Here is a 70,286-nt window from a genome sequence, read left to right on the forward strand (position 1 = left end):
GTCTCAGAGGGCTGGGGGAAACCAGTGTGGGGCTCACTTCCCCACCCCTTCAGGGAGTGATACTGTCCCCACGGGCTTTGGTTGGAAATGTTTCTGAAGAAGCCCTAATCCCCTGCTCTGCAAAGTCCCTGTCACCCAGGGGAGAGCTGGGAGAGCTGAGGGAGCTGGCAGCCTCCTCCAGATGTCACTTTCCTGCCTGCTCCCTATCCCCACTCCACTCAACTGGCTAGACTCCTGTTCTTCGGGCAAGACTCTAGTGTCACCTCCTTCAGGAAGCCTTCCCCCACTCCCAGAGTGCCCCTTTGGAGAGTTTCTATTTTTGGTGTACTCTGGTTCTCCTCCACACAGGAAGCCCCTTCTACATTGTTGTAGCCCCTGGGTCGGGACCAAAACAGGGCTCACGAGCTGAATTTAATATTTGAAAGTGAAAGTGTTAGTTTGTTCAGTCTTTGTGATCACCAGGCTCTGTCCATAGGATTTTCTAAGCAAGAATACTGGAGTGGGTTGCCATGTCCTCCTGCAGGGGATCTTCCCAACCCAGGGATCGAACCCAGGTCTCCATTGCAGGTAGATTCTTTACCATCTGGGTCACCAGGGAAGCCCCAATAATTCTTGTGGAATAAACGTTCTGAGCTTCTTCCTGCCCAAAGCCCCTTTTGATGCCCATTTTGGCCCTCTGACCACGCTGCTTCAGCACCTTCCTAACTCTCTGTGCTCTCAGGCTCTCTTTCCCATCCTACCTTCTTGGGTAGCTGTGGGCAGCTGTCGGTGTGCAGCAACTCCCCAAAGCAGGTGTTTTACTCTTGTTTTACAGATGAGGATCAGAGAGGTTGAGTAACTTGCCTGAGGAAAAACAGTTAAAGAGTGCCAGTATCACTTGGCTGCATTTGGATCCAGAGTCCCTGTGCTTCCCACTGCCCTACCTAGATGGCCCTGTGTCTTCTATAATATCACTACAGCCTGGTACCCCCAGGCTTTGGGAAGGTCCTGCAGATTGGAACCCAGCTTGGCTCCCAACAACCCCCCAGGTCAGGAGGGAGAATGCAGCTTTAGAACCTTAGCTGTCACCTCTGCCACCACCTTCTTCCCAGCAGGGGGACTCCAAGACTGGGTGAGGGTGTGAAAAGGGGCAGCAGTGGGCAGGATGGGGGTCAGATGCCGAGGGGTGGCAAAGATTGGAGTATCAGGTAGTGAACATGCCTGGAACTGTTGGGGAGCAACGATCCAGGGAGAGAGCCTGGTGTTTGGGGTTTAGACTGAGGCCCGTGAAGGAGAGGCAGATGGGGCCTGGGGCTATGTGGGTGGACCCCAGAGTGTGACCCTAACCTGTCCCTTCTGCTCCCTCTCCATCTTTAAAAAATTTTATTTTTATTATTACTAGTTTTGGTTGTGCTGGGTCTCTGCTGTGGCACAGGGGCTCTTGGTTGCTGTGTGCGGATTTTTCCTAGTTAAGGCGAGAGGCTCTTCGTGGTGGTGCATGGGCTTCTCATTGCGGTGGTTTCTCTTGTCGTGAAGCACAGGATCTAGGGTGCAGGGGCTCAGTAGCTGGGGCACAGGGGTTTGGTTGCCCTGCAGCACGTGGGATCTTAGTTCCCAGAGCAGGGATCGAATCCGTGCCCCCTGCATCACAAGGCAGATTCTTAACCACGGGACCCCCAGAGAAGTCCCAGCTGCCTCTGCCTCTTGCCTCCCCTTTTCCTCACTGGCTCCTCTTCTTGGGCTTTCTCTGCTCTAATCTTTTTTCCTAAGTGGCATCATTACCCCGAGTCAGACCTCCAGATCTGGATGAGAATATGACATTGGCACTGGGAAAAGAGTGCTCTCGTCCTTGCTTTTATCATAAAGACAGAGAAAGAGAGGAGACAGACAGACAGGGAATTGAGGCAGAGCAACCCATTTCTCTCTCCTTTAGTTCAACATATTCTGTTCCTGCCCTTGCGTTGGATCAGCTCTGTGTCCTGCTAGGTAGGCTCCTGGGGTTTGGGGGTTGGAGCGAGGGAGAAACCTTTCTTCCATCACAGAGGAACCACACTGAGAAATGTTTAGACAACAGCAAGGCTTAGCGACTCTCTCCCCCACCTCCCTTTGGAGGGCCTTCGGAGGGGCTCTACCTCTTCATCCCTGCAGGGAAGCGCCCCCACCCACACAGGGAGAGTGACCCTGAACCTCAGAGGTGTCAGGATCAGCAGGACAAAGTACAACCATTGTGCCCTGGGCCCGATCACTACTGCCTTTGTCTGGGGCTACTGCTGGCTCCTGGCCACCTTTCACACTCTTCTCCACCCACCCCTGCTTTTCTTTCCCTCTCCCCTGGAACACCTTCCCTTTCCTCTTTGGCTTCTTCTGAACTGCTTCCCAGCCACAGGCCGAGGCTGTCCTGGCCACGAGGTGGGGTCCTCCTAGTGGGGCTGAGGTTGCCCCCCGAGAGGGTCAGCCCTCTGTCTGGGCTGCTCTCTGCTCCATGCGGCCCCCTCCCCACCCTCCTCCCTGCCATGTTTCTGGGTGACCTTGGGTCCCTCTGGGGCCACGGTCTGCCCTGATATTCCCAGGATTGAAGCGGCCTGCTGAGGGAGGATAAGTGGAATCAAGTTTGTTGGAGGGAGTTAGGTCCATGGGAGGAGAAGAGGCGATGTGGTAGAGATGCGATGTGGTCTTATGGTTGTTGACTTGTGTTCTTTTTCTGTGTGTTTCTGGTCCCTGTTCTTGAAGATCCAGGTACATAGGACTCTCAGTTTGATGATAACCCATGGGGTTGAGTCCATGGCAGTGTATTATTGTGAAAGCTGGTGACACCACATTGGGGGTGGTGTCAATCCCCCTCCCCTGAGTCACCTCCAGGCTGTGGCTCTGAAATGAAGGATGGAAACAGGAAAGCCCTCTTCACCCCAGTGAAGGGTGCTCAGAACCCTTCAGGCAAGGCTGCAGTTCTGCTGCCTCATTCCTCTGGTTTCCTGGGCAGAGCCCACAGAGGTTGCTGTAACACACTTTGCTGAATGGGGAATGGTTGACTCAGGTAGGGGAGAGACCTGGGGCTATTAAATGACAACTGATGGCCCTCCCTCCTCAGAACCCCGCCATCTTCCTCCCAACTTCAGGGTCCTTTATTAAGCCCTCTTTAGGCCTCTCCAGGGACCAAGGGGAGCTGGGATGAGAAGAAATGCAGAGGAGGGGGCCAGGGTCATCCCTGGTGGTAAAGCTGGGAGCCACTGTCCTGGGCTCTGCTGGCCCCAGGGCAAGAATAAGGCAGGAGATCCTTGGTAAGGTGTCTGCATCTTTTGCTCTGGGGTTGCCAGACATGGACCAGGTTGGGCAAGGAGGAAGTTTAGTGACTTCGCTTCCATGACCCACGTGGCTTCTTGGAGCATGGAGCTTTGGTGAGGAGGCCTGCCTGGGAGGGGCCTGAGCCAGCAAATAAACATTTGCTAACTGTAAAAAGACCTTGTCCCTGCTGCTGGGGAGCCTGCCAGGTGGTGGAGACGGGACTGGAGGCATGAATGATGGAGAGGGTAGGATGGGGTAGAGGCTGAGCCAACCCTTCTGCCCATAAGGGCCTCAGGACACCACTCTGGGGAACTGCGGCACTAAGTGGGTAACCTAGCACCCCCACCAAAGCACAGCACCATGTGCTGAGACCAGGGGCTGGTGAGTAACCTCCTTGTATCGTTTAGGTCAACTTGAGGGAAGTTGTGCGTTCTAGTCTCAGCCTAGTTCCCATTCTCAGCCCAGGCCTTCACAGAGGCTGCATCAGCCCCAGGCAGGCCCTGGCCAGATCTAGATGAATAATGAGACTGGTTATTCCCTGTCTTCTCACAGGTATCACCCCCACGCAACCCCCTCCTCCCTGGGGGAGACTGGGAGCTGCTGGGTCCAAGCCCAACCAGGACTTTTTCCAGGCTGGTTCCTATATGCAAGGGTGGGGTGGGGGGTCTTGGGGGGCACTTAGGGAAGACATGGGGAGTTGGGGAAGAGGCGGGCTTTGAAGAAACAGAGGGGACTTGGGGGAAAGGGAGGAGAGGCTGCTGGCTGCAAGAAGTAGGCAGTGGATCCTGAAGGTCTGGGGGCTGCTGAGGAGAATGCCCCAGTTCTGTTCAGAAGATGAGCTGTGAGCCTGGACTGGGACTGATAGAAGCCTTGGCCTCCGGCCTGGTGGGGAGCTCCGGGCAGCAGGCCTGCAGACGTTCCTTAGTGCTGGTGAGTAGGTTTGAATCATCACTTAGGCCCTGGCCTCCATCCGCCCCCACCAGCCCCCTGGCCTCAGTTCCCTGGCAACATCTGGGGGAGGGGGGGTGGAGAAGCAGAAACAAGGGCCTCTGTCTGCCCAGCTGCCTCTCCCTTTGGGCTCTGCCAGACTCCACAGTGCATACGTGGGCTCCAACAGGTCCTCTTCTCTCTGGGCCACTGACTAACCCCAGAACCACACGGCTTCTTGTTCTCGGCCCCACAAACATGGTGCCAAATACTTCTCCCCAGGGAGCCTCCCTGAACACTTCCCAAAGGACCCCAGTCACCCCGGCCTGTTGGCTGCAGCTAACTCTGATGTCAGCGGGCCAGATGAGGCCCGGAGATGAGCACAGAGTCCAGATGGACACATCATACCCTCTGTGCCCGGCACTGGGCTTTGTGCACGTGGGACCACTCGAGTCCCAGACGTGCCACTGTTTGAGAGGTCAGAAACGGGGGGAGGGGCGGAGGGGGTTTCAGGGGTAATCTCCCTCAACCCTCTTCTTGAGGCCTCTTGAACCTGAGATGGGGTGTGCATGCGATAGTCACTAGGGGGCGCTCAGCCACCACAGGGAAGCTGGGTGAACTTGGGATGCAGCGTCTGCGCGAGAGTGAGGACGCCTGTGACTGTGTGTGTTGGGGGGGCGGGTAGTTGAGAGTGTTTGGGGTGGGGGTGGAGAAGGCAGGGGTCACCCCAGGATTCCAACGGATCTGTGTGTCTCTCTTTCCACCCGTCCCTGTCCGACTCCCTCAAACCCCTGCCCCCTCCAATATTCCCAGCATAGAGGAGGGAATAGCTCTAGAGCCCTGACCGCACATAACCTCACTTTCCTGTACCCTCCCCGCAAACACCGCGCGGGCGTGTGTGTTTCCCGGCAAAGGGGGGCCGATAGGTAATGTTCAGGCTGTGCGCCTTGGTGGGGGTCGAGCATTCCCTTCGCTGGGGTGGGTGGGGGCCCGGGCTTCGGTCGGTGTCCCCAGGGGAAGGCAGTGGCCAGAGGCGCGGAGGGGACGGACCCAGGAGCTGAGGCTGGGCCTGGCCCCGCCCCCTGGGCGTGTCGGGGCGGGGCCAGGGCTTCTTTTTAGTCGGCTCGTAGCGGAGAGGAGCGCAGAGGCTTGGGGCAGCCGGGCTGCGACGAGGCCGCGGCGTGGGGGGGCGAGTGGAGCCGGCGGCAGCGGCGCTCGGTCGGCAGACACATCGAAGAGGCGGACGGACCGGCGGGGTCACCGGCCAGGGGTCTCCGCACTGGAATTTGATATTCATTTATCCAGGGTTTACCCTCCTCCTTTTTTCTGAAACATTTTTTTTAAACCGTATTCTTTCCCGTTTTAATTTATTTTTGCTTCCCATTCCCCGCTAAATCGGGCCGACCGTTGGGGAGATTGCTCTTTTACTCTCCCCCAAAATCACTTCGGATTCTGGAAACGAGCAGAGAAGAAAGAGGGTAGCAAGAGCTCCAAAGAGAAGTGAAGGAAGAGAGACCGGGGCAGAGAGCGCGCGCTGGCGAGCGAGACACGAGAGGGACGGGGCAAAGTGAGTGACCTGTTTTTTGGGGGTGACCGCCAGAGCGCAGCGTGAGCCCTCCCCCTCAGGATCCCGCGTCGGACCAGCAGCGCTGACGGACAGACAGACAGACACCGCCCCCTGCCCCAGCGCCCACCTCCTCCCCGGCCGGCGGCCGACGGTGGACGCGGCGGCGAGCCGCGGGCAGGAGCCGGAGCCCGCGCCCGGAGGCGGGGTGGAGGGGGTCGGGGCTCGCGACGTTGCCCTGAAACTTTTCGTCCAACTTCTGGGCTGTTCTCGTTCCGGAGGAGCCGTGGTCCGCGCCGGGGCAGCCGAGCCGAGCGGCACCGGGAGAAGTGCTCGCTCGGGCCGGGAGGAGCCGCAGTCGGAGGAGGGGGAGGAGGAAGAAGAGAAGGAAGAGGAGAAGGGGCCGCGGTGGCGACTCGGCTCTCGGAAGCCGGGCTCATGGACGGGTGAGGCGGCTGTGTGCACAGACAGTGCTCCAGCCGCGCGCGCGCCCCAGGCCCCGGCCCGGGCCTCGGCTCCGGGAGGAAGAGGAGCCCGCCTGGGCGCAGAGGAGAGCGGGCCGCCCCGCAGCCCGAGCCGGAGAGGGAGCGCGAGCCGCGCCGGCCCCGGCCGGGCCTCCGAAACCATGAACTTTCTGCTCTCTTGGGTGCATTGGACCCTTGCCTTGCTGCTCTACCTTCACCATGCCAAGGTAAGGGCTGGGGACGTGCGTGCGAGCGCGCGCGTGGGGGACTCCGTGCCCCACGCGGGTCCTTGGGCACCGGGCGCGCGGCTTCCCCTCTATCTTCGTAGGTGTAGGGGGAGGGGGCGCGCGCTAGGTGGGAGGGCACCGGGATAGAGTCTCACCGCCCACGCGGGCCCTGCCCACCCACCAGAGTCACCGCACGTACGATCTGGGCCGACCAGCGGAGGGCGGGAGCCGGAGGAGGCGGCTGAGGGGGCTGGGCTTGCGCTGCCGCCGGCGGCTGAAGTTTGCTCCCGGCCGCTGGTCCCCGACGTACTGGAAGTCCGGGCAGCTGGGGCGGGAGCCGGAGCCCTGGCGGGCGGGGGTGGGGGTGCTCGGACCTTGGACCAGGGGAGGGCAGAGAGCGTGGAGGGGGCAGGGGGCAGGCGAGAGATGGGGCTTGCTGTCACTGCCGCTCGATCTCTGCGGCCCTCGCCGCGAGTTGGGGAAAAGTTTTGGGGTGGATTGCTGCTTGGGACCCCCCTCCCTCTCCGCCGGGCCACCTGCGCCGCACCAACCCCCGCCCGTCCCAGCTCGCGTCCCGCTCGGTGCCCGCCCTCCCCCGCCCGGCCGGGCGCGCGCGGCGCGGAGCCGATTACATCAGCCCGGGCCTGGCCGGCCGCGTGTTCCCGGAGCCGCGGCGGCCCGAGCGGGGAACCCGGGGCGGCGAGCCGCGCCCCTCCCCCCGCCGGCCCTCCGCGGGAAGGTGACCTCTCGAGGTAGCCCCATGCCGAGGACCCGGAGAACCACCCCTGTTCCGTCCCGCTGTCCCTAGCCCTTAAACCCCTCCTAGGAGGCATTTCCTCACGCCCCTTCCCCGTTTCCTCCCCTGCTCGAATAGAAGCCCCCGCCACCCCTTTATTTTTTAACTCCCCTCTGCTGAGAAGACCCACGTAACCTCTCTCCAGCCCCAGACTCCGAGGAAAGAAGGATCACTGTCAGGAGTCGGGCTCCCCGGGCCCAGCCCGGTGCTTTGTCGAGACTCTACCTAAAGTCCCGACACGGTGACAGTCTGCTTCTCTCCCCTCCCCCATGCTTCCGAGTGAGCTGTGCTTTAGCTTTTTGGGGGGCGACCGCAGGGAGGGTTTAAAGGGTGTCCTTATTCCACTTGGCACTTTTTGGGGAAATGGTTTGGAATTTGCTGTGACATGGTCAGTGTGGGACTAGCCCTCCCCGAACCTTTGGAGGGAGCTCCTGCCAGCCTTGCAAACACACTTTGTTCTGGTGAAATGGGCGTTGGAGTAGGAGCAGGTGGTTTTTGGGAACTCTAAACTTGCCCACCCAGCTTGCTTTTCCCAAACCACCTGAGGGGTCCTTTTCTGCTCAGAGCACTCTTGGAGAGAGGCAGAAGGAAGGAAACAGGCTGGGGTCCCTGCTGCCACCAGGAGCTCCTCAGACCCTGGCACAAAGGCCTTGGCTCCAGGCCTCCAAGGGAGCGGGGAGGGGGAGGAGAGGCTGCCTGGCCACAGTGTGACCTTCAGAGGCCCCCAGAGAAGGGCACCTGGCCCCTCCCCGCCCAGAACTGCCCCTCCCAGTGCCCCCTAGCCTTGGAGGGGGTTTGAAGTTTCTGACCCCTTTGCTCTTTGGGGCCCGTGAGTGGAGGGCATAGGGGGAATGTTGGCAGAGGGAAACAGGGGTGCCATGGAGATGGTAAGGGGGCTGAGGCAGAGGCCCCTGGGCATGAGGGTCCCTGAGGGAGCTGCAGTGGCAGGCTGTCCAGCTGGGATCCTGGGAGCTGTTATCTGACCTTGGCCCTGGAGGCAAGGCTGGGGGTCTGGGGTGTATTGCAGCGGGCTGTGGGGAGAGAGACAGGCAGTCAGACTCTCTCTCTGCAGAGTCTGCAGTTCTGTGCACTAGAGTGCCGCTCTGCTGCTCTGAATCTGCCCCAAGGAGGGGCAGGTGGGGTGGGCAGGTGGCCACGACTGGAGACTCTCTGGAAGGGCTGGGAGAAGCCTTAGCCTGCCGGGTGCTGTCAGGTCCACATGGTTGGGCTAGTTGACCTTCACAGCTTCTGGGGAGGGGAGGAATGATCTAGTGGGGGTGGGGAGCAACCAGAAGCCTCAGGCTTAGGGAGTGTAGGGGGCCCCCTAGGGGCTGGGCAGTGCTAAGGCGTTAAAGACTTCCCTGGTTGCCTTTGAGGAAGGTGCCCAGCAGGTGAGAGGGACTCCGGGACCCCCTCAGTCTGGGAGGGAGAAGAAGCCAGAGAATGAGATGGGAGTGTGAGCCTCGGGGCTTTGGAGATACATTCAGGTTCTGGGGAGACTGGTTCACAGGGAAAAATGGGGCCCTCCCCTCCCCCAGGGTTTCCTCCCAGGTTTTACTCTTTAGGCAACCTGTGGCTTTACTAAGTATTCCCGAGAGAACAGGAGCGTTTGGATGGGGGAGGGTGCTAGGTGCCCTTCGGTCCTCTGCACTACCCCCCCACCCCCCAGGACCAGCTCACCCTGGTATTTGTCATGTCAGCAGGAGAAGGTCACCATGTTGTTTTTCTCACCCCCAGCCCTTCCTTCCTGCCCCAGTCCACATTTGTCCTCCTATTTGACCTTAATACTTGCCCATGGCTTTGGACCAGGGAGTCAGGGGGGCTGAGAGACTTCGCTTGTCCTAGCTCAGCAAGGGGCCGGTGAGATTGGGAAAGGGGGATGTGGGGGAGGGGCGGGGGCCTGAACAGCACTGCTTTCTGGCGGTTTCCTCCTGTGTTCTGAGCCCCGCTCACCCCCAGTGTCTGCTCAGTCATTACCTTCCCCGACTTCAGAACTGGAGCAGCTCGGAGACGGGCTGCTTTGTGCTGTAGGGAGCCCCTGGAGGTGTCCTGCTCGGTTCAGAAGCCCGGGAGAAGCCAGAGGCTGCAGGCTGGGAGGGGTTCCAGGAGGGGGCAGGGGTGGGCTGGCTGGGCCTGCGCATCCTTGCCCCTGCCCCTGCCCATTCTTCGCTCTTTGCTTTGTCCTCAGTGGTCCCAGGCTGCACCCATGGCAGAAGGAGGGCAGAAACCCCACGAAGGTAAGCGCCCCCCCCCCGACCCCCACCCCTGCTGCACATGGATGGGGTTCCCTGATCCCCCAGGGGATGGGTGGGAAGGTCTGTTGGGGCGGGGTTGTGGGGGTAAAGGGGCATAGGAAACTGGGGCCGGTGATCTAGAAAGGATCTAGAAAGGGGATCTAGAAAGGAAAAGGGTGAGTGCCGAGAGGTTAACCCTTCAGTTCCGGGGGACTCTGACCTACTCAGACCGCTGCTAGAAATAGAACTCGTGGTCTTTTTCTTCTGCTCTTTCCAGTAAAATTTTATTTGAAGAGGGAGCCATGAGCACAGCCAGGAAGATAAATAGTTCCCAAGGATCCCAGATGACAAGGGTGGTGTCCCTTGCTCCCCCCTGCTCCCAGGGGAGGATGAATAGTCCATGTCCCTTCCAACCCGCTCAGGTCCCACCTGTGGGGTCTGTGTGGTGGCGGCTGTGACCCTTGCTGTCTCGATTGCTGGCTGTGCGTGAGCTGGAGGTGCGGAGGGTGCAGCCTCGTGGAACCCCCTCCAAGCCGGTGTGCATTCCTCTGGGGGTAGAGAGGGAAAGTCCGACAGCCTCCCCATGCCCTCCTGAGGAGCAGGTTTGGGTGCTTGTGAACTTCCCTCTGGGTCCAGCAGAGGGCTGGCTGTAGCTCCCAGGAGCCCCGCCCCTCTGCCCAGCCCGAGTCCGCCTGCCTTTTGTTCGCTGTGGTTTGGAGTACGGATCCTCCCATTTCTCCAGGGACGCCCTGGCTCTCCCCAGTACTGAATGTAGCCTCTACTCCTGTGCTTTGCCTCTGAGAAGGAAAGGCCCTGGGGGTCTTTCTCCAGGCGAGTTTCCCAGACCCAAATCAGGTGGCCCAGGTGGTGGCCAGGGCCAGTGTTTACACTCCCCAGGCTGTTGGTAATGCCTGGCTGGTTTGCCTCCTTCCTCACCTGGGAGGGAGGGGGTCCTTTCCTGGACCCAGGACCTGGCTTCCCTGCTGTGCCGCTGACAGTCCCCCCTCCCAGGGTGCACCCAGCCCCCTCAGCTTCCAGTGGTCTCTCTCTGTGGTCTGGGAGAGGCGAGACAAATGGTCTTTGTCTGCTGGGGAAAAAAGGTTGTCTTCAAGAAAGAAGGAAAGCCACGAGCCTGAAGTTAGAGTGTCTGTGTACCCACGCCTGAGAAAAAAGCAGGACAGCTTTCCTTGGAGACAGTGGCTGGGGTGTGATGGTGCAATGAGGTTTTCCTCTCCACCTCCTGGGGGGCCTTAGGGATCCCAGGGAGCTTTTTCAAGAAACTCCCACCTTGGATCTTTTTATCCTCAGCTACCAACTCATGACCCAGGCCAGACCATTCTGCTGTTCTGTCCTTGTGGCCCCAGAGTCTTGGCCACCCTGTTCCCAAGCAGGGTGAAGTGTCAGGTCAAGAATTCTTGATTAGTCATCTTCTTCAATATAGACTTGGCTTAGAAAAGGACTTCTTCAGGTCCCTTCTCTGGTTTATATTCTTTTTGATGACGCTTGATCCTAACCCTTTTGGCAGTGGAGAGTTCTGTGCCCATTGTCTGGATGGGGAAAGCAGAAACCTCAGACTAGTCTAGGAGCCTCTTTTGTTCTCTTTCCTGTTTTCACACTTGTAGCCTCCTCCTCTTCCCCTCAGCTCCTCACATTATCCTTAATCTACTGTATACCCCCACCACCCCCAGGCTCGTCTTCCTTTACACCTCTGGCTAGAGGAGTGAGGGGAGACTTAGCTATGGCCTCTGACGGGGAGGCAGCTGGGGGTATGCACTTCAGATGCCATGGTGGGGTTCCAACCTTGTGTCTCCTGGGCTGAGAAAAGGGCACTTGTTCTTGGGGCTGGAGTTGGAAGGCAAAACCCTCTACTTCAGCCTCTTGTTCTGGTGTCTTTAGTGATCAGCCCAACCCACTTACACCGATGTGCAGAGCTTCAGGCCCAAAGAGGGAGGAACTGGCCCAAGGTCACACCGAGTCCTGGCCAGGGCCCAGGCTTCCTTGCTAGCTGGGTGCTGTTTCTTCCCTTCTGTATAGGGGATGTTCATTTCAGGGACAGGATTGGTCTGCGGTGGTGGTGATGGAGGGTTGATTGGGAGCAGCAGACCAGGCCACAGTTTGAAGCAGTCATTTGGAGTCCTGACTTCATGTGTTCTCAAGGGCCCTGCCCCTGTGGCCCAGAATCACCCCTTCATGCTCCGGTGCACCCCAGGCTCCACGGCCAGCCTGGGAAGTTGTCTTTACCCTGGTCTCCCTCCAGATCAGCTTCTAGAAGTGCTCTGTGACTGCAGTGGCAGCACCGTTTTTTCCATGATGCAAGCAGTTTGCCCTCCTGGGTGGGGTTATCGGTGGCTGGCAGGGCCAGCGCAGTGTGTCCGCCCACAGCCACCTGCTGATTTCAGGCGGACCCAGCCCCTGGGCTGATGCCCACTGCCTCCTCAGCCCGTATCTGGGGAGGGGGTCTGGCAGGTGGCAGAGTGCCCCCTAAGGCTCCCCTTCTGTTTCACAGGACATTGGCTTGGGGAGACTTTGATGTTCAGAGCCAACTTTAACTGGGTGACTTAATGGTGGTGTGGCCTTGGAGCCAGTTACTCAGCCTCTCTAAGCCTTTAGTTCCCCATTTGTAAAGCCAGGGGGAGGGTGGGTCCTACCAGAAACTCGCAGTACCATGGGGGGAGAATTGTCTGGGGTAACATCACGGACTCCGGTACACAGTGCCAGAGCATGGAAGAAGTGCTCTTTAAGCAGCTGTCGGGGGCTAATGGTGCGGCGGTTGCTCTGGGGAGGTGGAAGGGAAGTGGAGAGCAGATTTGCCAAGCTGGCTGTTCCTCCTTTCATGGGAAGCTTAGAGACCCCCAGCATACTCAAACTGCCCTCTGGCCTCACAGTTGACCTAGGGATCGGCTTGACTGTCATGGTGTGAGGCAAGGGGACCAGATATGGCCGGCTGACTCCCTTGGGACCTGACAACACCATGTAATCTTTAGAATAAACACAGGTCTTCATCAGTGTTGGTGGTGGAAAGCTAGGGGAGGACTTCAGCCATGGCCCGAGACACTTAAGTTAGATGTTTGGAAGGCCTTTCCCATGGCGGTTACCTCTCACAGAAAGGAGAGGCTTTGCAGAGCTGGGTGGAGAGAAGGGCTGGCCATCTCTTCTGTGACCTGCTGGGCTCATGTGTCACCCTCTTCCCATGCAGTGGTGAAGTTCATGGATGTCTACCAGCGCAGCTACTGCCGTCCCATTGAGACCCTGGTGGACATCTTCCAGGAGTACCCAGATGAGATTGAGTTCATCTTCAAGCCGTCCTGTGTGCCCCTGATGCGGTGTGGGGGCTGCTGTAACGATGAAAGTCTGGAGTGTGTGCCCACTGAGGAGTTCAACATCACCATGCAGGTGGGCACCAGGAGGGAGCCGGGGTGGGGGCGGGGGGGGGTGCCCTCAGGCTTTGGCCCGAGGTGTTCCCCGGCCCTTTCCTGGGCAGCTCTTAAAGGGAGGAGCTAGGCTTGCCTTGCCCAACTCCTGCCGTGGAGTCAGTCAAGGGGAGATGCGGGCGTCTGACCCTCCTTGGAGAAAAAGATGCTTGCGTTTCTGAACCCAGGTTTCCAGCAATCCCTGATTACCTCCTCCTCCTTCCTGACCTCTGCCCCCTGGGTTCAGGAGGGGGCTGACACTTGTGACAGGAGCCCCTCCTCCCTTCCTCTCTTGGAGGAAGACAGCCCTACCTCCTTGGGGGCTCTGTTCGGGAAGCTGGATGAGTCTGGTCTGTGGGGAGTTTAAAAAGTCAGTCCTTTGGTGCTGCCTGGTGATGGGGCATGTCTCAGCCTGGATGGGGCTGGAGGGAACTCTTGAGACCCCAGGGAGGAGTGGGTGACTCTTGGGTGGCTACTGGGGGTAGGGTGAGGCCTGGAGAGGATAACAGGAGGGGAGGGAGGGGGAGAGGCAAGAACCCAGGACCTGAATTCCCAGCCTGGCCAACCCTGCAGACATGTCTGCCCTCAAGAGAAGCAGGGGCTCCTTGAGGTCAGCAGGGTGGGGGGAGTTGGGGTGGGCCTGAGGCTCTTTCATAGAGCCCTTGCTCCCCTCATACTTCCACCACTCTTTCCTGCTCTGTAGAACCCCTGGGTGCTGAGTGGCAAGAGCCATGGGGTTTCCCACCTGGGTATGGCTGGCTGGGTCACTAACCTCTGTGATCTGCTTCCTTTCCCTTCAGATTATGCGGATCAAACCTCACCAAGGCCAGCACATAGGAGAGATGAGCTTCCTACAGCATAACAAATGTGAATGCAGGTGAGGCTAGAGTCTTGGAGTCATTCATTCAATGAACAGCAGCAGGGGGCTTGTTCTGGGCCAGAGTTAAACATGTTCCAGAGTGAAGCATGTTAACCCATTTTCACCCTCCAGCTGTATAACTGTGGGCATTTCGGTTTTATTTTAATGCGCCTCAGTTTCCACATCTGTGAAATGGGCACAATAACAGTATTACATACTGCCTAGCGTTGTTATAAGGATTAAGTGAGTTGTTATATGTCAAGAGATTAAAACTGTACTGATGTATCATAAATACTATGTTACTATTATTGTTACTATCACCATCTGAACTCCTCTCTGTTTTGTTCTTTTCTTTTTCTCTACCCACTGCAGACCAAAGAAAGATAAAGCAAGGCAAGAAAAGTAAGTGGCCACAATTTTCGCCCTTCTCCGTCTCCTTGACTAATTGTCTTGGTTTGGGGCTCTTGGCTTCCTCTCTCAGGCGGTTGGGGTCTGATGGGGGGGGTCACCTGAGTCTGAGAGTTGGTTTCATGGGGACTCATGGTGGCAGCAGCAGGATGGAGCAAGTCCTAGGATGACAGCTCTAGAGTGACTGACAAAACCCAGCCTGGTGCCTGGAGCTTCCTTTGGAAGAGATGATGCGTCTCCGGGCCATTCCTGGCCGGGATTTGCGGTCTTGGTGCGTGTGGGGCCAGCATGGACACTGGCTTCCGGGCCTGCTCTAGCCTCCCATCACCCATGGCAGAGAGAGGGAGTGGGTGGCAGAGAGGCCAGCTTTTGTGTGTTAGAGGAAGTGGCCTCTTTCAGTGGCTGCAGTGGTGGTGCAGTTGGACTGGGGGGCCCGCTGGGGTGTTTTCTTGATGCGTGCCCTCCTGTGGGAGTGAGACAGGCCAGAGCCGCTCAGCCCCCGTGGCCAGGGAGAAAGAGCTGAATGTTGGCCATCTTCTGAGGCTTCTAGTTGCTCAGTGTGGAGGGCCAGGTCAGGATAGAGCAGTGGGGGAGAGGTCTGGGGGCTGTGAGCCTTCAGGACGGGGTGAGCAGCTGGCACAGGAGAGAGCCTGCAGGGGAAGAGACTGAGAGAGAGTACCTCCCGCCCCCCCCCCCCACACCGTCCCATCTGCCCCCCAACGCTCTGGTGACACAAGCCCCCGAGGCCTCGACCCCTTGCCTCTTCCCTAAGCCCCCAGCTCCCAGCATTGCTGTGGCTCCAGAGCAGTGAGTGGGGAGAGCAGGCACAGAGAGAGAATGTGTGAGTGAGTGCAGACCCTTCTCCTTCCAGTATTTTCTCCCTCTCCTCCATCCCTTCCCCCCTCTCTTCTCTCCTGTGGTCCCCTGTGACTGTCCTCCTGAGGGGTATTCTCAGTGGGGGTGTGCGGGGAGTGTGGGCAGATGTGGAGAGTGCTGGTTCCCTTGAGGGGGACAGGCTTCAGCCTGCCCCCCCCACCTGCTCGTTCCCCAAATCCCTGCCTTGCCCACAGGGAGAGTGGGGGGCTCGCCTGGGCTCGGAAGAGAGTCTGGTGAGATGGTGTAGCAGGCTTTGACAGGCTGGGGAGAGGACCTGCTGCCAAGGGCCGCCCAGGCCCCTCCTCCCCACGCCTCCCTAACTCCCACCCCACCCTGCCGCCTGCCTGGGGCTCCCAGGACACCCAGCCCCGCCTCTCAGCCCAGGTTATGGCTGGGCTAGCTGGCGCCTTTCATGTGCCGCCCTTGGTTTTGTGCCAGCTCCAAGATAGCTGCTCCCCCACAACCGGGGTTCACGGAGGCAGGGCCCCTGGAGGGACCCCCTTGCCATTGTACTTGGACGTGAAGAAGGCAGAAGGTGCCTGAAGCACACGCCTGCACACGGCCCCCCCTTACCCCTCAGCCACTCAGGTCTCTGACTTCCTCCCCAAATCCTGGCCTGCCTTCCAGAGGCTCTGACCTTCAGGGTCAGACCTGTTCAGGGCTGCCGGGCACAGAGCTGGCCCTCTACGCTTTGCCTCCCTGCCTGGGACCAGGAGACACCACGAGTGTGGAGGCCTGCAGGTCCAGGGCCCTCCACCCAGCCTCTGGTCCCCCCTCACAGCCTTGCTAGGGTGTGGCTAAAGTGGGTGAAGCCCCCCCACCCCTCCAAGGGTGGCTAAAGTGAGACGAGGGTGCCTTCAAAGTGCCCGCCACCCCGTCCCCATCCCGCCTGTGTGCCCGTGTGCGAGCTCTCCCGCGTGCCCCGGAGCGTGTCCTGCGTCCTGCGCCCCTCACTGCTTCCTTTCCTCTCCCCTTCCCCCTCGCTTTCTCTCTGTCTGTCTCTGTTTTTTTATTTTCCAGAAAATCAGTTCGAGGAAAGGGCAAAGGGCAAAAAAGAAAGCGCAAGAAATCCCGGTATAAATCCTGGAGCGCGTACGTGGTGCCGCTGCCGTCTCATTCCCCCCGCCCGGAGCCTCCCCGGCCCCCAGTCAAACTCCCACCTGCAGGACCCCAGAGCTCCCCCTCCTCCCCGTCCCCTCCCCGGCTCCCGGCCTCCCTCCTCCCGGCGTCTCTCTCTCACTCTCACTCCACTAATCGGCACAGGGGGTAGACATGGTGGTGGCATTACCAGTCCAGGGGGGGAGGCGGGCGGGTGGGCAGAGTGGGCCTGCAGGATTCAGGGAGGGGGTCTCTGGCTTGGCTGGGGCACCGCCTTTTCCCTCACCCACTGGGCACTGGTGGCGGGCCCATGTTGGCACGGGTGCCCGGCACGGATGCCTGCTCACCCAACTAGTTTCCACCGCTCTAGGCTTCCACACTTCTCTGGAAGCTGGGGGGCGGTGTGGGGAGGGCAGATGTGGCGTGAGGAAGGGGCGCAGATGACAGGAGGCAGCTTGCTGTTGGCTGAAGGAGGACGTGGGGGCAAATACCCCTGTGGCCACTCCTCGCGAACTTGGGGCCTCCAGAGGGGAGCCCTGTATTCCAGCCCAACCCATGGCACTGCCAGAAGCCTTCCCCAAGAGTGGCCTCTTCCTCTGGGTTTGAGGCGGTGGGGAGCCGTCTGGCCACCAGTGGCCTGGCCCGTGGACCCTGCCTCTGGGCCTAGCCTGCTGTCACTCCCTGCCTCAGCCCTTTGGCGGAGGGGCCGGGGCGTGAGCCCTCACGCAGGGAGAAGTTGGCCCCGATTGGCATCCCTAGCAGGTTGGAGCGTCAAGGTGTGCTTTCTCAGGGGTGGTAGCCGTTGGGGCCCCGTGGCCTGAGACTTGCACTTGTGCCCGTGGGATAGCCCAGCCCGCTCCTCGCACTCTGCCCGGCCGCGTCCGCCGCTTCCTGCGGGCCGGCTTCTAGTTATTGCTGCCTCTTTCCGCCGCTCTCTCTTGTCTTCCGCTGTGGCATCAGAGCCTTCCAGGGCATGGAAGGGTGTGGGGGCCCGCGAGCCGGGTGGGGGTGCAGCTGCGGACGTGGTAGGGGTGTTGCATGGATTTTTTTTCTCTCTCTCTGCTGACGCTCTAGCTTAGATGTCTTTCCTTTTGCCTTTTGCAGTCCCTGTGGGCCTTGCTCAGAGCGGAGAAAGCATTTGTTTGTACAAGATCCGCAGACGTGTAAATGTTCCTGCAAAAACACAGACTCGCGTTGCAAGGCGAGGCAGCTTGAGTTAAACGAACGTACTTGCAGGTTGGTTCCCAGAGGGCGAGCAAGTCAGAGAGGGGCTTTGCACAGAGATGGGGAGAGAGAGAGAGAGAGAAAGAGAGAGAGAGAGAGAGAGAGTGAGCGAGCGCGCACTTGAGAGTTGCCAGCTGCTTGCTCTGCTTCTAGCTGTCCGCCTGGTGACTGCCGCCTTCTCTGCTCCTGGGGGGCCCCTGTGCTGGGCGACAGGCGCTGGCCAGCCTGGTGGGGCCCGTTCAGAGCTTGCCCTGGTTGCCTGAGTGGGCAGGCCAGCGTGGCTTCCTGTGGTGGTGTGGACGCAAGCTGAGTGTTGTGTCCTGTGGTCCTGCTCCTGGTGGGCTGTTGGTCCTGACGTTGTGATGACTACCTTTGCTACTAATAGGGAGGGCCCGTCTGGGCATGGGGGACATGCTGCCTCTACAGAGTGCAGACAGCCGGGGGGCTTCGGCACCGCCTCTGAGGTCCACACTGCTCGGTTTCTCAGCCCCTCAGTGTCTCTCCGTGGGGACAGGGGTTGACTGCATCCTCAGACTGGGGGCCTGGAGGGCATGGGCCCTGGCTGCTGGTTTAGGGCAGATAGGAGATTACTGTCAGGGCACAACTGATACCGTAATACTCCGGTCATCATGGCAGCAACCCAGAACAGCCCACCTGTTATTTCCAAATGGCCTCAGGATGGGTGGCTGGAAGGAGCCACACCCATTCTCCTGATACTAGATTGTGAGTCCCTCACGCCTGGGTTTTATTCATCTGTGTGACCCCCGGGTGTCTGTACCTCTGTCCCTTATGCACACCAGGGGCCAGGGAAGTGTCAGGTGGGTGAGCGAGTACACGAGTGATTTTCAGGGGTAAGGAAAGGAACAGGAGCCCATGACTGGTGGCTGGCAGTCTTTTGATACCTTTGATGGCGTTTCAATCATCTGGCCTGTGCTCAAAGGCAGGGAGCCCTCTGGGCCAGCGCAAGCTTCACCCTGGGATGAGAGGCTTTTATGGGGATTCCCAGGCAGGGCCAGGGCTGCCCCCCCCACCCCCCCAACTAGTCCAGATGCCTCTTTAATTAACAAGGTCCTTCGAATGTGGCTGTCTCCTGCATCCTCCGTGTTCCTGTGGCTTGTGAGTGTCGGGAGAGGCTGGAGACCAGGCTGCGGGGTGTTGCTGTGGGTTCTGTCTGTCTTGGCAGTACGTGAAGACCGAAAGTGTACACTCTGCTGGGTGGGTGGGGGCTGTGGCTCACCCCAGGGCTGGATGAGGGGGTCTCTGCATCTCCCAGGGGCCTCAAAGAAGATAAAGGACTTGCCATCCTGGGGTTACCATGGTAATGATTCTGTAGAGGTGGACTGGGGGATGTCTGCAGTGACCTGGGGACCAAGTGAAGTTACCCAAACCCCTCCTTTGATCTGGCTGTATGGGGGAATGTCTGTCCTCAGATTGGAAGCTTAGGTCCCCATTTCTAGGCTTTCAGAAGGGAGAGTCTGCTCTGGTCCTTCCTCACATGGGGAGGCCCCCATGGGCCCCCCAGGGCCTGATGCATGATGGGAGAGCTCTAGGAGTCCCCTTTGCTTCCCCCACCCTAAGTTAAATAGCACATTGAAAAGGAAAGGCAGTCTGGTGCCAGGGGCCTGATGCGGAGGCCTGGACAGTGGGCACAGACGGAGAGAGGAGGTGTGTCCCTCACCTTCCCGGGGGCCCCAAGCCCTGCTGGATCCCCGTCCCTCAGGAGCCTCCCTTCCCCAGCTGGCTGGCCTGCTTGGCCCCTGCACAGGCCCATCCTTTGCTCTCCCCCACGCGCTCCCCCAGGCCAGCCCCATAGGGACTGCCCTGAAACATCTCCAGCAGGGACGCTTTGCTGATTAACTCGGTCCAACTTTGCTCACCCGTCAGCTCTTAAATGTCAAGCAGGGACCGTTCTCAGGGACGTGTTCATTTGTTGCTTGTGATGAGATGTCATCCTGTCTTTGTCCTGTCGCAGCTGGGCTGTAAAGTCCAGAGGGCAGCCTGGGAGCCCTGGGCTTAGCTCCTGCTCAGGCAGTGGTGGTGGTGGGGGGAGCCCTTGGGCAGGGGCTCCCGGAGGCTAGGACTGTGCTTCCTCTGTCTTCTCCACTGCCGCCTCGGGCTGCAGAAAGGAGGGGGCTGCAGCCTCCCCACCAGAGCCCCTCCCCTGGCCCTGACCCCCAGCCTTTGTCTCCCCTGTCCCCGCAGATGTGACAAGCCGAGGCGGTGAGCCGGGCTGGAGGAAGGAGCCTCCCTCAGGGTTTCGGGAACCAGACGTCTCACCAGGAAAGATTGACACAGAACGACCCATAGCCGCCGCCACCATACCACCACCACCACCACCACCATCGACAGAACAATCCTGAATCCAGAAACCTGACATGAAGGAAGAGGAGGCTGTGCGCAGAGCACTTTGGGTCCGGAGCGTGAGGCTCCGGCAGAAGCATTCATGGGCGGGTGACCCAGCACGGTTCCTCTTGGAATTGGATCGCCATTTTATTTCTCTTGCTGCTAAATCACCGAGCCCGGAAGATTAGAGAGTTTTATTTCTGGGATTCCTGTAGACACACCCACCCACATACATACATTTATATATATATATATATTATATATATAAAAATAAATATATATATTTTATATATATATAAAATATATATATTCTTTTTTAAAAATTAACATTGCTAATGTTATTGGTGTCTTCACTGGATGTATTTGACTGCTGTGGACTTGAGTTGGGAGGAGAATGTCCCCGCCCAGATCCCGACAGGGAGGAGGACAGAAGGAGAGAGCCTGGCATCGTCTTTTTGTCCCTCTTACGGCAGCCAGGGTCCCCTCCCCTGTCTGGGAATGCGCAAGGCCAGGGCACGGGGGCAAACTTGGCCTGCTTTTGGGAAGACCGACAAACCCAGCCCTGGCCCCGAGCCTCTCTCCCGAGTCAAATGGACAGAAAGACAGCTGACAGGTACAGGGGACGAGGACGCTGGCTCTGACCAGGAGTCTGGGGGAGACTCGGGACACTGCTGTGCTTTGGAGACCCCCTCCGCGCGCATCTAGCCCCCTCCCAGGGGCACTGCCTGGAAGACTCAGGAGCCTGGGCAGCCTTCACCTCCTCTCACCCGCTTCCGAGATGCCCAGGAGGCCACCGACATGTCTCAGCGAAGAGAAGAGACGTTGGTGGAGGAAGGGCCACCCCGGTGACAGCTGGTCCTCCCAGGGAAGGGCCTCTGCCTTGGCCCTCTCCCAGTCTTGCTCCCCGGGTGCAGCCCAGGAGGGCGCGATGTCCTCAGACCATTGAAACCACTAGTTCTGTCCCCTCCAGGAGACCTGGCTGTGTGTGTGTGAGTGGTTAACCCACCTCCGTCCCTCCATCCCACCCTACCCAACCCGACCCAATCCTTCCCGCGGCGTAGAGAGACAGGGCAGGATCCCCGTGCCCACCCTGGAGGCAGAGAAAAGAGAAGTGTTTTATATACGGTACTTATTTAATATCCCTTTTTAATTAGAAATTAAAACAGTTAATTTAATTAAAGAGTAGGGTTTTTTTCAGTATTCTTGGTTAATATTTAATTTCAACTATTTATGAGATGTATTTCTTGCTCTCTTGCTCTCTCTTGTTTGTACTGGTCTTTGTGTATAAAACTCCTGTTTCCAATCTCTCTCTCTGATCGGTGACAGTCACTAGCTTGTCCTGAACAGATATTTAATTTTGCTAACACTCAACTCTGCCCTCCCCTTTCCCCTGGCTCCCCACCACACATTCCTTTGAAATAAGGTTTCAATATACATCTACATACTATATATATATTTGGCAACTTGTGTTTGTATATATATATATATATATATATATATGTTTATGTATATATGTGATTCTGATAAAATAGACATTGCTATTCTGTTTTTTATATGTAAAAACAAAACAAGAAAAAATAGAGAATTCTACATACTAAATCTCTCTCCTTTTTTAATTTTAATATTTGTTATCATTTATTTATTGGTGCTACTGTTTATCCGTAATAATTGTGGGGAAAAAGATATTAACATCACATCTTTGTCTCTAGTGCAGTTTTTCGAGATATTCCGTAGTACATATTTATTTTTAAACAACAACGAAGAAATACAGATATATCTTAAAGAAAAAAGCATTTTGTATTAAAGAATTTAATTCTGATCTCAAAGCTCCTCCTGGTTTCTCCTTCTCCATTGAATCTTTGTTCCAGACTTTCTCCTGCACCCCCCTTCCCTCCTCCCATGGGAAACATGGCTTTTGCCTGAGGTCTGGGAAAGGGGTTCCAGGTGTATAGGCTATGGGGTGACCCTCTTCATTGTGCGGGGCCAGAGTCCTTCCATTCTGGCTGGGCCGGTCCTGGGGGAGCTCATCCATTCTCTGCCATCTAAGGAAACTGGGGAGAGAGAGACAGCTCCTTTGGAGCCAAGGTCCCCGCAGTGAGTAGGTCTGCCTTCAGGTACTGTGTGATCCAGGTGCTGGCCCGTGTCAGGGAAGAAACTAACTATGTGTCTGGGCTTGCTTCCCACAGGACACTAAGGGTCTCAGTTTGGTGCTGGAGCCTTGCCTGCAACAAGCTGGGAGTAGGAAGAAGTACTCATGTGGGGCCTGTAACCCAGGGTGTGATTGAGTTTTACATGGTGGTTCTCCAGTTCCTTGAGCCGCTGGAAGGTGGGCCCAAGTTCTGCTTGCCCCTAAGTGGACTCCCTGGCTTGCCTTGCTGCTCAGGGCTGTCTCACATGCAGTCCCGGGGAAGGTGGAAGCTGTCTGGGATTTTGGCATTTATGAGCAATGCTTCCAAATCCACTTCTCTAGCTTCTTTTATTTATTGGGCCACCAGCCATGGTGCCAGAGCTTTGGATGCTGTTATGAATGAGATACAATTCCAACCCTCATACGTCTGGTGAGGGTGGGTGAAAAGACAGAGAAGTGCAATTTCACAAATAGAAGAATACATAAAAGATGATGGGATTTTTTTTTTTTTTTTAATGACCATGGGGCAGAGGGAATCTTAGTTCCCTGACCAGACCAGGGATCAAACCTGTGCCACCTGTAGTGGAAGCACGGAGTCCTAATCACTGGACCTCTAGCGAACATTTAGGGTTTGGGGGATATTTGATCCAGCTTGGAGTGGGGAAGGATTGAGGATGGTGGAGTCTAGGGGGTCTGCTTATGACATTACCCTTAGGTAATGGTGGGTGGGAAGGAGATGACAGAACAGGGAGGGGAGGATGGAAGGGTTGAAGTGGACGTCACAGGCAGATGTGGGGGTGAGCAAAGGCATGGAGTAGGGGCTCAGACAGGGAGTGGGTAAGGGGTCAAAGGTGAGAGAGAGAGGCAGGAATAGCCCCTGCCTGCAGTGCCCACGGTGCCTAGACCTGGGGATGAGCAGCAGTTGAGGGGTTTTAAAGACAGAGCATACCGGCAGGGAGGCCATAGGAGGCTGTTGTAATCCTCCCAGGGGAGAGGCCCTGAGAGTGGTAGAAGTGACTTCCGAGGCTGATCAGGGAAGGGCATTCCCTGCCTCTTCTGGCCATGCTGGGGGCAGAGGGGGCGGGGGAACAGGTGGTGAGGTCCCTGCCCTCAGGCAGTTTTAGATCTAGTTAAGTGCTCATTTTCCAAGCACTTGCCACCAGCAGCTCTTCTGCTGGTTAACAATCCACACAACGGCCCTGTGAGGTCAGGTTCTTGTCATCCCGAGTGGATACTTGTCTGAGCCTCTACCTGGCCTCCCAGGTTCTTCTCTCGCCTGCACTCTAGTTAGCCAGAATGAGCCTGTTAAAATGTGAGCTGAATCATATCACCTTTTGGCTCAAAACCCTGCAGACTCTGTTTTATTTGGAGAAAAAAGCCAAAGTCCATGCAATGGCCTTAAAAGGCCCTGCATTATCCATGTTGCCTCCATCTCCCTGACTCAATGACCTCTGACCCCACTTTGGCCACTGGGCTCCAGCCACACTGGTTTCTCTGTTCCCGGGACTGTGGGAGTGCTCCCACCTTGGGGCCTTTGCACATGCTGTCCCCTCTTCCTGGAGTTCTCTTCCCACAGACATGACATGCAGGGCTCTCTCACTTCTCAAGTTTTGTTACCTTCTCAGCAAGGCCATCTTAACTGATGCATTTATAGTCAACATCCCTTCTTCCCTCTGCACTTGGGGTCCTTTTTTCATCATCTCTCTTTTTTTTCCCATGGCACATGTGACCACTTAACGTACTCCAGAACAGGACTGTTCAACAAAACTATAATGTGAACTACATATGTAATTTAAAATGTTCTTTGAGCCAGATTTTAAAAGGTAAGAAGAAACAGGTGACATTTCATTTAATCATACATTTAACTTAACCCCCACCTATCTAAAATATCATCCCAACATCGAATCAATGTAAGAATGATTAATGAGAGATTTTACATTTTTCACTACTACGTCTTTGAATCTAATATGTATTTTGCTTTCATCAAACATCTCAGTTGGGTGTAGCTACATTTCAAGTGCTCAATATACACGTGAGGCTGTGACCATTTTGGAGAGTGTAGCTTTAAAATTTACCCTCCCCCTGTCTCTCCAACTACTAGAATGCAAGCAATGTGAGCACCAAGATTTTTATCTGTTTTGTTCAAAGTTGTATCTCCATCTCCTAGAACGGGCCTGGGATGTAGAACATGCTCAATAAACATTTGTAATCTGACTGACATTGTTGACATTGAGGCTGGGTGACGGAGGGTTTATTTCATCCCAGGACTGCGGATGGTAGGTGATGGCTGGGGTGGTGGGTAGAGGGGCTTGTTAACAGGTGGAGAAGTGAGCAGGGCTGGGTGAGGGGATTAGAAGCCTTCTTCTCTGTGCCAGGCCCTGGCTCCTCTTTTTAGCCACCCTGGAGATGGGGCTCATTATTTTTCCTTGGCAGATGAGGCTCAGAGAAATGAAAAAACTTGCCTGAATTGACGCCCAGCCAGTAAATGGCCAAACCAGAATTTAAACCAGCTTTTCTGACTCCAACTCCAGTGCTCTTCCCACCTCACCACAGCTGCCCCAGGCTAGGGCAGAGCATCCACAAATAAAAACGAATTGTCTAGACCGAATACAAACAGGCACAAGAAAAGTGGGACAGGGGGAGGATGTGGTGGTGGCCAACCCCACGGCTGAAAGCCAAATTCCCCCAAGTGTGGTAAGGCAAGGCAAGAGATTTCTCTAGGGGCTGGACCTCATCAGTAGAAGATCCGAAACCTAAGCACGAAAAGGATTGCAACATGCGGCCTCGGAAAAGAGAAACAGTCTTTAAATAGACTTGGAAGGAAAGAAGGATAAAATGTACAGACTGCATCCCCCAATTGTAGCAGACCTGCTCATGCACCCCCAGCAGCCTTCCCCAAGGACCTTCCAAGGCCTAGCACCAAGCTGTCCCAGCTTTTCTCCCCACTGTGGGACTCACACACTCCCCTCTGGTCTGGTACTGTCTCCCCAGAGATCCAGAGCTCCTTCTCATCTCTGCTCTGCCCACCCTGAGCCCTTTGCCCTTTTCCCCTAAGGGGCAACCTACCCAACTCACAGCTCCAAAGGCCCCAGGAACACTTGCTTTTCTCAGGAACCTGCCAGCCTACTCTCTTCCCTCCTGCAAGGAAGCTGGATAGATCCACACAGAACTTGGTGATTCTGGATTGGTTTCATGTATTAGGACTGCTGTGGTGGCCTGGATCCAAATATGGCTGCCAGCAGCTCTTCCTAGGCCTGCATGCTGCAAGAAGAAGCATCTACTCCTCCTCTGTTGTCCCTGGGGCTGGCTGTGAGTAAGAGGATGTGGCAGAATAGATATTCTGGACTTTTACGCCTCAGCTTTAAGGGGCACTGCAGTTTCCATCCCTCCCCCTGCCTTAGAAGGCAGCTGCCATGCTGTAAGGAAGTTCAATTACCCTGCTGGAGAGAGGGGCAACATAGAGAGAAAGAGAGGGACTCAGGCAGCACCCAGCTGTTCCAACCACTCCAAGCTGAAGCCCCGGACAAGTGAGAGAGGTCATTTTGGATTCTCTAGCCCCAGGTGAGCCACTTTTGCAATGACACATAAAGGAGAGAAGCCATCTTCTTCCCAAATGCACAAAGTTGTGAGTAAATATATAGCTATTGTTTCAAACTGTGATGTGTTGGTGTAGTTGTTACCCACTGATCATATCTGAACTACCTAAAGGATCATTTCTTTAGATCTAGGACTTTTGTTCCTTCCCATCCATGAGGCTTTAGTATATGCATGATGGTCTCAGGGGATAGAAGGAGGTTCAAGGAAGGAAGGATATTTATTTATTTAAAATATTTATTTGGTTGTGTCAGGCAGGATCTTTTATTTTCACATGAACTCTCCAGTTGTGGTGTGCCGGCTTTAGTAGTTGTGGCTCATGGGCTCCGGAACACGCGGGCTCAGTAGTTGCTCTACAACATGTGGGATCTTAGTTCCCCAACCAGGGATCGAATCCACATCTTCTGCATTGCAAGGTGGATTCTTAACCACTGGACCACCAGGGAAGTCCCAGGAAGGTTATTTATAAACGAATCAGAGTTCAGCAGCAGTCTGCCCTGGTGGGAAGACTCAGGGCAAGGGCTGACCCAGGAAGGACAAAGTATTGTCCAGATCTCTAGAATGAGGAGTGTGACGCAGTTTTATTGAAGTCTCACTAAGAGAAAGTGGGCCTCACTTACAGCATGAGGGAGAGAGGCTAGAGGCTGAGAAGAACTGGCAGAGAGAGAAGTGCAAGAGATTTGGGGGAAAAGGTTATAGAGTCTTCTCTTTCCTTTCCTTGCTTTTATCCATATGGACTAGCAACCATATATTTTATGCCCTGTTGCAGAATGGACTCTCACTTACCAGGACCATCTTTAGCGTGTACCAGCCTAAAGATGGGGCCAGATGAAATGACCTTTGGGAGTCTCCATCACATTGGCCTCAGGGTTCTTGGGAGGAAGATAACTCAACTACATGCACAGGGCATTATCCATCAGGACATGGGGAAAAGGGGGAGGGCAAAGAAGGAATCAGTAAATATGTATAATCTGCTTGGAAAGGGAAAATGCAAGGCAAAGATAGGGCCTCGCTGAGCATCTGCAGAGGAAGGGATGGGAGTCATTCAGAAGGGGGATGAGCTGGAACCAAGGGGAGCAGGGAGTCAAAGGAAAAGGCCCCACTGGGCATAGGTCTATGGGACCTATGGGAGGAATACTATGCCTGGTCTATTCAGGATCATGAGATTTGAAACAGGTTTTAAAAAGTTGTATTTGCCTTTTGGTGATCAGTCTGTTAGTAAAGAAAGTATAAGTACTCCACAGGGAGCTCCCAGTCTGAGGAGGGGGGCGGTGACATGGTCCTTGCCTTCGGGTTGCTCCCTGCCCTCCTAGAATTTCTAGTCTCAGGAAGAAGACAAAACCCCTGCTGTCAGACATTTATTTATTTAACTTTAAAAATTATTTATTTATTTATTTTTGACTGTACTGGGTCTTCGTTGGTGGGGGCAGGTTTTCTCTGCTTGCAGCAAGCTGGGGCTACTCTCTAGTTGCGATGCATGGACTTCTCACTTCAGTGGCTCCTCTTGTTGCGGAGCACAGGCTCTAGAGTGAGCGAGCTTAAGCAGTTGTGGCATGCGGGCTTTGTTGCCCCCATGCATGTGGAATCTTCCCGTACTAGGGACTGAATCCTTCTACCCCACATTGGCCGGCTGATTCTCAACCACTGGACCACCAGGGAAGTCCGGACATTTCTTTATTGATAAAGATGGAAAGCATTCTTAGGAAGGCATTCCCCCCACCTTCATTTGGCTGCTATAGATATTTGGAATCATGGGATATTGGTGCCTGAGGAGCCCTTTCAGGGCCTGTAAACTTCTCCTCCTCCCAGCACATGTGTACAGTCCCCATAGGACTTCTCTCTGTACCGTTTTCAAGCCAACAATGGCTGGGCCCTGATGTTTCCCCACACATCTCCTGATGCTCTCTAGGTCTGGCTCCAAGTCGGGCAGATGCCAACATGTACCTCCCTCCTGGGGCCCTGCCTGACCCCTCTGAAAACCCCATTTTGTTACCTCCTAGGACTCCATGCAGGGAGACTGTGTCCCCACTTTCCACCCCATTTGCAGCTGATGCAGTCATCCTGAGGCCGGAAGTCCTCCGGAGGTGCAGTGATGGCCTTTGAGGCCAGCCCGAAGCGACCTCTCCTCACATGCCCTGCCTACTGCCTCTGTAGAGCCCAATCCAGGTTGCTTGAAGCCCCGCCAGGACTTCTGACGGACCTACATGGGCATCCTGGGTTGGCCACTGGCTGAATTAACTCCCTGGGCCTCAACTTTCTCATCTCCAAAATGGGAATAATCATGCCTGCACGTAACTTGAGGGGAAGAAGTGATGTTGACGTGCAAAAATACCCAAACAGCGCCCGGTATGTAGGGCGTGCTCACAATGGTCTTTATAATTATGCTGTTGTTTCTAGTCCCCACGTCAACGCCTTTTTCTTCTCCTACTTTAATATAATTTGGTTGTTTTTTCCCGCCTCATTTTTTAATTTTTAAACCGAAATACCATGGCTGGGTTTTATACCCATCTTTGCAAGTGTTCATCCCTTCTCCCCTGCTGAGGAGTGAGGCAAGCCAGGCCCACAGGAGTGTACCTCTCAGAAGCCCTCCCAGGAGGACTTCAGGATCTTTGGGGGAAAGGTGTGTGGTACCGGTAGGGGTGGGGCTCAGTATAGGGGGGAGAAGTATGCTTTCCTGGGGAGTTGGCAAGCTAGGAGCTGGCGTCTCCTGGGGCAGCAGCAGGAAGATGACTTCTGGGGAAATAATTCAGAGAGGGTGTTGGCATACCTGTTTGTTTTTGCCTTCTAGAAGAACCTCCACCTCCCCACCTCACCCCAGGTCTCTTTGCTTCATTCCCCAGGGTTTCCTTCCCAGCTGCTCCATCCTTGCTCTTCTCTGTCCAGCTGGAGAAAGAGACAGGTTGGCTGGGACTGGATTCGGAGCCTGCTGGGCCCTGCGGCTGGGAAACGTGGGGCAGATGGCCCCTGGCAGTTGCTGTATCCTCTTACCCGGAGCAAGACGCCGGGTCACAGGTCTCCTTCCGCACAGCTCACACACTCACAAGTGTGACAGGGGTCACCACTCCCAGTCACAGGGCGATGGCCTGGTTGGGTAAGGGTTCTCAGGGTGGGGGCTGTGGCGCCCAGCTGAGGGATCTGGCTCCTCAGGACGATCTCCCGTGGGGCTGGGGGGCGGGGGGCTGACCTGGCTGGAGTCCCATGACCCTGCACCCCGCTGGGAGCTGCTGACTATTCAGCAATAATAAACACCTCGCAGCTATTAATAACCTGCTATCTGGGAGCTGCAGAAATGTTAGCACTGGGTCCCTTCTGGCCCAGGCTGGCCTGATAGCCTGGGTTCAAATCCCGATGGCAAGTTCTGGACCCATGATGTCCAAAACCCAAGCCCTCAACATAGGCCCAATCCTGACAGCTTCTAAACGTGTCTTTGGACAAAACTACCTTTTTGCAACTCAGCTGTCTCTTTAACAGGTACTTGAGACCTGGGGAAACCTGGATGGACCGAGGGTGGTGACTGGCATGTAGTAAATGCCCCAAAGTGTCAGGTATTGTTGCTGTTGTGACTGGGCATGGAGTAGCAGGAAAAGAGGGGTTTTTTTGAAAAATTATTTTTGGCTGTGTTGGGTCTTCGTTGCTGCATGGGCTTTCTCTAGTTGGGGCCAGTGGAGGCTACTCTTTGTAGTGGTGCACCGGCTTCTCAGTGAAGTGACTCCCCTTGTTGTGGAACACAGACTCTAGGCACACGGGCTCAGTAGTTGTGGGACATGCGTTTAGTTGCTCTGTGGCATGTGGGATCTTCCCAGACCAGGAGTGGAACTTATGTCACCTTCACTGACAGGCAGAGTCCCACCCACTGGACCACCAGGGAAGTCTGGAAAAGACGATTTGGAATTACACAGAGTTAGGGGCTGTACTTCTGACATCATTAGTATTTTCTGGCTTTGTGACCCTGGGCAAGTTGCTTGACCTGTCTGGGCCTCATCCTCATGATTTTTCATATGAGCTTGAGGACACCTATCATCCAGGTGTTAATGTGGATTAAATTAGGTAATGAATATAAAGTGATTTCTTCTTAAGAGGGCTCAATGAAGAGAGTACTTGTTGAATGAATGAACTAGTGGACATTAGTCACATCACTTTACCAGGGTCCCCAAGGGCCAATACGGATTCTCTCTCATCAGCCTGGGTACTCCCTGAGGATGAGGGTGTAACTCTGAGCTTCCTCTTCGAGGCCGATCTATAGTACTCAAAGAAGGCTCAGCAGTTTAGGTGGTTTATTCCCTTGGTTGGTGTGGAATGTGGAAACAGCCAGTGTAGAAACCCATAGGGAAATAGAAACTACTTTCTTTTCCTCTGAGTCATGAGGTGCAGGCAGGGCCTGGGACCCAGCACTGAGCTCCCCTCCTGGGTCTGGGGAAGGGGACATCTCTGGCCACAAAGGCTATGAGAGCTCAGGCCAGTGGGATCACCCCCTTTCCTTCTGGCTGTGGCCACCGTAGCCACACCCTTGGCACTGCCTGGCTCCAGCAGCCACACTAAAAGCCATAACTTTTAGTTATGTGGGGGTGTGTGTTGGGGGCTGCAGGCAGGAAGGCGGGCAGAAGAGACGTGAGGGTGGGGGAAAGCTTGACTCAATGCTGGTAAAACCCTCCCCCCACCCCCGGCTCCAAGATTTCAGAGAAACGGCCTCCAGATGCCGGTGGTGTGCCAGGCCCAGCCGTTGGCGTTTGCCTAACAGGAAGTTTCCCTTAAGACCGTCTTATCTCGACTGGCCCGGTGGGGCTGCCGAGAAGGGGCAAAGGAAGTTGTTGGCCCCCCCTGCCTACCACCACATGCCCACTCCAGAGGCCGTCCCTGGCCTTCCCCATCCTAGCTACATTTGTGGGGTAGGGTGGGGTGGAGGCAGCCGCTCAAGCTGGGAGTGGCTGTGGGTCTGAGGACTGCCTCCTGAGGGTTGACAGGGTCCCTGTCAGCCTGACCTGTTGGGTCTGAGGAGGACCTGTCCTGGAGGCATTTTGCCAGATATAGCAGATGAAAATACAGGATGCCCAGTTAAAATTTCATTTTCATAGTGAATCTGAAATTCACAGTAACTTAGTATCCTGTAGTTAGGCAGTCCTGCCTGAAGGGAATGGCTGGTCCTTCCACTCAGGAGATTCCTTCAGGTGCTTCAATGCTTCTCTCCTCGCCACCCTTCTCATTGCTCGGCCAGTGAGGTTCCCAACGCAGATGTGGAATTCGGGCCCTCCTTCTGGATGTGTTTTCCATTTCTGCCCACAGCAGAGATAGAGTCTCCCTCCTCAGATGTGGGCTCCCTGAGGGAGGGGCTTTGTGTCTCCCCCTCAGACTGGGAGCCTCCCTGTCACCTCTCTCTCGTCACTGGGTGCTTTCTGGAGGCCGAGCCACCCCCCCCCCCCACCCTCCCCAGTCATCAGGTACAATACGGCTGACCTCACCACAGGTTCAATATGGCCTTGAGCACTGTGACCTGGGGGAGGCCTAAGAGAGCCTGCTTTTTAACAACCTCCATCTCATCTCTTCTGATCATCTGCCAGTGGGAATCCTCATCCCCAGCCTTGTTTTTTGCAGGCAGCTATCTCAAGAAGTCCCTCAGGCTCTGGAAACTTACAGTGGAAAATTTTCCCTGGGAGTCACCTGAGCTCTGGCTGGGATTCTGTCACTGATCAGCCCAGTGACCTTGGGAAGGCTTCGGTCCCCACTCTGGGACTCAGTGTCCTCATCTGTGCAATGGTGATGGATCTAGCTTGGTGAGCTTGCAGAAGTGTTTTCCAAACTGCAAGTTGTCATTTGTCAATGGGTCATGAGGTCAGATGAGTGGTTGGGCACCAACCAGATGCTTTTTCTAAAATATGGAGAACAGGGTCGAAAATATTCAGAGAAGCTCGAACGTAGCAAGGGTAAGTATTGTTTCTTGAAACCTTTGGGGTATGTGTGTGTGCATGGATGTTTAGGGAGTCCTGTGAAGGGTGTATGTTTTTTCACATGGGTTATGGTAAAGCATAAATGTCAGGAAGGGCTTACTATGGTGGCTCGGTGGTGAAGAATCCCCTTGCCAGTGCATGATCCCTGGTGCAGGAAAATCCCGTATATGCCTCAGGACACTAAGCCAGTGGGCAGCAACTACTGAGCCCATACGCTGCAACTTTTGAAGCCTGAGCGCTCTAGAACCCAAGGTCTGCCACAAGAGGAACCACTGAAATGAGAAGCCTGCCCACCGCAACTAGAGAGTAGGCCCTGTGCACAGCAACAAAGACCCAGGACTGCCAAAAAGAAATCAAGAAGTCTTTAAAAAAAAAAAGTCAGGAAGGTGATATCTTAGAAGCTGAGACAGAAGGGTTGTAGGGGCAGTCAGAGACCCAGAAGAGGGTGTCTGCTCCTTCTCTACCTCGTGGGTGCCAGGCCCCCATGCTGGCAAACTCCTCTCTAGGGCTCTTTTTAAAAAAGTTATATTTATTTATTTATTTTTAATTGGAGGATAATTCCTTGACAATATTGTGTTGGTTCTTGCCTTACATCAACATGAATAAGTTCTTCTCTCCAAGTACTAGCCTCACCTGGGCCTGGGCCCAAGCCCCAGAGGCCAGGCCCCTCCAGGCCAAGCGCCTTCAGAGGCTAGTCATGTTCCATGGCCTCTCCAACAGGAGAGAGTGCCGGGATCTGTAACTGGTAGTGCCCAGCCTGCCCGGCTCCCGTCTCGGCCCCCCAGTAACACTGGATTGGGAAACCGCCGTGCCCGCCAAGTGGAGAAACGCTGACCCTCCCTAGCTTTCCCAACCACCTTCCACCCTGCGAGGAGGCCTCGTGCTCATTAACCCTTCCTGGGGGTGGGGGAGGTGGCCCTCAGCAGGAGTGGTGGGGTCTGGGGGGCGGTGCCCACAACAGATAGAGGGTGGGGAGTTAGGGACCCCCTGCTGTGTGACCTGGCAAATACCTGGCTTTCTGAAACCCTCCCCTGTCTCTCCTCTAGGGAATGCGATCTAGGTGCGACCCACATTCCTGGGATGATTTGAGGTAAAACAGGTGGACGATGTGAATAGCATCTCAGGTCTGCTCATCTCTGTCCCTGTGGGTGTCAGCACCCTGGCATCCAAGTCACTTATCATGAAACAGGCAGAAAGGGGAGAGGGGTCAGACGCACGCAAGAAGAGAGGAGATTTGATTTGAAATAAAAAGAAGGACCTGAAAACTCTTGACCTGTGGGGTCAAACTGAAGGTTATACAGCTTTGCCTGCTTCAGAGAGCCCCAGTCTGAGGGGAGACACAGCCCTGCCCTCAGGGAGCCCCAGTCTGAGAGCAGACCAACCTTCCTCTAGGAAACCCCAGACTGAGGGGAGACACAATCCTGTCCTCAGGGAGCCCCAGCCTGAGGGGAGGCACAGCCTAACCTCAGGGAGCCCCAGTCTGTGGGGAGACACAGCCCTTCCTCAGGGAGCCCCAGTCTGAGGGGACACAGCCTAACCCCAGGGAGCCCCAGTCTGAGGGGACACAGCCTTACCTCAGGGAGCCTCAGTCTGTGGGGAGACACAGCCCCGCCTCAGGGAGCCCCAGTCTGAGGGGCGACACAGCCCCGCCTCAGGGAGCCCCAGTCTGAGGGGAAACATAGTCCTGCCTCAGGGAGCCCAGCCTAAGGGAAGCCCTGTGGAAGTCCACCTCCTGGGCCTTTCCCCTAGGGATGGTGGCTGCAGAGGGGCCCTGGAGGTTTTCATTCAGCTGGCTTGGGAAGAGCCTGCCAGGGTATTATCACCTCTTCCGCTGCTAGCCTGTAGCCTTAGGTGGGATCGGGAAGGTACCAGGAAGGAGTCCCTACCTGTGCCGTTGCCCCCATCACCCTCTCGGCTCCCACTTTGCTGACTGACCACGGGTCTGAAATCACTTCATGAAACTCACCTCTTAGATTATGGACTAGAAGGGGTCTTGGAGATCGGAGAGTCCCAGAATCAGAGAAGGCAACTGAGGCCCAGCAAGGGTAGGAATACTTCCTGTGGTCACACAGGGAGTACCATCAGAGCCCAACTCCCATACCCTGGCTCTGAGCCCGAGGATGTGGGGCCGACCTGCATGCACGTGCGTATGCGTGTGTCTGTGTGTGTGTGTGTGTGAAAGAGAGAGATGAGCCATTGTGGGTCCTCTGTGAGCAGACGTGTGTTCACACAATACCCTCTGCGCATGGTCTGGTTCTTCCTGTGTCTGTATAGGGTGGAGGCAAGGGGAGGGACAAGCTGGACCAGGGATACCAGACAGGTCTCACCATCCTTATGCCAAGTCCACCTGGCCCAGCCCTCTCGAGACCGAGGGCAGAGGGCAATGAGTCACAGATGACTCAGGTGCTGGAGGCTGCTGCCACGCGTGGCACGTGACAACCAAGAAGAGCCGGACCTGTTCTGAGACAGACAGATGACCCAGGAGGCTGACCTTGGGAGTCTCCTTCCCTAGAGAACAGGGGCCTCTCATTTGGGCCTCGAGCCTGGGCCCCTGGAGTGGGGCTGACAAGAAGACCGTTGGTTTCTCCGTCCTCCCAAGCCTTGAACTCACTGGCTGGCTGAGTAGGGTGGGAGCAGGCTGGGACGAGCCTTCGCTAACCTCCCAGAGCTGTGGGGTTAGGGCCAGTATCCAAGGGAGAGAGTTTTCCTGGCCGTGTGGAACTGGTGTCTTGCAGTGCGCCCCCACCTTCCCTGCCCTTAGAGCCCAATGTCTGCCCATGATAGCCCTGCCTTCTTTGTCTAAGACTAGGAACGCCAAAGCCTCGACCGGCTCCTTGAGACCAAGGCCTGGGCCACAGGACGAGACAGTCTGGGCTGTGGACAGCATCCTGGGGTCGACTCTGATCACGTGACCTGGAGCTGCACAATTTTTTTCTTAAGGCTTCCGCCCCACCCTCTGTACTATGAGGGGCTGTGTTTGAAAGCTAGGCGGTTCCTCTTAGCTTATCCCTTGTCAGGGCTTGAAGGCTGGGCTGAGGCCAGGACCCAAAAGATGCCCCCTCCCACCTCCCCTGTGCTTGAGGTGGGGGCTTGGGGAGGGGCTGGCTGCGGCAGGGGCGTCCTGGCGCAGCAGGCCCACACCCCAGGGGCTCTGTCCACCCGACACACACTGATGATTACAGGGTGAGCGACCAGCACCAGACACTGTAATCTGCTGCCCTCCCTCCTGCCAAGGGCCTGCTGTGGTGTTTCTTTCTGCTTTTTACAACTGTTTTCTAAGAATCCTGGGAAGGGAGAGGTCCTTATCTCCATGGGGTGAAGCTAAAAACAAAAATAGTTGAGGGGAAGGAGGGAGATGGGGAGAGAGGGAGGGTCAGCAAAGGGGTGGAAGAGGAGAGGGAGGGAGGGAAAGAGGATGAGGGGGCAGGAAGCAGAGAGAGGCATAGCTGGACAGCAGAAGGCTTTTCCCTGGTTGACAGACTGAGGAAGAGGAGGGATGCAAGGGTAGGCCTGTCCATACTCTACCCCTCAGTCCCTAGCTAAGACATGCCTCCTCAGAGAAACCTTCCTGACTTCATTAGCCAATGAATAAAGCACCCCTCCACATCACTTTCCATCAATCACACCATTTCATGTGGAATGTGTATGTGCTCAATTAAGTCTGACTCTTTGCGACCCCATGGACTGTAGCCTCTGTCCATGGAATTCTCCAGGCAAGAATACTGGAGTGGGTTGCCATTTCCTTCTCCAGAGAATCTTCCCCACCCAGAGACTGAATCTGCATCTCCTGCATTGCAGGCAGATTTTTTACCACTTGAGCCACCTGGTAAGCCCCAGGTGGAAATGTGGAAAGGGAGAGTCAAATTCCTGCAATGGTTCCCCATTTTCTTTCTTTCTTTTTTCAAAAAAACCCTCTATGATTCCCACGCAAAAACCTGCCCAGAGATACAAACTTTATTCATAACTGCCCAAACCTGGAAACAACCAGGATGTCCTTCAGTAGGCGAATAAACTGTGGTACATCTAGAATGGCTCCCCGTTTTCCTCAGAGTAAAAACCAAGGTCCTCACAATGGCCTTCAAGGTCCCATATGATCTCTTTCAAATTTGGTTGCCTCCCCCAATCCACCTTCAGCTCCTCTCCTCCTAACTGTGTTAACCCCACCAGCCTCCTTGCTGTTCTTCAAACATATCAGGCCCACTCCTGCCCCATGGCCTTTGCACAGCCTTTCTCCTCTGCCTGGAATATTCTTTCTCTAGATATCTGCAGGACTCACTACATCACTTTCTTCAAGTTTTTGTTCAAAAATCACCTTCTCAAGAAAACCTCCCCTGAGTTTAAAATGTCAACATGCTTCCCACACCCTGTCTCTCTTACCCTACTCTTTTTTCTAAGCACTGACCACTAACAGTCTTGCTTTATAAAATGCAGTTATTTGTTATGTGTGTTGTGTACTGTCTCTCTCCCCAACAAGGACTTAAGTTCCATAAAGACAGGTATCTTTGTTTTGTTTGACTGTGTCTTGTGGCCTGTGGGATTTTAGTTCTCTCACCAGGGATCGAACCTGGGCCCTCAGCAGTTAGAGTATGGAATCCTAACCACTGAACTGCCAGGGAATTCTCTCTTTGTTTTGTTTTGTGGCTATACCACACAACATGCAGGATCTACAACCAGGGATCGAACGCCTGCCCCCTGCAATGAAAGAATTGAATCTTAACCACTGGACCACCAGTGAGGTCCCTCTCTGTCTGATCGCTGCTGTATCTTAAGTCCCTGGAAGAGCACCCAACACATCATAGGTATTCAATGTGTCAGGTAAGTGAACAGCCTGCATCCCTGCTAGAGAGCTTGACTCTGTCCGTCTCTACTCTTACCTTCTCTCCACTCCCCTATCCACCTCCTTTTTTATAATCTGACTCCCCACCCGGAATGCCAGTTTCATGGGAGCTGGGGCCTACATCTAGCTGGATGTTGGTGGTGTCAGACTTAATCCCTGGGGGCTTTCTGGAGGAGGTGGCCTGGTGATAGACCAGCCAGGAGGGAAAACATCTGATGCTTCCAGTCAGAAGGAAAAGACCACATGTCGGGGCGGGGGGGGGGGTGCTAGCATGGGGGAGAAAGAGGAAGGATGTGGCTGAGGTCAGCAGAAGCCCAGGAGAGAGACCAGGCTGAGCCTGCGCCTGAGGCCGTGGCTGGTTTGGACTGTTGGTTTGGGGCACAAGGGGGTCTTGCAGGATACACATTTGGAGGAAGAGACTGAGTTTCTCAACTAGAATCCCTGGAGGAAGGAATTTGCTGTGTCTTCCTCTGGGGTTTGCAGTGACAGGCACAGGGGTGGTGTCACCCTGTAATCCAGGAGGCTTCCAGTGGGAGCTCTGGCTGCAGGATCCACACCCACATTTCCTGCAGAACATGGCACCTAGAGTGTGATTTTTTTAAGTTTTAAAAAATACATATATTTATTTATTTGGCTGTGTTGGGTCTTAGTTGCAGCACCTGGGATGTTCGGTGCATCATGTGGAATCTTTTGTTTTAGGGTATGGATTCTTTAGTTGGGGCATGTGGGCCTCGTTGCCCCGAGGCATGTGGGATCTTAGTTCCCTGACTAGGGATCAAACCCACGTTCCCTGCATTGCAAGGTAGATTATTAACCAGTGGACCACTAAGGAAGTCCCAGAGTGCTGGCTTTGTATTTGATTCCAGCTGATATATATATATATATATATATATATATATTTTTTTTTTTTTTTCCAATAGAACGTGAATGTGAAGTAGCTCCGTCATGTCCGACTCTTTGCGACCCCATGGTCGGTAGCCTACCAGGCTCCTCCATCCTTGGAATTTTCTAGGCAAGAACACTGGAGTGGCTTGCCGTTTCCTTCTCCAGGAGATCTTCCTGATCTTCCTGATCGAAGCTGGGTCTCCCGCATTGTAGGCAGACGCTTTACTGTGTAAGCCAATAGAAAGGAACTCTTATTTTAAAAAAAAATCAAAATCTAATAACTATTATTCCTATAACACAGAGATGAAATGAGAGAGTAAGCAAGAGTTAAAGAACCACACACAGTAGGCACAAGGTCTCCCTGCCAGCCCGCTGTCCCTGACCGCTCTCCTTTGGCCCCAGGGGAGAGGCCTGGCCGTCTGCCTTACAGTGTGGAAAACCCAGAAGGAAAGCAGTTTTGAAATTCTACTCATGACTGATACCTTTCTGGACATTTTTGGCCATTGTCAGAGCCTGGCCTCTGCTTCCCCCATCTTTCACAACCTCCTTTGAATTCTTTAAAAGGCTCTATCTTTTGTTGTCATATGGATGCACTATTATATAGCACATTCAAACGGGACAGGTTTTGTGAGCAAAGAACGTTGAGCTTTTCCCCTGATCTACAACTCGTAACCCTTGGTTCCCTAGGAACCGCTTACTCTCCTGAACCTGTGAATGGTGCCTCCATCACCACTGTGGCTCGGGTCTGAAGCCTGGAGTTCATATTTGATCAGAGCTTTTGCTTTATCTCCCACATCCAACTCTTATCAGCAACCCTGGGGCCTATTCTGTCTCAAAAATATTTCCATCCCTTGCTCCCCCTTTCCCACTCTCTGGCCTGGGCTCCGTGGCTTTCTTGGTTGCCCCTTCCAGCCCCTCCAATTCTTGCCCCTCCCAGCAGCCAGGATGAGCTTCGACAGCACACACACAGCGTCCTGCCGTCTGCTTAAACCCTCCCTGTGTACCGTAAAGCCGGCCCTCCTCATCTGCCTCCTGGCAACCCCTTCCATCTCCCCGAGGGGGCCCCTCACCCCCTGCACACACCGACCTCTCCATTCCTGGACGGATCAGTTTCATGTCTGCCTTAGGGACTTTGCTCTCCTTCCTTCTGGGAGGAACACTCTGGCTCCACACCTTTGCATGTATGCCTTCTCCTAACCTTTCGGGACTCAGATCAATGTCACCTCCTCCAAGAGGCCTTCCTTGAACACCCCTCTCCCCCAATGTAAATTAGATCACTGAGCTGTTCAATGATTACCCTATTGACTTTCTTTATAGCATTTATCTCTAGTTGAATTAATCTGATGTGTTTACTTGTTTATTGTCTTTGTCTCTCTCTCTCTGTCTCTAGGATTCCAGGAAAGCAGGGAACTTGTCCGGGTGAGTTATCACTGTATGCCCGTGTCCAGTGTTTGGGGTTCAATACATATTTGTCGAATGGATGAAGGCTCCAATTCTGCCTTTGCTGAACTTCTAGCGATTTTGCAAGCTCTCTTACACAATCAGAAGCTTGGTAACCTGTTTGCACTCTCATTCCAAGGATTTTAGGCCTGCTTGGCCAATCAAGTTACAGCTCATCAATTCTTGGCGGCCCCACCCCTGCCAGCAGGACACAGAACCCACAGTAGGTCCTTGGCGCCTGCTTGTGGGATTGAGTTGGTTAATGCCTGGCCCCTGTACTGATTATCTGGGCAACTTCAAGCTAGTCAGTATATGTTTTGTTGTCCCCATTCCTCACCTGGAAAGATAAAGAGCTTTGTACAGATGGTCTCACGTTTCACAAGGGTTGCACACATTAGGACCTCTGGGGTTCCCACTGGCCAGTCCGGGTGAGGAGAGTGAAGAGAAGGGAGAACAGGTGGAGGTGGTCAGGCCTGGTGGGAACCTTCAAGTCCCTCCAATGAACCCAGAAGGCCTCCTGGAGGAGGAGGAACTGAGCTGTGGAGTGGGGAAGGGTAGGAATGCCGAGGCGGTCAAAAGCACCCCTTCTGGTGGGTTCTCAGGTATTTATGACCCCTTCGGCTGGTTGGAATGCAGGTGTGGGTTTGCTCTCGGACTTCGGGCTCTGCTGCAGGCCTCAGGCTGGGGAGCCTTTTAGGAATGTGCCCCTTGCCTTCCAGAGCCACCTTTGGCCTTACCTGCTGTTTACCATCCTCTTCCTCCCCCTCTGTCCCCCTTGGCAGTCTGACCCAGTGCCAGGAAATTGTTGGTCAAAGGTGAGGTCACCAAGGACCTGGAGAAACAGTAGGTCCTCATTAACCTTGTTTACCTGCCAGGTACCTGTGGCCTTACAAGGTTCTTCCTGCCCCTTCTCATTACCCGTGTCTCTTGCTCCTTTAGAAGTTCAGATTCACTGAGCAGGTTTTGGTGGGGATTTCTTCATAACTGATCTTCCCAAGAGGCTCCCCATTTCTCCAGTTTCTGGTAAATAGTGTATATATCTCAGGTCACATCTCAGACCATGTGGTTATCTGGGTTTAGATGCTGGCTTCTCAGTAAGGCTGTAAGATCCTTGAGGTAAGGACTATGCTCATTTGCCATTGTACCCCCAGAACCTGGCTTTTAACAATATCTTTTCAACAGTCAGATGAATGAGACTAATGTCATGGGTCTACACTGTAGTGCAAATCTCACCTCCTCTCGGCAGCCTCCTGGGATTACTTCCATCCTGGTCTATTACCCTCCCATTCCTAACTTTGGTCTATCCCATCCTGATTTCTCCTTGCAATTGCTCTCATATTATTTCAGAGGGCTGCATTTGACTGCCAGTGAGCTCTGCAAAGGCAGAGACTAGTCTTCTGATTCTCCCATCTTGCCCCTAATGGGTGCTCACCAACTAACTGGCCTGTAGGATCTGGGCCAAAGTGGGACCAGGCAGGTCAGATTATTAATCAAGTTCACCTATCTTTTTTTGGGGACTGTGCTTGGTCCCTGCTGCTGTGTGTGGACTTTCTCTAACTGCAGCAAGCGGAGGCTGCTCTCTAGATGTGGGGCTTGGGCTTTTCACTGTGGTGGCCTCCCTTGTTGCATAGCACAGGCTCTAGAGCACATGGGCTTCAGTACTTGTGGCAGGCAGACTCGGTTGCTCCGTGGCACGTGGAATTTTCCTGGATCAGGGATTGTATTCGTGTCCCCTGTATTGGCAGGCAGATTCTTAAACCACTGGTCTACTACGCAAGTTCTCATCTGTCTCTTTGATGAAAGAGCTTGGTCTTGTCCTGGCCCAACCTGCACATCATCACTCAGATCTGGGGTTCCCCTCTATGCGCAGTGCTGTTTTAAAACCACTAACATTTATTCATTTATTCACTCCAAAAACATTTGCCTGGGGCCTTGCATGTGCCAGGCACTAGGCTTGCTCTGACTCTGAGTCGGAGATGATTCAGTTCCCAGTTCCCAGGAGTACAAAGCTTTCAGAGAGGCGAGATATTTACCAGTGCAGTGCCTCAGCTTTGGGGCCAAACGCTGGGGCTGTCAGAGAAATCTTCCTTGAGGAAGTCTCAAAGATTCTTACTCAGACATTCATCTGGTGCAAGCAGTTTAAGAGAGCTTTTGCCCATCTTGGTCAGCCCAAGAGATGCTTGTAACCCATCTGTGATCCTGGTTCACAGGGAGGAGGAGGAAGATAGAGGCCATACCCTGCATCAGCACCCCGTACCCAATCATTGCCCCCCTTAGGGATGAGAGCCACAGACACTGGCTGGCAGGCAGACACACTGGGCTCAGACACACTGGGCTCAGACACACTGGGCTCAGCGATTCTGAGGCCCTGGATGACTCCAGGCCGAGCTGGGTTCGGAACCCAAGTGTCCTGACTCCCACCCACTAGCTGCCCACCTGCCCTTGTCTTCACTAGGCCAGTGCTTTCGCTGGGTCAGCCCCTTGAGCTCTGGGCTGGGTGCTGGGCACAGATGGACGGACTCTCCAGGGCTCCCCTTCTTGCACAGAGAAAGAGGGACACTGAAAGTGTGGTCCAGGCTGAGACACCTGTTGGAAGGAGGCGGGTATGAGCTGAGCCTCACAATTCGGGTAGAAGGATGCCCATCTTCGAGAATACGACTTCTGGAGACCTGAGTGCGCAGCTTGGCTCCATTTTTCACAGGCAGAGCAAGTTTATCAGAGGGAGAGAGAGGGAAACGGAAAGGGGCCAGGAGAAGCCATACTCCAGGCCGGACTGCCCGGCTGTGGGCCTGCCTGGGCAGGCTGCACGTAGCTCCCAGACCTTGTTTTCCATAGCTGCCTCAGGGCACAAAGTCCAGTGGGGTGATTTTGTCATCTCTTCCCAGGGCGACCTTAAAGGGCCAGCACTTCCCAGAGGCTAATGATTACCTATTGGGTCACCAACAGCCCCAGATGTCAATGTGTGTAAGAATAGCTGGAAGGTGGGAACAGAGGGGTGGCCCAGGACAGGGCAGGGCAGCCCAAAAAGGAGGACGATGTCTCCTGTGAATGCCTCATGTTGGGCCTGGCTCCTCTGCATGTGTGGGCCATAAGGAGGGACCTGGGTCTTTAAGGGCAAACAGCCCATGGAACTTGTGAGCCCCAAAGGGAGGGTAAAGTCCAGAATGCTGCCTCCCCCCCCCCCCCCCCCCCACTGACAGGAGAGCAATTTTTGGGGAGAGGAAAAAACATTCCAGGCTTGGGATTCCCATAGGTGGTAGGGGCTCCTAGCCACAGCGAAAGAAGGAGCACTTCTGGGACTTCAGGGGCTCAGACCTTGGCTGGGCAGGCCCCTCACCCTCAGACACTGGAAGGTGCCCCAGACAGTGTCACTCCAGCCTTGGGAAACAGAGCACAAGTAATAATAATGAGAACTTTGTGGGACACTATATAGAGCCACCTATACTCCTTACAACAACCCCCCGTTTGTGAGAAGGGTACAGACATCACCCTCATTTTTACCCACATGAAGAATGAAGCCCGGAGAGCTTATGTAACGGCTCAGGATCACACGGAGAGCAAGGAGCAGCGCAGGACTTGACCCCTAGCCTGGGTTGTGTCAAAGTTCAGAGCTTTTCGCCACTGTGGGTGATGGGCTGCGGCCTGCTGTTTCCTCGCTGGTCTGGCTCAACCAGGCCTCTGGAGAGCTTTCGAGATTTATCCATCCAGCCTCTGTCTCTCCTCCTCGTCCTCCCCGGGTGAGAACCTAGGTGCCCTGTGCTCAGCGGGGCTGGATCCGCCCATCACTGCCTTGAGATCCGTGGCTGCAAGTGGTTGTGGCCTCCCTGCTGCTCTGGGGGCTCGCCGGGGACAGAGGCTCTGGGGGGGCTTGTCAAGTAGGACAGGCCTGGAGGAGGCAGAGGGATGGACAAGATGACCCTCACAGGAAAGCCCCCAGGAGAAAGGCCTGTCCCTACCTCTGAGAAGGCGCGGCCTCAAACTCACGCTCCTGTCCTACCTCTGGTTCACAGAGCTCTTCAGGAAAGCTTTCTCTAGGTGTGTAAACCTAATGCCTTCCACGCCCGGCTGTAGCCTTCAACGGATCTCACCTGTGTTTGACTAAACTCCGGGAGTTGGTGACGGACAGGGAGGCCTGGCGTGCTGCAGTCCATGGGGTCGCAAAGAGTCGGACACGACTGAGAGACTGAACTGAACTGCACTGAACACCTGTCTCAAATACAAGCTGTCGGTTTATCCTTTCCCAAGCCCTTTGCACAGGCAATTTCCTATGGGCTTGGCAGAGCAGGTTTTTTTTTTTTTTTCCATCCCATTAGACAGAAGAGGAAACTGAGCCTTTGCACGAGGAAGTAACTGGACACAGCAAGGTCTGGCGGCTGAGGCCAGCTCTTCCCTCACCTCCACTCAGCTGATCCTCCTGCTGCTTCCATCATGGACTCGGTTGTGTCCCTGCCTCGGGGAAAATTTCCCATCACATTCTGGCTGGCTTAGCAGTTGTGTTTTGCCTCCAGTTCTTTGACTTATTTTACTGTGTTAAGGCACACATAACATAACACTTACTGTCTTTACCATGTAAGATATAGTCCAGTTCAGTGGTATTAAGAACATTCATCTTGGTGTGCAGTGGTCAACACAGTCCGTCTCTGGAACTTTTATCTTTTCTGACTGAAACTCAGGACCCACTACACAACTTTCCATTATCTCTCGCTCGGCCCCTGAAAATACCATTCCATGTTCTGTCTCTATGATCTTTACTACTCTAAATTCCTTGCATGAATGAAACAGTACTTAATAAAATATCCTCCAGGTGTTCCCCTGCTGTAGCCTATTTTAGAAATCCCTTTCCTTTTAAGGCTGAATAATATTCCATTGTATGCATAGACCACACTTTGTTTATCTGTTCATCCATCCGTGTGCACCTGGGTTGCTTCCATATTTTAGCTGTTCTGAACAATGTTGCTGTGGGTTGCATGGGTGTACAAGTATCTCTTGCAGACCCTGCTTTCAATGCTTTTGGGTATATACCCAGAAATGTGATCACCGGATCATATGGCAATTCTCTTTTTAGTATCTTCCATAGCGGTTACACCATTTTATGGTCTTCTCAGTGGAGCACAAAATTTCCAGTTTCTCCACATCCTCCCAAAACATGTGATTTGGGGTGTTTTGGATAGCAGCCATTCTAACGGGTGAGAGGTGGTATCTTATTGTAGTTTTAATCTGTGTTTCCCTAACGAACTGTGACATTGAGCACTATCTCATGGGCTTATTGGCCATTTGTACATCTTCTTTGGAGATATATCTATTCCAGTCCTTTGCCCATTAAAATTCTTTTCCTTTCTTAGCCACACTACATGGCATATAGGATCTTAGTTCCCCAACCAGGGATTAAACCTGCACCCCGCTGGAGTGGAAGCAAGGAGTCTTACACTCGATCACCAGGGATCCATTTTTGAATTGGGTTGTTTGATTTTGTTGTTGTTGTTGAGTTTGGGGAGTTCTGTGTGTGTGTGTGTGTGTGTGTGTATATATATATATATATAAACACAGTATATGTGATACACACACGTATACTCTTTTTTTTTCTATATATATATTCTGTATATTAATCGCTTCTTGGATATATAACTTGCAGATATTTTCTCTCATTCTATGGGTTACCTTTTTACTCTGTTGATAGTATCTTTTGATACACAAAGTGTTTTAAAATTCCATGAATTCCAGTAGTTCTTGGTGATGTTGATGGGCTCCTTCATATGGCATTCCAGAGTAGCCCATATCCAAGCTTCCTCTAGACCTGTCTCCCTGAGCTGACGGCCTGTTTACCTGGCTGACCTCACTCATGGACGGAGAGCTCCCTGAGGCCAAGCCCCAGCCTGACTGAGGTCTGCATCTGCAGCATCAGCACAGGGCCTGGCATGTAGCAGGTGCTCAGTGTATGTTTGGTGAATGGGTGAAAATGACCTACGTGTGATGACAGATCACTCAGGCTGGGGTTTGGCGGAGGGCGCAGGGGAGAGGAGGGGCCCCAGCATTATGGAGAAATGGATACAAGAGGACTTCCCTGGAGGCACACTGGGTGAGAATCTGCCTGCCAATGTAGGGGACACGGGTTCGATCCCTGGTCCGGGAAGATTCCACATGCCGTGGAGTCGCCGAGTGCACGTGCCACAACTACTGAGCCCTCGCTCTAGAGTCTGTGGGACACAGTTACTGAGCCTGTGTCCTCCAACTACTGAGGCTCATGTCCCTTAGAGCCTGTGTCCCAGGACAGGAGTGGCCACTGCGATGAGAAACCGCATACCACAAGGAAGAGTGGCCCCAGCTCGCCCCAAAGCGGGAAAGCGGGCCTAAAGCCATGAAGACCCAACACGGCCAAAAATATAAGTTAAAAAAAAAAAGAAATAAAAAAAAAAAAAAAGAAAGAAAGAAATGGGCACGAGACAGCCTGCTTCTGCCAACAGAAGGAGGAGAGCAAGATGGTGAGGAGCACGGACTTTGGAGTTGGGTGCCCAGTTCGAATCCTCTCTTATTGGTTGCACAGCCTTGGGTGAGTTACTTAACCCTTCTAGGCCTCAATCTCTTGGCCGTCTTTGAAATGGGAGTAAAAATAGTATCTAGTTTAGAAGATTGGTTATGAGAATCAAATGGCTTGTAAAACCCGGAGAATAGGGCTTAGCATATCATAAACATTATACAGGCTCTGGATGTTATTATTACTTTACCACAGTCTCAGCAATTTGAGGGCAGAGAACACACTCCCTATCTCACTGTGGCCCCAGCACCTCGCACAGTGCCCGACACAGAGCTGGTGCTTGTAGAGTATTTATTAACGGAATTAAATTGTCTTTTCTCCACCAGGTAGTCTTTCTTAACTGTGACCTTAGTTTCTCCTGCTACATCTTCCTGACAGTCTTAGTCCTGTTATTCATGGTCCTGCTGCTCAGCTCAGTCTTGGCCTCTTTTTACCTGGAAAGGACCTCTAGGAAGGAAAACTGGTTCTCAGTCCTTCATACCGGGAGCCTGGGGCCAGGTGGGCTGGGTGGTCAGTCCCGAGAATGAAGGCTGGGGAAGGGCTGCCTCTCTGCATTTGTCCTTTGTATCCCCTGCCCCAAGTCGTAGAATCACAGAACTTCAGGGCTGTTCTAGCCCCATGGAGGGACCTGAACCACTCTGGGCCTGTTCTCTGTGTGGCTTGCCAGCTCCCTGGTTTCCCTCTTGGAACTAGGGAATCAGAGAGAAGAGAAGATGTTCTGAAAGATGTCTTGTCTCCTTCCAGAGGTTCTAGGATGTGACTCTTTTAATATATCATTTACTTGTTTATTTTTGGCTGCACTGGGTTTTTGTTGCTGCGGCAGCTTTTCTCTAGTTGTGGTGAGCAGGGGCTCCTCTCTTATTGTGGAGCTTGAGCTCTAGGTACGTGGGTTTAGTAGTTTCGGCTCTCGGGTTCCAGAGCATAGGCTCAGTAGTTGAGGTGTATAAACTTAGCTGCTCCGCAGCAAGTGGGATCTTCCTGGATCTGGGATCCAACCCGTGTCTCCTGCACTGGCAGGCAGATTCTTTACCACTGAGCCACCAGGGAAGCCCAGGATGTGATTCTTTGGATCATCTCCTTGGCACTGTTGTTACTTCCGGAGGCAGCTGGGAGCCAAGCCCTAAAGTAAGGGTGGAGGGACAGCCCTGATGCTTCCCCAGGTCTGGTGACAGTGGGACTGACTTCTCTGCAGGCTGCCCCACTGCCCTCCATTCACTGGGCCCTGCTGCCAGAGTCAGCTGTGGCAGCTGGGAGCCAGGCCCACGTGGACCTGGGCAGTCAGCTGTGCCCTCTGCCCAGGGGTCAGCCCTCCCTGGGCTCCTGAGGTCCCGAGTCCCCTGACGTCACTCAGATCCTGTGACTCGCCCCTCCCCACTCAGGAGGAACCTTGTGCCTGAAGACTTTGGTCTTTCCTCTGATGCTCGTGGGCAGAGCAGCTGGTGGGTCAGGTGCCAGTGGGTGATGGGGAGGCTTGGAGGCTGGCATGGGCCCTGCTTGGGTGGCTCTGTGTGTGAGAGCCGTGAGTCACAACTTTCAGGCAGCAAGCAGGAGAGAGGGCAGGTCATGGGCACTGGATATGTGGGGTGTGGAAGGGGTGTGGAACCCAGGTTCACACCCCAGATGTTCCCATCGCCTGAGAAGCCCGGTAGCTGACCTGCATCTTCATGAGAGTGGGGCGGGCCTGTGCACGAGTGTGTGGTCTAAGTGTAAGTGCAGGGATGTGAGGAGGGGGGTGACGTGGAGGATGGGCAGAGTGTGTGCTCCTGGGGCCTGTACCGTGAGTGGGGTGGTCTGTGTTGGGAAAGGGGTTGGTACTGGTTCTGGACTTGGGGGGCTAAGCAGAGGTCACTGGAGAGAGTGACCACAAAATTACAAGGTGCCTCGATCTCTATTTTAATTTAACCTCAGCCTCTGCTGGGGTCAGGTTGCTGGGTAACTGTTGGGAATGGGGGTAGAATTTAGGGCCTCCTATTTCCACCAACCACCACCTCCCCCAGCTGCTGATTATCATCTGAACGATGATGACATAGGAGGGGAGAGACTTGTTACCCTCGGTCATCACACCTCCAGCCAGCAGGGCTGGCTTTTGGGGAGTGTTTTCTGCGTGTTTACGACTGTCAGTGTGTGTGTATGTGTTGTTTCAAGTCTGATTTATCTTTGTGTATATAAACATGTGTGAGCCTGTGGCCTGTGATGGGCTCTGTGTGTCTGTCACTTTTGAGGTGTGTGTGTTCCCATGTGTATATCCATGAGCTGTGCCACTGTATTTTATTTTATTTTTTGACTTAGGGAGCATACTGGAGTCACATTTTCCAAATTACACAAACAGAAACAGCATTCTAGAACTAAATGTTAACAGTTCCCATTATATATATATATACACACACACATATATACACATGTGTCTTACTTTATATCATGTATATATTTGCTGTATATCAAAATAAGTGCCTTTGATATACTATTGAAACAATTTTCTTAAGCAATTAAAAATGAAAACCATTTCTTCTAATAAGTTACATCTTCTGATAAGAAGATGAATCATGTTTTGATTGTTGTTGTTCAATTACTAAGTTGTGTCCAGCTCTCTGTGACCCCGTGGACTGCAGCCCTCCAGGCTTCCCTGTCCTTCCCCATCTCCCGGAGTCTGTTCAAATTCAAGTCCTTGAGTCAGTGATGCTATCTAACCATCTCATCCTTTGCCACTCCCTTCTGCTTTTGCCTTTAGTCTAGTTATTTGTTATCTTTCTTTCCCACTAGAATATAATGTTGAGGAGGGCAGGCATTTATTTGGTCTTCCTTGCTTACTGTTGTATTCCCAGTTCCTAGAACTGTGCCTGGCATGTAGAAGGTGCTGAAGAAATACGTTTTAAGTGAAAGGGAAAGCGTTTCTGAGAAATGCACTTAAGAGGCCTGAAGGGTGAGGAGGCATTTACTGGGCCAACAAAGGGTAAGGACTGTTTAGATGGCAGGCACAGTATGAACAAAGGTCCTGAGGCAGGTGGGGCAGAACGCATTCTGGGAGCTGTCATGTGGCTGGTGCTGCTGAATTTCTCTGTGCATGTGTGTGTATGTGTGCGTGTGTGAGTATGTATGTAGGGCTTTCTCAGTCATTTGAAGGAGTTCGCAAAGTCACTGAAGAGTTTCAAGCAAAGGAGTGACATAATTGGATTTGTGTTTTAAAAATATTCCCCACTGCTGGAGGAGGCTGGACTCTGGTGTTGGGTTGAGAGGGGAAACAGCAGGACTGGGTATGGACCTTCCTCCAGCGAGGAGGTGGCTCAGCCTGGAGTGGTGGCCATGAGGATGGAGCTCCTAGGACAGAGTCAGGAGCTTTTTCAGCAATGGACTTGGCTGAGTCACCACGATAGGCTGAGTTGAAGGGGTATGGGAGCCGGGGTAGAGGGTGGTGCTGGGAGAGACTCCAAAATTTCCGAGTTGCTTAATTGGTTGGCTGGTGAATCGAGTGTTTCCCATGTGCTGAGCAATTTGCTAACTATTTCGCTCTCCCAATTAATCTTCACAGCCCTCTGAGGCGGGTCAGATGATAATCCACGAGGAAACGGAGGCGTAGAGTGATAAGCCCTCTCGTGTAGGGTTTAGACTTGGCGCTGTGAAGCCCTCCTATCTAATAACATCAAGGCTTACACTTGGCTGGTTAGGATGGGGATCATAAAATAATTAGATGAATGCAGGGTAAATATTTCATTTTGATTGGAGACTCATGGATGCGCTAACACTGGCCTGCATTTAGATGTGTGATTGGGTCCCTCCCCTGGGTCCAGGCCCTCCTGAGCCTTGAATGGTCTTTCTTGCATAAACCTCCCCGTGACTCTGTGTCTTCTCTGGGTTCCAGTTCTGGTTTATTTAAAGTAGAGCTAGAACATCATACCTCTTAAGAACCACTCGAGGTCAAGATTCCTCTAGATGTTTAGACCCTCCTGCTCTCCCAATAACCCTCTCCCCCACAAAAGCCTGCCAGCTCCCCTCTTTACCGTCTGTCTGTTTTCCACTTGACTCAATGGCAATTTTTTTCAGTGGTTTGCTATTACCAAACCTTCCAAAGCATTCAACTTGTATTTTTTAATTAAAACAGAAACCTTTTTCTTTTCACAGTCATATTGCATTGCTTTGTGTCATATTTAATTAAATTACGTAATTACAATAACGAGTGTAACTGGCAGACAGATTTGGGGACAAACACAATGGCTCAGACACAAGTGGCTTGACTGATGGGAGTAGAGACAGACAGGCATGTTGGAGAGCTTCCCCAGGGCTGGGGAGGGGGGCTGGCCCAAGCCCTCCCTGCAGAGGGCATCAGTCTTCAGGCTTCTCGGTGGCAGTGCAGAGCTATCAGATGAGGCCTCAGGCAAGGAGGGCCACCAGGTGAGAATGTGGGCAAGTGGGAGGACTGTCCCTAGGGTGACACCCCGTTACATTTAACCAGAAGATGAATTCTGTGTTCAGTATTAAGTACACATATTCAGAGCCCTTGGGAATCAATATGAAGTGCTATGAGTGGTTTAAATCCTCAGTTTGATTAGGTTTAAAGAGTATGCTTTGTATCTCTATTAATAATGAGTGGACAGGAATGGCAGTTCACTCTGGAACTTCTCATTTTCCCAGGTCAAGCCCTGCAAAAGACAGTAGCAGGTAGCACCTTTGGGAGTGGCTGAGAAGTGCCCTGTTTGTTATTGAGGTGTCTGCTGTACCTGGCGAGGCTGGACTCCATCCTGAAGGCCAAGTTTCTGCCTTTGAGGGACGTCTATTCCTAAAGAGAGTGAAGGTGGTGAGATTCCCTGAATCCCTAGGGATCTGGATCCAGGTGCTGGGAAGGGGGGACCTTCCGGTTGGGCTGACAGGTTGTGCTTTGCTCCCGGGGACACCGGGGCAACAGAAGGGCAGGGATGGGATGGCGCTTTCTTGATGCTCATCGTCCACCTGGCCCAGGGTGGGACGCAACGGATGGGGACCTCATCTGAGAGCACTCGCCGCACATCTGCCTAGTTTTAATGAGTGCTGGGAATCGTTCCATCTCTCAGAGGTTTGGGGAGGTGGATGGAGGCAGGATCGGTGAATGGAGTGGCATTGATGTGGGAAATGTGGGATAAAGCTGAGCTTGTTCCGTATTCTTAATAGTCAGGGAAGGGAAATTGGTTTAGTTCAGTTGAACCATCATTTCTTTTCTTTCTCTCTTTCTTTTTTAAAAGTGTATTTATTTATTTTGGCTGTGCTGGGTCTTAGTTGCAACACGTGGGATCTTTAGCTGCAGCATGTGGGATCTAGTTCCCTGACCAGGAATTGAACCTGGGCCACCTGCACTGGGAGCGTGGAATCTTAGCTACTGGACCACCAGGTCTGAACCATCATTTCTGTGTTAGGTTCTGGTAACATCAAGAGAAATATGACACCATTCCTGCCCTCAAAAGCATACCACCTAGTCATGGAGACAGAATCCAACAAGAATTTTTTCATGTACCATGCTATGGCAGTTTAGAATGGATTTAGTCTCAAGTAACAGAATACACAGTAGACAGCGTCTTGAGCAATGAAGATATTTTTCAGTCTCACACAACAAGAAGTCTGGAGGCAGGTGGCTTCAGGCTTGGTGGCAGGACTCAACCAGGTTATAAAAAACTCCAGTTTTTTCTTTTTGCTCTGCCATTGACAATATGTCAGCTTTTTTCCAAATGTTTGTTGCTTCATGGTTGCAAGTTGGCAGCTATGGTGCCTCCTACATTTATATTCAAGGAAGAAAAGAAAAAGACCAAGAGAATGGAACTGTACTTAAAATTTTTTTTTATTGGAATATAGTTGATTTTCAATGTTGTGTTAGTTTCTGGTGTATAGCAAAGTTAATCAGTTATACACATACATGTATTCATGAACTCTTTAACTTTTTATTAATTTTTAAAATTTTTGGCTGCCCTGGCTCTTTGTTGGTACGTGAGGGCTTTCTCTGGTTGCAGTGACTGGGGGCTACTCTCTAGTTCCAGTATACGAGCCTCTCATTGCAGTGACTTCTCTTGTTGGGGAGCACGGACTCTAGAGCACATGGGCCCAGGAGATGTGGCACACGAATTTTGCTGCCTTGCTGCTTGTGGGATCTTCTCAGACCAGGAACTGAACCCATGTCCTCTGCATTGGCAGGCAGAATATCCACTCTTTTTAAGATTCTTTCCCCATATAGGTCATTGCAGAGCATTGAGCAGAGTTCCCTGTGCTAAGTAGGTCCATATTAATGATCCACTGTATGTATAGTAGTATGTGTCTGTCAATCCCAATTTCCCAATTTACCCCTCTCCTCCACCCCCGCTTCTCCACTGCCCTAGCTTCCTCTCCTGGTTAACTATAAGTTTGTTTTCTACATCTGAGACTCTATTTCTATTTTGTGAAGTTCATTCGAACCATTTTTTTTTAATTCCACCTATAAGCAATATCACGTATTTGTTTTTCTCTGGTTTACTTAACTCAGTATGACAATCTCTAGGTAATGGGACTGTATTCTCATTGGGGAAGAAGCATGTTCTCCAGAAGCACTCTTAGAAAGCGACCTCTTGTATCTCACTGGCTGAGTAACAGAGGATGCTGCAAGGTAGGTAGGGAAAGTAAGGGTCAGGTGGCTGGCAACAGGATGTTCATGATGGTTTAGATGAAGCTTTATTCATCCTCTGGGCCTGGATACATCACCACCTGGAATGATATGGGCTCTGGTGGCAAGGAGGAAGGGGTAGGGGGCATAGTGGCTAGGAGAATGTGCAGGGTCTTCCACGTGTAATAAGAACCAAGTTCAGGCCCAGGAAGCAAAGAGAAACCAGAGGAGGAGAATTAGTTTTACTGGGGAAGGAAAGGGTCAGGGAAATGGGAAGTTTTCCTGGAAAAGGTGGCCCCTGAGCAAGGCCCAGAGTACCCTTATCAAGAGTAGTTGGAAGGTTGTCCTAATTTGAAGGAACAGCTAGAGAAGAAGTGTAAAGATGGGAAATAATGTACTGTATCTAGGAAAGTGTGCACAATTAGAGATTTAATTAAAGAATGGAGTTACAAAACAGAAACAGACTCACAGATTTTGAGAACGAGCTAATGGTTGCCAGGAAGGATGCAAGGAAGAAATAGTTAGGGAGTTTGGGATGGACAGTACACACTGCTATATTTAAAATGGATAACCAACAAGGACCTACTGTATAGCACAGGGAACTCAGCTCAGTGCTATGTGGCAGCCTGGATGGGAGCGGAATTTGGGGGAGAATGGATACATGTATATGTACGGCTGAGTCCTTTTTCTATTCACCTGAAACTATCACAACATTTTTTGTTAATTGGCTAGGTACCCCAAAACAATAAAAAAAAATAAAGTTAGAAAGAGAGAGGTGGGAGGTGCAGGTGGAGAGGTGTTGTGGAAACCAGACCATGGTGGGCTTTGTAAGTTATGTGACAACCTTGGATTTTATCCTGTAGGGTCGTGGATGGCTTTCCATGGTGGAAGGGCTTGGCTAGTTGTGCATTTTATCTTACTTTGAATATTTATTAATTTGGCTGCACCAGGTCTTAGTTATGGCACTCGGGATCTTTGATCTTTGTTGCAGTACTTAGAATCTTTACTTGCTGCCTTTTTTTTTTAAATTGAGACCTATGGAATCTTCATTTGCAGCATGTGAACTCTTAGTTGCAGCATGTGAGATCTAGTTCCCTGAGCACTGATTGAACCCAGGCCCCCTGCATTGAGAGCATGGAATCTTAGCCACTGGACCACAAGGAAAGTCCCTATTCATGCATCTTAGAAAGATCATTCAGTGCTGGTGCAGAGAATGGATGAGAGAGGTCGAGGAGCTCAAACTGAAACAGGAATGTTCTTGCAAATATCCTGACGAGTGCTCCAAGGGCCTGGAGTAAGACTTTGCATAGTCAGCCTGAGAATATTTCAGTGACGATAGGCATGATTCCATGGAAAGAATCTCTGGGAGGGAAAGATGTCTCAAGCGGGCTTGGAAGCTCCCAAAAACATCCATTAGACTGTGCAATCACACACAGGTTGGTTTATGTTTAAAGGATGAGGAAAGAGGGGGAGGTGGCCAAAGAAACAGTGGGCAGCGCAGGCTTTGCCAGATTGCTGATTTGAGAGGGCTCAAGCAACAATGGGAAGGGCACATACGAGACAGGGCCATGGACCTGGGAAGCTGGTGCCTCAAAGACAAGAACAAGCAGAACTTTGTGAAAGACCCCAGTGGCTACTCAAGCTTTTTTGGCCAGGATCAGAGCTCCAGGGGAGACTGAGGGAGGAAGAGGCTGCTGCTGGGCCTGGTGGCATAATGCGGATGTGGAGTGGAGAGAGGGAGCACTCCTGGGGTTTGCCCCTCTTCCAGAGGCCAGGAGACCTGCCTTTAGACCCAGAGGCCAGGACCCCATGAGGAGAGGAAAGAGAAGCCCTCTTGGGAGGTAGCAGGGCCTCCTCATATAATGCCTGTGAACAAGTCTGTTGGGTCCACTCGGCCCCTTCAGCGGGAATTTAAAGCATGGGTATGCGGTAAAGAGGAAATGTGGTTCTGAGTACCAAAAAGAGGAGGAGGTTGGAACCTGCAACTACGTAGCTGAGGGCAGTCCTGGGCCAGGGTATTGGCAGACTATGAAAGAAAGGGTCTGTGGATACTTAGAAAAGGAAGGGCTCACCAGGAAGGGCTCACTGTGACTAGTGTGTCAGGCCAATTAAAAACAAGTGTGTGGGAGTATGTGTGTACGTGCATACTCAGTCGTGTCTGACTCTATTTGATCCAATGAACTGTAGCCTGCCAGGCTCCTCTGTTATGGAATGTTTCAGGCAAGAATATTGGAATGGGTTGCCATTTCCCAATTAAAAACAGGAGTATTGAGAAATAGAAAAGGATAAAATGGAATAAAATTCAAAAAGATCAAAGAGTGTACAGTGAAAAGTCTCTCACCCCTTGCCTCCTGGCCTCCCAGTTTCCATCCTCAAAGGCAATTGGTGTTATCATCGGTGATGCATATCACCTATGGTGATATCTATCTATCTATCCATAGATGATATCTATAGGTGACATCACCTATCTATCTATCTATCCATCCATCTATCCATGCATTTACCTACCTACTCACATACCCTTTAAAAAGGCAAAGTGTATTTCACTTGTCATTTAAAAATCTTTCTCTGCCTTTAACAACACATCTTGGAGATTTCTACATAGCCATGCATGAAATGCTCCATTGTTTATTCAGCCAGCCCTCCACAGTCCCCAGACTTTCTCTGTCATCAGCATCTCTACAATGAATAACCTTGTATATATGTCACTTTCTGTATGTTTGATACCTGTGATATGTGTGTATTTTTATAGAATACTCAGAGGTAGAATCATTGAGCTGAAGAATATGTGCATGTTTGATTCTTTCGTTATTGTTGTTTTTATTTTTGGCTGTTGCTGGTTCTTTGTTGCTGTGCATGGGTTTTCTCTAGTTGTGGTGAGCAGGCATTACTGTTTGTTGGGGTGTGCAGGCTCAGTGCAGTGGCTTCTCTTGCTTTGGAGCACGAGTTCTAGGGGGCACCAGCTTCAGTAGTTGTTGCCCCTTGGCATTTGGCAGGCAAATTCTTAACCACTGGACCACCAGAGAAGTCCTTGTGCATATTTAATTTTGATAGAATATCGTCCAATTGTCAACCTCCACAGGAGTTGTGCCAATTTTTGTCCCCATCTGGAATATACGAGTGGGTCTGTCTCCCTATATTTTGGCTAACACTGTGTTTTCAAACTTAGGTGTTACTGATGCTGGGTAATCAGACAGAAGAAAACTCCAGTTTTCATATGTTTTTCTTCTATTAAGATTTCTGACTAATGGACTTTCTGACTCTCAGGAGGATTGGAGACTGGAAGATGTGGAAATTGTGGGAAGTATGGGAATTCCACAGAATTCTTGACACAGTCTCTTAGGCACTTTGATGGTCAAGATGGAGAAATGTAGCTGGATCCTAAAGTGGTTTTATGAATCAGTAGCTGGATAAATGGCCATCTGCTCATTCAGCAGATTCTCGGAGGGCCTACCAATTTGACTGATATATCCCTAGTCACTGGGATATATCAATGAAGGAAATAGTGCCCCTCAAAAAAATTCCTTCATGGAGCTTATGTTCTACAGGAAAAGACAAACAATAAATGAAAACCAGGAACAATTAAGTAAATTATGTAGTGTATTAGAAGACCATATTCCAAGGGTATTGCTAGGTCTAAAAGAGGACAGTTTCTAATTTCCAATGGATGCCATGGGGGCCAAGGATTTTCATTAGTCCTGTCTTGTTCATGCAACAAATATTGATTGTCTTCTACTGCATTCCAGGTGCTGTTTTAGGAGCCAAGGATACAACTGTGAACAAAACAGACAAAACCCTTGCCCCACTGGAGCTTATATTCTAGTGTCAGGAGACTGACAGTAACAAAATAAGAAATGTATATAGTATATTGCGTGTTAGTCACTCAGTCACATCCAGCTCTTTGTGACCCCATGGACTATAGCCCACCAGGTTCCTCTGTCCATGGGATTCTCCAGGCAAGAATACTTGAGTGGGTTGCTGTGCCTTCCTCCAGGAGTTCTTTCTGACCCAGGGATTGAACCTGGGTTTCCCTGCATTGCAGGCAGATTCTTTACTGCGGAAACACCAGGGAAGCCCCATATAGTATATTAGAAGCGAAAAAAAAAAAGTGCTAGGGAGAAAAATTAAGTGGGAAGGAATGATAACAGTGCCAGAAGGTGGGCTGGCAGTTCCAGACACGGTGGTCAGGGAAGGCCTTAGAAGGTGACTTGAGTAAAGACCAGAAGGAGGGAGGGAGCATGTAGCTATCTGCAGAGGGAGGGCAGTTGCAAAACCTTGGAGGCTGAAGCAAGCTGAGTGTTGGAGGAGCAGCAAGTAAGTCAGTGTGGCTGGAACAGAGAGAATGAGGGGGAGCGAGTGGGGATGAAGTAGAGAAGGAAAGAGAAGCAAGAGAAACTGGGTCATGAAGGGCCTGGGGGCCCCTGTGAAGACCTTCAGCTTCTGCTCTGAGTGAGGGTAGAAGGGTCACTGAAGGGCCTGAGCAGAGGAGGGCTAGGATTTGAATTCGATTTTAATAGGGTGCTTCTGGCTGCTGTGTTGGGAATAGACTCTAGTGGGGGAAGGCAAAGCAGGGAACCTTAGTAATCCAAAGAGTAAGAGCAAAAGTCATGAGGCTCTTGCAAAAATCTGAGCGAGAAATGATAGAGGGTTGAACTGGATTGGAAGTGACCAAGAAATGGTTGGATCTGGATATGTTTTCAGTGGCGAACCAACAGGGTTTGCTTGCCAAATTTGATATGGGTATGGAATGGGACAGAAAGAGAGGAGCTGACTGTAACTGCAAGGTTTTTGGTATGAGCCACTGGAAGGATATTTATAGATTTCTAGAAATCAAGATTCCCAGGAGAATATCGATAACCTCAGATATGCAGATGACACCACCCTTATGGCAGAAAGCGAAGAACTAAAGAGCCTCTTGATTAAAGTGAAAGAGAAGTGTGGAGAAAGTTGGCTTAAAGCTCAACATTCAGAAAACTAAGATCATGGCATCTGGTCCCATCACTTCGTGGCAAATAGATGGGGAAACAACGGAAACAGTGAGAGATTTTATTTTGGGGGGCTCCAACATCATTGCAGATGGTGACTGCAGCCATGAAATTAAAAGACGCTTGCTCCTTGGAAGAAAAGCTATGACCAACCTAGACAGCATATTAAAAAGCAGAGACATTACTTTACCAACAAGGGTCTGTCTAGTCAAAGCTATAGTTTTTCCAGTAGTCATGTATGGATGTGAAAGATGGACTATAAAGAAAGCTGAGTGCTGAAGAATTGATGCTTTTGAACTGTGGTGTTGGAGAAGACTCTTGAGATTCCCTTGGATTGCAAGGAGATCCAACCAGTTCATCCTAAAGGAAATCAGTCTGAATATTCGTTGGAAGGACTGATGCTGAAGCTGAAACTCCAATACTTTGGCCACTTGATGTGAAGAACTGACTCATTTGAAAAGACCCTGATGCTGGGAATGATTGAAGCGGGAGGAGAAGAGGATGACAGAGGATGAGATGGTTGGATGGTATCACTGACACAATGGACATGAGTTTGAGCTGGCTCTGGGAGTTGGTGATGGACAGGGAGACCTGGTGTGCTGCAGTCCATGTGGTCACAAAGAGTCAGACACAACTGAACGACTGAAGTGAACTGGAAGGATGGAGTTGAGGTGACCGAGATCCTGAGACATGTGCCGCCTGTGGGTGGACATGTCAGTTGGGAGTGGGAAGATCATGTCAGGGTGTGAAATGCTAAGTCTGAGATGCCCCTTAGACATCTGGGTGGAGGTGACAATGTACAAATGGACATGTGGGTCTGGAATTCAGAGGAGAGGTCTGGGCTGGAGATTTAAATTTGGGGGGCATCTGTTTATAAATAATATTGAAAGCCTCTGGTCTGGATGAGATCACCAGGGGAGTGAGTGAAGATAAGGATGAAAAGGGGTTCAAAGACTAGCTGTGGGGAATTCCAACATTACAGAGTTGGGGATCTGGGAAACAACCAGTGACGGAGGCCAAGAAGGAGCGGCCAGGGGAGTAGAAGGAAAAACAGGAGAGTGTGACGGCTTGAAAATCAGGTGACAAAAAGGTTTTGATAAGAAGGTGACCAACTGTGCCAAATGGTACTGAGAAGTTGGCTGGGATGAAGTCTGAGGACTGACCTTAGGACTGACAAGAGCAGTGAAGTACCAATGAGGGAATCAGGACCCAGAAGGGCCACAACAGGTGGCTGTGAGGGATCAGTGACACAAGATGGCATCTGCCAGGTCCTGCGTTGGGGGTCCCCAAGGCCAACCGTCTCAGCTGGGAGGTGACAGAGGGACTTAGAACAAAAGACTTGGAGGCTTGTTGACAACTCATGATGTGTCAGTGGTAACGTGTAATGATCTGACGAGAAAGGCAGTTACAGGCTGGCTTAATAGACGTATCATATCCAGAATGAGCGAGGTGACTGACCTGCTGAGCGCAGCACACAAGAGGAACTGGGTTCAGCCGGGGGAGGGGAAGGTGGAGCTAGACAGTGAGTGTGTGTGGAGTGTCACAGAGGCTAAGGACCTGGAGAGGAGACTTGGTGGGAAGTGAATAAAGGGCTAGGGTACGAGTTTGGGAAAGAGTGGATGTGGGGGCGTCTTTCATTCCAAGAACAGCCCTTCTAGGAAGGGCTCTAAAATGAGCATCTAAAAATGGTGGAATGAGGCTGAAAGGAGACAGACCGTGTGCCATGACCTCTCTTACATTTATTTGTGGGTTCCCCATGACATTTTGCCATTTGTGAACATTCCAAGCCATTTCTAAGCCGGGTGTGTTCCACAATTTGCTGAATGACTGCATCTGAAGTCTTGGGAAAATGATGCCTCCTCTTAAGACCGACTGAATGAAATGAGCAACTTGTGATTATGGCAGGCCACAAGACTGGGGGCGTGGCCTTCCCTGGGCCACGCCCTCACTGACTTGGCAGAGGGCGTGAATTCCCGGCTCCCACGTTGCCACCTCCCCACCACACTCCTCCCTCTCCCTCCTCCTTCCCAGCCCGCTAGGCAGCTAGGCTCTGGGGTGAAATTTGGAGAGAGCAGAGACCTGGATGCAGTCCTCAGAGCGCCCCCAGTCTGATGGCAGGAGGCAGGGCAGGCACTGAGGACCGGAAGAGGTGGTGGGACCCTATCCCAGGTCTGACAGGAGGGAAAGGGTACAGCTTCCAAGATATATTTCCCGTAACACTCTTATCAGTGCTGTTTAATAGAATTATGTTAGTCACATCTGTATTTTAAAATTTGCTAGTAGCCACATTAAGAAAGTAAAGTGAAGAGGTAAGATGAATTTTAGTAATAGATTTTATAAACTTATATCTTCTGATTGAGGGCTTCCCACGTGGTACTAGTGGTAAAGAACCCATCTGCCAAAGCAGGAGGCCTTAAGAGATGTGAGTTCGACCCCTGGGTCAGGAAGATCCCCTGGAGAAGGGCATGGCAACCCCTTCCAGTATTCTTGCCTGGAGAATCCTATGGACAGAGGAGCCTGGCTGGCTATAGTCCATAGGGTTACAAAGAGTTGGACACGACTGAAGTGATTTAGCACGTGCTGATTGACCCAAATATATCCTCAAACATTATCGTTTCAACCAGTAATCAATAGATGAAAATTCACTGAGATAGTGTTAGTTTTTCAGGCTAAATCTTCGCAATCCAGATGTATCCTACACTTCCAGCATATCTTGATTTGTACCCGCCATGTGTGGGTTGGACAGTGAGGTCTGGGTGATCCATCTCACTGTCCCCCACTGTGCTTGAAGGCTCCAGGGCTGCGAGCCGGGGGTGTGGGGACTTGAGGCTGGTGCCCGCCTGGTTGTGTGAGGGGCTCGCGGGGACCCTCAGAGGCGATCTGCTGCGTGTGGCATTTGCGAGTCCCCATGTGCATTTCTGGGTGGGAAGGCGGCCCGTGCTGTGTGTGCCCACTGTTTTCCAGCGATGGTAAACATTAACGAAGCAGTGGGAGCCAGGCCCTCTGGGAGGCCTGGGCTCCCTAGGGTGGGGGGTGGGGCGGATGCAGATAATGCTGTGTACCTTAGATAGGGCTTTAGAGCTGGCCTCTGCCGCTGCCCGGCCCGAGCTGCCAGGGAAACACCGGCTCGACTTCTGTTCCCAGGACCAGGATGTCTGGCGGGGAGATTCCCAGAACCCACAGACCTCAGAAGTGCCACTTGCTCTACATTCGTGTTGGCCTCACCCCACTCCTCGCTGCCCTCTGCTCACCCGGCCTCTTCACTTAGAGAGCTCTTCTCTCCGACCCACTTGCCCACAAGCCTGGCTGGGCCTAATTTAAGGGCATAGAGAGCAGCCTGACCTCAGATCATTTCTCCTTTAAGCACTCGCTTATTGAGCACTTGCTGTATGCTGGGCCATTACCTAGGCTGCCTCCTTTCTCACAGCATGCGGGGTGACAGGTGGTCACCCCATCCAGGTGAGGGGCCTGAAAGTCAGTCAGGTGAGTCATACCTGAGATACAGACCTCACTTTTTGACTAAACTAGTTCTAGATGCCAGAAAGTTCTCTCTGGGGAGGGGAAAGCAAGAGTATTCACTTGTATTACATCTACATTAACGAACACTGGAAGGACACATGTTCATGGAGGCTGCTGTAGGTGATTACATATGGTGCCTGGAATGGGGAAGAATGGAGATATTGGGGGGCTTCCCAGGTGGTGCTAGTGGTAAAGAACCTGCTTGCCAATGCAAGAGATGTAAGAGACTCAGGTTTGATCCCTGGGTCAGGAAGATCCCCTGGAGGAGGAAATGGCAACCCACTCCAGTATTCTTGTCTGGAGAATCCCATGGAATGAGGAGCCTGGCAGGCTACATTCTATAGGGTCGCACAAAGTTGGACATGACTGAAGCAACTTAGCGAGCGAACGGAGAAACTGGGGTGAGAATTCTCTAGGTGTATCCTGGTGTATTGGGCTTCCCTTGTGGCTTAGTGGTAAAGAATCCTGAGGTAAAGAGACCTGGGTTTAATCCCTGGGTCGGGAAGATCCCCTGGAGAAGGGAATGGCAACCCACTCCAGGATTCTTGTCTGGGAAATCCCATGGACAGAGGAGCCTGGTGGGTGACAGTCCCTGGGTTTGCAAAAGAGTCAGATACAACAGTGCAACTAAATAACAACTGGTGTATTATCTTGATATTAGAACCATCTGGAGGTATTGTATTGTCTCATTTAAAAGCAAGTGAGATGAAATTAAAACTGTTCCTTTTTTCCTGAGAGTAGGTGAGATTGATGACCAAACTGAAAAATTTTTGATATCCAGAATGTGTGTGGGCTTTATTTTCCATAAAGTTCATTTATTAATAAATGATAAAAAGAGAAGTGAGTTCTTTCTGGTCATGGCTTGGAATTGGCCTTCTTTCACTTCTATCCTTGGCTCCTAGTCCCTGTTCTAGAAACTTCTGGTATGATGAGGAAGAAAAACTCAGACAAACCCAATCTGAGGGGAAGACACAGCCCTGTCCTCAGGGGACCCCAGTCTGACCGGGGAGAAACAGCTCTGCCCTCAGGGAGTTCTCAAGCCCAGTTCATCTGCACGGGGTGGAAGAAGCGGAGGGATTCCTCTGTGCTCTAAAGCACCCACTTATGCTCTGATCCTGGCTTGCCCTCCCCGTCCGAAGGCACCTCCTTGGTTCCCAGCCCCCTCATTGTATCAACACTGGATTGCATTGCTCTGAGCACTTGTCCCTGGTCCCCCGAAGGTGTCTGGGCATCATCCTCTCTAACCTTGTCTCTCCTGGACCCTGGAAATGCATGTCCTGGCAGCCCGGGGCAGCCCGGTGCCTCTTTGAGAGCTTCCCCTACAAGACGCAGACTCTACACCAGCTCTCACACAGCCCTGGGCGGACCTGGGGTGAGGGTGGGATGCCTGCCGGTCTGTTTGGGGCTCTGGGGGGGTGCTGCCCTGCCCTTTTTGCACTGGAAAAGGGGTGTGTGGGCAGTGAGAGCTGAGTGGAGGGCCCAGGAGGCTTCTCCCTGCTTGGGGATCTCGGTCAGCGATTTTGACCTGGAGATAGACAGAGAAGTGGGAGGCTTCCTGAGGGTTCTTGAAGTTCCAGAGGTCACTGAACTGGGAGGCAAGGGTCAGCCTGGGGCGAGGCAGGCCAGGGCACACATACGAACAGGCTGTGTTTCCTTCTGAGCAGAAGGCGCTACCCGTCTGGAGAGCTGGAGGATCCCATCCTCATCCCCAGCCAGGTTTCCTTGGCATCCTTGAGGGGAGACCAGGCTCAGAAGCCAGGGAGCTGCAGACTGCACCCCGCCCCCGCCACCATCCCAGTTTGCCTTCTCTTTTTCTCCACCAGCAGAGCGGTCCTAGGGAGTCCAGCCAGGCCTTGGAGGCTGGCTTGCCCTGTGCGGATGGAATGATGAAATCTGATTGGGAGACTGGGTGAATTCCTTCTTGAATATCCCTCTCCTAGCTCCCCACCCTTCCTGTCTTCCTGTCCCCATTCTTTTTTTTTTTTTAATTTAAAAAATTGTATTAACTTGTTTCCTTTCATTAGAAAAGCAAAACATGTTAAGAAATTTATCTTCACACTATTCATAGGGGAATAAAATGGAAAGAGTCCTGTCTTCACCATCCTCTGACCCTCAGAGGCACTCATCCATCTCCCAGGGGTAATCTCTGTGAAGCTGGGCATGCAGCCTGCCAGGAATTGAGGCACTTGTGCACATGTATGCATGATTTAATACACTTGGATTTTAACTAAAATTGCAGATTTATGTGCAGTTACACTTCATGGCAAATAGGTGGGGAAACAATGGAAACAGTGACAGACTTTATTTTCTTGGGCTCCAAAATCACTGCAGACAGTGACTGTGGCCATGAAATTAAAGGATGCTTGCTCCTTGGAAGAAAAGGTATGACAAACCTAGACAATGGATTAAAAAGCAGATACCACTTTGCCAACAAATAGTCAAAGCTATGGTTTTTCCAATAGTCATGTATGAATATGAGAGTTGGATCATAAAGGAGGCTGAGTGCTGAAGAATAGATGCTTCCGAACTGTGGTCCTGGAGAAGACTCTTGAGAGTCCCTTGGACAGCAAGGAGATCAGACCAGTCAATCCTAAAGGATATTAACCCTGAATATTCATTGGAAGGACTGATGCTGAGGTTGAAACTCCAATACTTTGGCCACCTGATGCAAAGAGCCAATTCATTGGAAAAGACCTGACTCATTGGAAGAGACACTGGGATGCTGGGAAAGATTGAGGGCAGGAGGAGAAGGAGGTGACTGAGATGGTTGGATAACATCATTGACTCAATGGACATGAGTTTGAGCAAACTCCGGGAGATGCTGAAGGACAGTGAAGCCTCGCATGCTGCAGTCCATGGGGTCCCAGAGTCAGACACAACTGAGTGACTGAACAACAACAGGAAGTGATACTGAGAGATCCTATGTACCCTTTATCCAGTTTTCCCCGATGGTAACATCTTGCAAACCTATACTACAGAATCACAACCAGAATGCTGGTATTCATTTCCTGTCCGTATTTTTGACCTTCTCCCAACCTGGTTCTGAAACTGAGAGCAGACCCCAGCTCCCTGCAGGGTCCAATCAGGGTCCAAGTGAGGACAGAAGCCACTCTGTCAAACACAGAAGTAAAGTTTGAGATTCCATCTCAGAGGTAGAGAGGGGTGTGATCCTGCGATTCAGCCAGCCCAATGCCCTCATAGAGGGCAATAGAGGTTTTTCCAAAACATACAGGAGAAGCCATAGAATAGAGGGCCCAGAGACTGGAACCTGGGGCGATGTGAGAAAGCATCAGGGTGAGGATGAATGAGGTGGGAGAGGGAAAGGGATCCAGTGGGGACAGGGGCTGGGGGTGGGGTGGGGTGTTTACGCAGAGTATCAGGCCTGCAGGAAAAGAAAACAAAGCATTTGGGATTCTTGGAAGACGGGACCTCAGGTAACCCTAGTGCTCAGCGGTTGGCTTCCTAGGAATGTCGGCCAGTCGGCAGCAGGTTTCATTAGGTGCCTTTGCTCTATAGCCTCGAGTAACTTTGTGCAAGTCATTCCCCCTTCCAGGTCTCAGTCTCCACATCTATAAAAGGAAGCAGATACCCAGCCTTCTCAAAGTACCTTCCGTCTCCACATTTCTGCATTCACAGACCAACCGGCCTGATGAATCTCTGACAGACCTTTCTCCATGTGGCATTCCTCATTCTCCCTGTGCCTTGGTGCGTCCGTAAAATGGGGATAAGAAAAAAATACCCATTTCTTAAAGTTGTTGTGAAGAATAGATGAATTAATACATGTAAAGCATTTAGTGCCTGGTACACAGGAGGCTCTTAATAAATGTTACTTAGTAGTAGTAATTAGGAAGGCAGTTGACTGCTACACAGTGGTCCCTGTGGCCTGTAGTGGGTTTCTTTTTTAATGATCACCTTGGGACAAGGGCCTCCATGGGGCATTTGAAGGGCAGCCCAGCTCCAGGGAAGCCACATCCTGCTCCAGGTGCCACCCACATCCAGGCTGGAGAGCCCAGAGGACCAGGAGACCCAGGCCTGGAAGCTCCTGGAACCTCATGCCAGGACCAGCGAGGCCCACATGGAGTGCCTGTCCAGGATCTCTGGGCCTTGGGTCCCAAAGGGAGAGCGGTACTCTCCCCTTTATTCCCTTCCCCCGCAGCTGGAGGCACTGGGTGAGGGTGACTGGAGATAGGAGAACAGCGAGAGGCATCCCATAGAGGGCTTTCAAGAGGCCGCCCTGCTTAGCGTCAATATTTGTTCAGCTCTTGGGCTGGCGTGGTCCATCACTGCCTCTGGCCCCTCACATTCCTGCCATCGCATCCCTATCTCAGGAACGTGCTCTAATCGACTTGGGGGGACCACACCCCTTGTTGTCATCGCTTTGCCCTGGTCTGCACCTCCAGCAGATCAGGCTGAAAACTGGAGACCCCAGGCAGGTGCATAGAAGGTGCAGGGCAGGTGTGGGCACCTGCTTCTCCTTGATGAAGGCCTAGCTTCCTCACCAACTGGGACCAGTGTGTGTGTTTGTGTGGGGCCAGGGGGGCGGGGTGGTTGGCAGGAACTTCTGGCTTCCATCTGAGATTCCTACTTAAGTTAGATAATTATTTCAGCAAACATTTTCTAAACATCTACTGTGTTCCCAAGAGGATAACCCCCCAACTAGGACTTCACTTCAAGGGGAAAATATCCTTAGGGGACCCCAGTATCAACTCCAAGCAGGTTTGCTTAGATATATGTAGACGTACAACTAGATATAAAGCAGCTTTCACTAGCAGCTTTTGTTGTTTAGTCACTAAGTCACGTCCGACTCTTTGTGACCCCATGGACTGTAGCCCGCCCGGCTCCTCTGTCCATGGGATTTCCCAGGCAAGAATACAGGTGTGAGTTTCCTTCTCCAGCGGATCTTCCCCACCCAGGGATGGAATCCGAGTCTGCCGCATTGGCAGGCAGATTCTTTACTGCTGAGCCCCTTGTAGGGGACTCAAAAACGGAAATCAATTTGCAGTTCAAATACAAAGAAAAGAATACAAGTGATCAATTTCAAAGGGAGGATATACACCTTAGTGGTGAAACCAAATCATCATTTGCAATGTGAAGAGTGACAGCACCAGAATGTTTGTTCTGTTGAAGGGGTTCCTGGGGGTGGTAGGATTTGCTTGTACTAGACACAATGACTCATTAACATACTAAGCCCCGCCTCTGCTCTTTCCTCATTGGCCCAGGACAACTGACCCTAATGAGGCCATGGGCAGTGTGCAGCAAATTCGTTTCCTGAGGTTAGCTTGTAGGTGAGAGGGCTCTGGGGGGTGTCGGGGAGGACCCAGGACAGGGCTAATTCCAGCTAGGGTCTAGCAGTGCCATCTCCTGATCCGTGACAGCCAACATCCAGAGCTCTTAACTTTCTCCTATTACCTCTGTTACTCTTCAGTCCAAGGTGAAGATCTGAACAGGCCAAGCTGGTTCTAACTCTCTTGAGTTGTTATGCTCTCTCCAGGAGGGAAGGCATGAATTTTAAAGTTTTATTCATATTTCCCCCTCTTCCCTCCACAAAATGTAGTCCACTTTACCTATGGTTCCATATCTGGTCTCTTCAGTTTAATTCATCTCGGACGACTTCAAGATAAAGCTACCTAAAGAATTCCTTAATGCCCCCCACTTCTGCTTTGCAGCTGCATAGTATTCTATTGAGTGGCTGATCTGTCCTTTATTCAACCAGTCCTTTGGTGAGTTAGATCATTTCCATCTTTAGCCTTCACAAACAATGAGGCGGCGAATAATCTTGTACATGCGTCATTTCACACGTATTAGGTATATCTGTAGCATCAATTCCCAGATCTGGAATTATTGGTCAAAGTGTATGTGCTTTTGTAACCTTTATACATATTGTCAAATTGTTCTCCGGAGATTAGAACAATTAAACCTACTGCACCAAAGGATGATTGTCAGGATTTCCCCACAGCCCAACTAACAAAGTATGCTATCAGATTCTTTTTCTTGAATTTTTGCCAATCTGATAGGTGAAAAATTGTATCTTACTATAGTCCTGACTTGGATTTGCTCTTGTTCATATTTATTAATACAAAGTCAGTCTGGGGTGAGACAGATGCAAGGTTCTGTCCAGAGTGGAGGATGTCCCAGGGCTAAGCTGTTGGGGCAGGACCTGTGCTCTTGATCTTGTCTGCTTTAACCTGTGGACAACTGGCTCCAAGGAGAGACTCTAACCATGGCAGGACCCACCCAGGTCATCTTCAAAGCCGAAGGCACCTGGAAAAGCCACACTGGCTTGCTCGTGGATGGGTGGGATGGGGCCTTGGTGTATTAATTTAGAGCTCTCCCCTGGGACATGGCCACGTCCTTGGAACCTCACACCAGTGGGGAAGTTTCCCTGAGGTTGAACCTCCTCCACTGAAGACCATGCATGGGAGAATCACAAAATGGGAGGCTCCAATGAATGACTGGGTGTTAAGCCCCCTTTGGTTTCCCTGGAACCACAGTACCCATGGTGTCTCTTGGAACCAGAGACCCTGTAAAAAGAAAGAACAAGATTAATTTCATGATTTGTTCTATGCGACCCCATTCTTGCTCCAGATGATAACTACTCTTTCCTGAGAAAAGAGAGGAGAGGAGAGAAACCAGAGGCAACCTGACCCTAAATATGTGTGCCCAGCTTTGCTGGGATCTGGTTGGCTCAGAGAATGTCCAGTGAGGATCCTGTCCCCCTGGAACCTGCCTGAATGTTCAGATGCTGGTCCTCCCTGCTTCCAAACTGTCGTGGCCTTTACTACAGTGCCCTGGCCCTCAGCCTGAAACCCCAGAGCAGGTTAGTTTAAGATGTGTGGGTCAGTCCTCTAGAATGTCTGGGCTGAAGAACCTTGGGCAGAAAGCAGCTCAGACTTAGAACATAAAACCTCAGAGTGGAAGGGACTCTGTATCCAGTTCCTTTATTGTACGACTAGGGATACGGAGTCATAGGTAGGATGAGGAGCTTATCCAAGGTCACCCAACTAGCAGGTGGCAGAGTCAGGTCAAGAAGTAAGCAGACTCCTTGGCCGGCCCTCTCTGAGCTCCATTCTAAGGGGTAGGGGCTTAGCCCCAGGACAAACTCACATGCCCTTTTCTGGCTGAGTGTGGCTGTTCAGGATGGATGTCACTGCTGCTGCTATAGCCACCACTGCCTGGGTGACCACCAGCTCATGCAGGACCCCCCCAGGGGCCAGGGTGGACGAGGGGGCTTAGAGGGCCCACCCTTGGCATGCCCAGATTTGTTTCCTGCCTACTTTTAACTGCATTTCATGATCAGCGGAGAAACAGAGAGCACCCTTGGCTCTCTCCTCCTGCCTCCCTCCCTTCTCCACACGTGAGGAGAGGGGGCAGGTGTAGGCATCGACCGTTGCAGAAGTCAGCCTAATCCCTTTGCCTGTCTTGGGAAAGCTCTTAATGAGGAGTGCTCCAAAGAGTGGGGGCAGGGAGGGGGCCTTGCTCCTCTGCCAGTGCGTGGAATTTCTGAAAATCTCCTCTCCTAAGATGCCAAGATCCAAGCCTATTTGCTAAGACTCTGGACTCTAGGAAAAAGGAACCCAGAAACTAGGCATGAGACGGGGAAAACCCCTTCAGGCCAGGGTGAGATGCGTCACTCAGCCCTTCCTCATTGCCCTCTGGATTGGTCGCCTTCTTTCCAGAATCCCCACCTTTGCTCATGTTCTTCCTTCCCCTGGGAATTCCATCTCCTTTGCTGTCTGCCTGCTCCACCCTGCTCATCCTGGATGGCCAGTTCCATCTACCTCCTCAGGAGCTTTCTACTACCTCTCCAGCCCAGTGAGATTTTCCCGCTTGGAACCCTCCATTGCTTGGACATAGATGTGGCTCAGTAGACCCTCATTAATTGGAATTTATTAAGCACCTAATATATGTCAGTGCCTTGGGCTGTTCTCCGCCCCCTTCCCCCACTCCGGGGAAGGATTTGAGTGCTAGTAGCTGATTTGGGAGGGGATCCCATGACAGTCAAGGGCTTCCCAGGTGGTGATAGTGGTAAAGAACCCACCTACTAAGGCAGGAAACCCTGGTTTGATCCCTGGGTCGGGAGGATTCCCCTGGAGGAGGGCATGGCAACCCACTTCCGTATTCTTGCCTGGAGAATCCCATGGATAGAGGAGCCTAGAGGAGCCTGGTGGGCTCCAGTTCATAGGGTCGCAAAGAGTCAGCCAGGACTCAAGCAACTTGAGCAACTCACACCCATGCCAGTCAAGGAGTGACTATGAATGGGAATGCCCTTGTCTGTGTATGCTGGTGGCCGGGGATACAAAAAAGAATATAGAGCCCCCCTGCCCTGTTGGAGTTCACAATCTAGGGAGGAGCAGAGGGTTAAACACCTCATTCTAGTGCAACGTCATGAATGCCAGAATGGTGGTATCCACACTGGGCTGTGGGACACCTGACCAGTCTGAGATTCAGGGAAGACATCCTAGAAAAGAGCAGAGATTTGGAGTTTGGAAAGATGAATCATTGCCAAGGTGGAGAAGGGTGACAGGGCCTTCCACATAGAACAAGTGGGCAAAATTTATGATTGGCAGGGGTGGGGGGTGAGACGTGGAGAAGGGGAGTCTCAGCTTGTTGTCAGATGACACCACCAGCTCTGCCACCACCCTGATAAGGGTCTGCTCAAGTTCAAACTCGTGTCAAGATAGCAACTAAGCTTAACACTCCCCTGGGTGGACTGGCTGACGTCAAACTTGCAAACACAAGGAGATTTGCTCATTTAATGGGCTTCGCAATGTGTCACCCACACTCTAAGTAAATCAGTGGTCTCCAAAAATCAGGTGTGACAAGACTGGTCCATCCATGTTTGCGAAAGAATTGGAACCCTACTTCTATTTTATTTTTTCTTTCATCTTTTTAAAATGTCTATTTTTGTGGGTGTATTTTTCAATAATGTACATAACTTTGTATGAGAAGACATGTAAATTATAAAGAAATACACATTTGTTAGAGCACACATCCCAAATTTTTAAAAATAATTCTATTTATTTTTGGCTGCGCTGGGTCTTCCTTGCTGGGAGGGCTTTTCTCCAGTTGTGGTGAGCGGGCTTCGCATTGTGGTGGTTTCTTTTGGAGCAGAGCACAGGCTTTAGGGCACACGGGCTTCAGGAGCTGCGGTTCCCCGGGCTCTAGAGCACGGGCTCCATAGGTGTGGCTCACAGGCTAAGCTGCTCCGTGGTACTGGGATCCTCTCGGATCGGGGATTGAACCTGTGTCTGCTGCATCGGCAGGCAGACTCTTTACCACTGAGCTACCAGGAGAGCCCCCACAGATTTTTTTTTTTATTAATAGAGATATATAATCGAAAGAACCGGAAACCTACTGAAATGGATGATGGCTGGGGGCCTGCTTGGGATCCACCACAGGTTAAACGTTCTAAGACCTCACTCCTCACGCCGTCCTTTCCACCTACCAGCAAAAGGTCCAGGTGGGGCTCTGTGGTGGCACCCCCAGGCCATGTTCAATATCTGTGAACATGGGTCCTTTGAAGGCCGGGCTTGGGCTGGGTGGCCATTTGTGGCTGCAGAATAGACCTCTTCCTTCTCAGGCCCATTGACCCACCCTGGGGCTTGCGCCTTCTTGCCAGATGTTTCCACGGCAACAAGGCTGAAGACATCCCTTGCTTTCCTCTGTTCCCAGGCCTCCTCCTCTTAGGCCTGAGGTTCCCAGACTGGCTCAGGCCCCGGGTGCTCACACTTTCTGGCTGACTCACAGCCTCTCCAGCCACACTCCAGCCCCTGCCACCCTATCCTGGCCTGGCCCTCCTGTCCCGGCTATAGTCAGTCACTAATTGCCTTAGTCATCTTTCCATCCATGCTTGTCAGGCTAATGGGGAAGGCAAACAGAAATCTCAGCAAATGTGGAAAATTCCTGCTGACGAGGCTGCAGGCTGGGCCTAGGTTTGGGGGGATTGGCCTTCCCACATGAGGCTGAGGGATGGACCCCCCAGCGTGGAACAGTTTCTTTTGTTTAATCAGGAGGTGGTCGCAGCTTTCCTGGTCCGTGCCCTGTCCCTGAATGGAGGTTCATCTTATCAAATGTGAAGCAAGGCTTGGCTCAGACTGGGGGCTGGGGGTTTGCTCAGCCTGAGTCTGTCTCCAGGTGGGAC

The 70,286-nt window shown here is 52.3% G+C and overlaps 1 protein-coding gene across 1 annotated transcript; it reads left to right on the forward strand.

The window, feature by feature from the left end:
* Positions 1-4,095: 4,095 nt before the first annotated feature.
* Positions 4,096-21,517, forward strand: VEGFA (vascular endothelial growth factor A). The gene is made up of 10 exons (XM_065912130.1): positions 4,096-4,191; positions 5,308-5,458; positions 5,761-6,443; positions 9,428-9,476; positions 12,670-12,866; positions 13,684-13,760; positions 14,115-14,144; positions 16,047-16,118; positions 17,229-17,360; positions 19,551-21,517. Exons 1-10 carry the CDS (start codon positions 4,096-4,098, stop codon positions 19,570-19,572), a joined length of 1,509 nt encoding a protein of 502 aa, XP_065768202.1. The 3' UTR covers positions 19,573-21,517.
* Positions 21,518-70,286: the final 48,769 nt, after the last annotated feature.

This window comes from Muntiacus reevesi, chromosome 20 (assembly GCF_963930625.1).
Source record: "Muntiacus reevesi chromosome 20, mMunRee1.1, whole genome shotgun sequence".
In the NCBI taxonomy this organism is placed as follows: Eukaryota; Metazoa; Chordata; class Mammalia; order Artiodactyla; family Cervidae; genus Muntiacus; species Muntiacus reevesi.

Coding starts and splice junctions, on each gene's coding strand:
- VEGFA (XM_065912130.1), top strand. CDS start 4,096: ATGAGCTGTGAGCCTGGACTGGGACTGATAGAAGCCTTGGCCTCCGGC. Junction 5,459..5,760: donor GGCGGGGTCACCGGCCAGGG/GTCTCCGCACTG, acceptor GGGCAAAGTGAG/TGACCTGTTTTTTGGGGGTG. Junction 6,444..9,427: donor TCTACCTTCACCATGCCAAG/GTAAGGGCTGGG, acceptor CTTTGTCCTCAG/TGGTCCCAGGCTGCACCCAT.